Genomic DNA, 72,089 nt, shown 5'->3' on the forward strand with positions numbered 1-72,089 from the left:
TTGGCTTGCTTTTTTTCTGATGACTAATGATGTTGAGTATCTTTTCATATGTTTCTTGGCCATTTGTATATTTCCATTGGAGAAATGTTTATTCAAATTTTTGCCCCCTTTTATTTGGACTGTCTTTTGTTGTTGTTGATTATTGGTAGTTTTAGTGTATTCAGGATATTAATCCCTTATCAAATATATAATTACTAATATATTTTCACACTGCATAAGTTGTCCTTATGCTTTCTTCTTTCACACATTAACCTTATTCTTTTATGTTTTTAATTCCAGTTAGTTAACATACAGTGTAATATTAATTCCAGGTGTACAATATGGTGATTCAACAATTTCATTAGTCAACTGGTGCTCATCACAAAATGTGAAGTTCTTAATCCCATCACCTATTTAACCTCATCCCCAAACCCCTGTCCACTCTGGTAAAAATCAGTTTCTTCTCTTTAATTAAGAGACTTTTTCATGATTTGTCTTTCACTCTTTTTTTTCTCTTTGTTCATTTTTTTTCCCCTTAATTTCCATCTATCAGTTAAGTCATATTTGTCTTTCTGTGACTGACATATTTTGCTTAACATTATACTGTCTCCATCCAGGTCGTTGCAAATGGCAAGATTTCATTCTTTTCATGGCTGAATGATATTCCATTGTATACATAGACCAAATCTTCTTTAACAATTCATCTACTGATGGGTACATGGGTTGCTTAAATATGTTAGCTATCGTAAATAATGCTGAAGTAAACATAGAGATGCATGTATCCCTGTGAATTAGTGTTTTGGTATTCTTCAGATAAATATCCAGTAGAGTGATTGCTAGATAGTAGGATAGTTCTATTTTAAATTTTTGAGGAAACTCCATACTGTTTTCCAGAGTGGCTGAACCAGTTTTCATTCCCACCAAAAGTGCATAAGGGTCCTTTTTTCCTCACATCCTTAGCAACACCTGTTGTTTATTGAGTTGTTTATTGTAGCCATTCTGACATGTGTGAAATGATATCTCATTGTAGTATTGATTTGCATTTCCCTGATAATGAGCAGTGTTGAACATCATTTCATGTGCCTTTTGGCTATCTATATATCTTTGGAGAAATGTCTGTTCGTGTCTTCTGCCCATTTTTAATAATTATTTGTTTTTTGGGTGTTGAGTTTTATAAATTCGTTATATATTTTGGACACTAACCCTTTATTGGATATGTCATTTGGAAATATCTTCTCCCATTCTGTCAGATGCCTCTTAGTATTTTTGATGATTTCCTTCACAGTACAGAGACTTCTTATTTTTATGTACTCCCAATAGTTTATTTTTGCTTTACTTTCCTCTGCTTTAGGAGACCTACATAGACAGAAGTTACTATGGCCAATGTCAAAGAGATTATTGTCTGTATTCTCTTCTACAGTTTCTATGGTTTCAGGTCTCACATTTTGGTGTTTAATCCATTTCGAATTTATTTTTGTATATGGTTTAAGAAAGTGGTCCAGTTTCATTCTTTTACATGTTGTTTTCCCATTTTCCAAACACCATTTGTTGAAGAGATTGTCCTTTTCCTATTGGACATTGTTTCCTACTTTGTCAAAGATTAATTGACAATATAGCTGTGGGTTTACTTCTCATTGTTTATTCTGTTCAATTAATATATGTGTCTATTTTTGTGCCATTTCCAAATTGTTTTGATTGCTACAGCTTTGTAATATGACTTGAAGTCTGGAATTGTGATGTCTCCAGCATTGCTTTTCTTTTTCAAGACTGCTTTAGTTATTTGAGGGTCTCCTGTGGTTTCATACAAATTTTAGCATTGTTTGTTCTAGCTCTGTTAAAAATGCTGTTGGCATTTTGATAGAGATTGCATTAAATGCTTAGATTGCTTTGGGTAGTATAGATATTTTTAAAATATTTGTTCATCCAATCCATAAGCATGGAATGTCTTTCCATTTATTTGTGTCTTTTTCAATTTTGTTCATCAGTCTTTTTTGGTTTCCAAAGTACAGGTCTTTTCACCTCTTGTTTAGGTTTATTTCTAGGTATCATATTATTTTTGGTGCAATAGTAAATAGGATTGTTTTCTTTTTTAATTTAAATTTAAGTTAGTTAACATAAAGTGTATTCATGGCTTCAGGAGTAGAACTCAGTGATTAATCTCTTACATAATGTACCCAGTGCTCATCACAACATGTGCCCTCTTTAATGCCCATTACCCATTTAGCCCATTCCCCCACTCATTTTCCCTCCAGAAACCTTCAATTTGTTCTCTATACTTAAGAGGCTCTTATGGTTTACTTCCCTCTCTGTTTTTATGTTATATTTCCTTCCCTTCCCCTATGTTCATCTGTTGAGTTTCTCAAATTCCACATATCAGTGAAATCATACAATATCTATCTTTCTCTGACTTATTTTACTTAACATAATTCACTGTAGTTCCATCCATATTGCTGCAAATAGTAAGATTTCATTCTTTTGGAACACTGAGTTGTATTCCATTATATATATATATATATATATATATATATATATATATATATACCACATCATCTTTTTGCAATCATCAACCAATGGACATTTGGGTTCTTTCCATTTTTGGCCATTGTTGATGGTGCTGCTATAAAATTAGAGTGCATGTGGCCCTTCAAATCAGCATTTTTGTAACCTCTGGATAAAGTGCCATTGCATGGTCATAAGGTAGTTCCAGTTTTAATTTTTTGAGGAACCTCCATACTGTTTTCTAGAGTGGTTGTATGAATTTGCATTCCCACCGACAGTGCAAAATGGGTTCTCCTTTCTCACACTCCTGGCCAAAATCTGTCATTTCCTGAGGTTTTCATTTTAGCCATTATGACATATGTGGGGTGGTATCTCATTGTGGTTTTGATTTCTATTTCCCCGATGATTAGTGATGTTGAGCATCTGTTCATGTGTGTGTTAGCCATCTGGATATCTTCTTTGGAAAATTGTCTATTCATGTGTTGTGCCCATTTCTTCACTTGATTGTTTTTTGGGTGTTGAGTTTGCTAAAATCTTCAGAGATTTTTGGATATTAACCCTTTAACTGATATGTCATTTGCAGATATCTTCTCCCATTTTGTGAGTTGCTTTTTAGTTTTGTTGATTGTTTTCTTCACTGTGCAGAAGTTTTTCTGTTTTTTTTTTATGTTGATGAGGTCACAGTAGTTCATTTTTGCATTTATTTCCCTTGCCTCTGGAGTTATGTCAAGTAAGAAGATATTGTAGCCTAGGTTAGGGAGGTTGCTGCCTGTTTTCACCCGTAGGATTTTGATGGTTTCTCTTGCTGTTGCTTCATTATTGGTGTATATAAATTCAACAGATTTGTATACATTGATTTGTATCATGTGAATTTATTGAATCTATTTATCACTTCTAGCAGTTTTTTTTTTTTCTGGAGTCTTTCATGTTTTCCATATACCATGTCATCTGCAACTACTGAAAGTTTTATTTCTTCCTTACGAATTTGTATGTCTTATATTTCTTTTTGTTTTTTTCTTAAATTTTGTTAACATTTATTCATTTTTGAGAGACATACAGACATGGGGCATGAGTGGGGAAGGGACAGAGAGAGAGAGAGAGGGAGACAGAGAATCCAAAGCAGGCTCCAGGCTCTGAGCTGTCAGCACAGAGCCTGATATGGAGCTCAAACCCACAGACTACGAGATCACGACCTGAGCTGAAGTCAGACACTTAACCGACTGAGCCACCCCAGTACCCTTCTTTTTGCTTTTAATTGCTGTGGCCAAGAGTTTCATTATGATGTTCAATAAAATTGGTGAGAGTGGACATTCTGGTCTTGCCCATGAACTTAGGGAAAATCAGTTTTTGCTAACTGAAGCAATGTTACTTGTGGGTTTTTCTTTTATGACATTTATTATGTTGCAGCATGTTCTTCTCTACTTACTTTATTGATTTTTTTACCATAAATTGATGTTTTACGTTGTCAAATCCTTCCTCTGTGTCTATTGAATTGATTATCTGGTTCGTATCCTTTCCTCTATTGATGTGATGTATCACGTTGAATGACTTGTGACTATTGAACCAAATTTGCGACTCAGGAATAAATTCCACCTGATTGTGTTGAATTTTTTTAATGCATTGTTGGATTGAGTTTGCAAGTATTTTTATTTTGAAAATTTATGCATCTATGTTCATCAGGTATATTGACTTCTAGTTGTTTCTTTTAGTGGTATCTTTTTCTGGTTTTGGTGTCAGAATAATGGAAACTCATAGAATGAATTTGGAAGTTTTCCTTCCTTTTCTATATTTTAGATTACTTTGAGAAGATTAGGTTTTAACCCCTCTTTAAATATTTGGCAAAATTCCCCTATGAATCCATCAGGTCCTGGACTTTTATTTGTTGGGAAATTTTTGACTGTTGATTCAGTGCCTTTGATGATTATGAATTTGCTCAAATTTTCTGCTTCAGTTTTGGTAGTTTATATGTTTCCAGAAATTTATCCAATTCTTCTAAGTTATCCAATTTGTTGGCATATAGTTTTTTATAATATTCTCTCATAGTTATTTGTATTTCTGTGGTATTTGTTGTTATTTTTATTTTATTTGTAATTTTTATTTAGGTCTTTTCTCTCTTTTTTTCTAGTTAAGTCTGGTAAGAAGTTTATCAATTTTATTGATTTTTTTTTCAAAGAACAAGCTCTTGGTTGCATTGATCTTTTTATTGTTGTTTTCTATATCATTTATTTCTGCTCTAAACTTTATTATTTCCTTCCTTTTGCTGATTTTAGGTTTTGTTTGTTGTTCATTTTCTAGCTGTTTTGCTTTCATGCTTTCTTGATAGTATTATTTGATGCATGAGTTCTTTTTTTATTTTTTAATATTTATTTTATTTTTGAGATTGAGAGAGAGACAGAGAGACCAGGCAGGGGAGGAGCAGAGAGAGTGGGAGGCACAGAATCTGAAGCAGGCTCCAGGCTCTGAGTTGTCAGCACAGAACTCAATGCAGGGCTTGAACTCACAAACCACAAGATCATGACCTGGGCCAAAGTTGGCGCTGTACTGACTGAGCCATCCAGGCACCCCTGATGCATAAATGTTCTTAATTGAAGAAATTTAATGTATCTATTCTTCTCTTGTTTTCTATGCTTTTTATTGGAATAGCCACAAAATCATAGCTAAATCCAATACCATGAAGGTTTTCCTCAATGTTTTCTCCCTGGATTTATGTAGTTTTAGCTTTCCACTTTATACCTTTGATGCAAATTTATTCTATGTTCGTATACAGTGTGAAAGTCCAATTTCATTCCTTTTCATGTATTTATCCCATTTCTCTAGCACCATCCATTTAAAAGACTCTTTATTCCCCATTAGATTATATTTGCATTTTTGTCAAAAGTCAATTGACCCTATATGTAAGGGTTTATATTGTGCTGTCTATTCTATTTCATATATCTGTGTCTGTCCTCATACCATTACCATAAATTTTAAATTACTATAAACTTATGGTAAGTTTCAATATTGGAAAGCTCTTTATTCTTTATTCTTCTTTTTCAGTATTACTTTGCCTGTTTCTGGACCCTTGTAATTCCACATAAATTAGAGGAAAAGATTTTCCATTTCTAAGAAAAACACTTTTGGAATTTTGGTGGAACTTGTACTAAATCTTTACATAATTTGGAACAATATTGACAGTGTAATAAAGTTTCATCTTCCAATCCATGAACATGGAATGTCTTTCCATTTATTTTAGTCTTCTTCAAATTCTTCCAGCAAGGTTTTGTTATTTTCAGTATACAAGACATTAAGTTCCTTGGTTATATTTATTCCTAATTATTTGTTATGATATATATTGTAAATGAAATTGATTTCTTAATTTTATTTTGGGTTGTTCATTGCTAATGAATAGAGCCGTAAATGATTTTTATGTGTTTATCTTGAATCTTAAAACATTGTTGAATTTATTTATTAGCTTTAGTAGCCTTCCTGTGGATTCCTTAAGAGTTTCTATATATAGGATAATGTCACATGTACATGGAAATAATTTTATATATTCCTTTATAATTTGGAAGCCTTTTATTTATTTATTATTTGGTTCTATATCTCTAGCTAGACTTCCAGTGCTATATTGAATGGCAGTGTAAAAAGTGGTTATCCTTATCTTCTTTCTGAACTTAGAAGGAAAGATTAAGTTTTTTTTATTGTGTTTAATGTTAATTGTGGGTTTTTTGTTAATATTCTTTCTCACATTCAGGGATTTTTTCTATGTTCTTAATTTTCTGAGAACTTTTACCATGAAATGTTCTAGGGCTTTATCAAATACATTTCCTACATCAATTGAAGTGACTATGTGCATTTTGTCTTTGCTCTATTAAGGTTATATAATACTTTGATTTTTGTATGTTGATCCACCCTTGCATTTTGTGATAAATCCCATTTTGTGACAGCAATAAGGCTTTTAATATTATGTACATTGTATTTGCTAATATTTTATTGAGATTTTTGAATATGTATTCCTAAAGTTTATTGGTGTTCAATTTCTTTACCTGGATTTGGTATCAGTGTAATACTGGCCTCATGAAATGAGTTAGGATGTGTTCCCTCTTCTTCAATGATCAGGAAGAGTTTGAGAAGCATGAGTATTAATTATTCTTAAAGCTCTGGTGAACTTTACAAGAGAAGTTTTGTCCACGACTTTACATTGGTGGACAAGGACATTAAGAGGGCTATGGAATAGGAAGACTCTAAGCTTGCTTCATTCCATGAGCACAACTAGATAACTATAAAATCATCCTAAAAACCCAGGAAATTGACCTGAAGACTGACAAACTCATCAAATAAAGGGAGATAAGAAGTCATGTCAAAGAAGCTAGGAAGTGTGGAGACATAGTTTAATGGAGAAATGGATTGAGATTGCTGTGGAGTGGAGGGAGCCATGGTCACAGAGAAGGACAAGAGAGAAAGGATCATAATAAAGAGGTATGCACAAGAAAAACGTTTCCACAAGGCCATTGACTTGGAAAACAAGAAGGGCTGAATTACATGAATTATTGCAATTAACAGGGCTTAAAGCCTGAAATTTTAAAGTTCAGTGGACTTGGCTAAGATAGACCCTGGAGGGCACTGCACTGGTCGTGGAGAGAAAGCAGGGCAAACAACTTTGGAGCAGACAGTGGGGAAAAAGTTATCTGAGGAATGCCTGAGTTCAAAGGGAGAGATTATTCACTCATATTTTAGTGTATCACTGAAAGGCACCTTTAATCAAAAAGCTTCTCCTGGAACAAAAAAGCTGGATGGCACCATTTATCTTCCCAGACCATCAGCATAAATACAGAGTCACCTGCAAGAATCACTCCAGCACTAACACTGGCTGACTAACTTGTTTACACCAGGCCCCTTTCCCCTACACTCTCACAGGACTGACTTTCTCAGCCAAGATTGCCTCAGTCCCAGCACAGTGGGCCACTCACCCAGAAAACAAGCACAAAACGTTGTCTGCAATATGTCTACTGACCAGAGAGTTCTGCAGTGACTCAGTTCTGGTGGAGGTGGTGTCATCTCTCATTTCTCAAGCAGACCAGAGTATTCTTAGTTAAACCTCAACACATTCAGGACAGGTACTAAACAGTGTGCACAGCAGGCAAGGAAAGCCTCTGCAGATGACCAGCCTAAAGGATAGAGCAGCCACAATAAAAGAGCAGAGTAGATGTAGCAAACACCAGAGACATTCCCTAAAGTGCCAACTTTGAACAATATAAGACCTTTTCTTCATAAGGCCATTAAATTTAGGAGCAAGAGATATAACTGGCATTTCTAACACAAAACAGAAGAGAGAGACATAGACAAAATACAAACACAAAAGAATTTCACCCAAATGAAAGAACAAGATAAGGCCACAGCCAGACATCTAGGCAAAACAGATATAAGTAACATGCCTTATGACGAATTTAAAGAAATAACTATATGGATACACAGTGGAATTGGAAAAAAAAATAGAGGACATCAGTGAGACACTTATCACAGAGATAAAAGAGTTTAAAAACTCAGATGAAGAGTGCAGTAAATGAGGTTGGAAACAGGCTTGATTCAATGAACAATAGGTAGGAAGAAGCAGAGGAATGAATTAGTGACCTAAAAGACAAAATAATGGAAAGTAATGAACCTGAAAAAAAAAAAAAGAATTATTCAACACAAGAATAGACTTAGGGAACTCAATGACTCCATCATATGTAATAACACTAATATCATAGGAGTCTCAGAAGAGACAGAATAAAAGGGGCAGAAAATTTATTTAAAGAAATAAGAGCTGAAAACGTCCCCGATCTGGTGAAGGAAACAGATATCCAGATCCAAGAGGCACAGAGAGTTCCCATAGGAAAAAAAAAGCCAACATCAAGACATACTGTAACCAAAAATTGCAAAATATAGCGATAAAGAAAAAATCCTAAAGCAGCAAGACAAAAGAAGTCCCTAATTTATAAGGGATGACCCATAGAACTAGGTGGAGATTTCTCAACTGAAACATTGCAGTTGAGAAGAGAGTGGCATGATATACTAAAAGTGCTAGATGGGAAAAATCTACAGCCAAGAATACTCTATCCAGCAAGTCTTTCATTCACTATAGGAGAAGAAATAAAGAGTTTCCCAGTCAACAAAACTAAAGGAGTTCCTGACCACTAAACCAGACCTGCAAGAAATGTTAAAGGGTACACTTTGCATACAAAGGAGTGACCAAAAGTGACCAAGACAAGAGAGGATAAGAGAAAATATACAGAAACAATGACAAAACGAGCAATAAAATGACAGTAAATAAATATTTATCAATAATTACTTTGAATGTCAAGGGACTAAACGTCCAATCAAAAGATATTGGGTGTCAAAATGGATTAAAAAAACCATCTATATGCTGCCTAAAAAGACTTATTTTAGATGTAAAGACACCTGCAGATTGAAAGTGAGGGGATTGAGAAACATTCATCATGCAAATAGATGTCAAAAAAGTCAGAGTAGCAATACTTATATCAGAAAAAAAGGACTTCACAATAAGAACTGTAACAAGACACAAAGAAGGGTGCTATATCATAATAAAGGGGGCATTCCAACAAGAGGATATAACAATTGTAATATTTTTGCATCAAACATGAAGGCACCTAAATATATAAAACAATTAATAACAAACACAAAATAACTATATGATAATAATACAATAATAGTATGCTACATTAACACCCCACTTACATGAAACGTTTAAATGGAAAATAAACAAGGAAACAATGGCTTTGAATGACACACTGGACCAGGTGGACATAACAGATATATTCAGAACAATCCATCCTAAAAGAGGAGAATACAAATTCTTTTCTAGTACACATGGAACATACTCCAAAATAGATCACATATTAGATCACAAATCATGCCTCAACAAATATAAAAAGTTTGAAATCATACCATGCACTTTTTCTGATCATGACACTATGAAACTAGAAGTAACCCATAAAAAGAAAGTCTGGAAAGACCACAAATTTATGGAGACTAAACAACATGCTACTAAAAACTGAATGAGTCAACCAAGAAATCAAAGAAGAAATTAAAAAAAAAAATACATAGAGACAAACAGAAATCAAAACACAACCATGTAAAACTTTTGGGATGTAGCAAGATTGATCCTAAGAGGGAAGCATAGGTAAAACAATACAGGGCTACCTCAATAAGAAGAAAAAAATCTCAAATAAACAAATTAACCTTACACCCATAGGAGCAAGAAAAAGGACAAGAAATGAAGCCTAAAGCCAGCAGAAGGAAGATAATACATCAAGACAGTATGGTACTGGCACAAGAACAAACACTCAGATCAATGGAACAGAATAGAGAACCCAGAAAAGCACACAGAAACATATGGCCAACTAATCTTTGATAAAGCAGGAAAGAATATCCAATGGAATAAAGACAGTCTCTTCAGCAAGTGGTGCTGGGAAACCTGTTCAACGACATGCAGAAAAATGAACCTGGACCACGTTCTTAAACCATACACAAAAATAAATTCAAAATGGATGAAAGACCTCAATTTAAGACAGGAAGTCATCAAAATACTCAAGGAGAAAGCAGCCAAAACCTCTTTGATCTTGGCTGTGGCAACTTCTTACTCAGCATGTCTCCAGGAGCAAGGGAAACAAAAGCAAAAATGAAGTATTGGGACTTCATCAAAATAAAAACTTTTGCACAGCAAAGAAAACAATTACAAAAACAAACAGGCAACTGACGTAATGGTAGCAGATATTTGCAAACTACATATCAGATAAAGGGTTAGTATCCAAAATCTATACAGAACTTATCAAACTCAACACCAAAAAACAAATAATCCAGTGAAGAAATGGGCAAAGGACATGACTAGACACTTCTCTAAAGAAGACATCCAGATAGCCAACTGACACATGAAAAAATGCTCAATATCACTCATCAGGGAAATACAAATCAGAACCACGAGATATCACTTCATACCTGTCAGAATGGTTATCAATAACAACTCAGGCAACAACAGATGTTGGTGAGGATGCCAAGAAAGAGGATCTCTTTTGCACTGCTGGTGGGAATGCAAACTGGTGAAGTCACTCTGAAAAACAGTATGGAGGTTCCTAAAAAAAATTAACAATAGACCTACCCTATAACCCAACAATTGCACTACTATGTATTTACCCAAGGGATATAGGTGTGCTGTTATGAAGGGCACATGTACCCCAATATTTATAGCAGCACTATCAACAATAGGCAAAGTATGGGAAGAGCCCAAATGTCCATCGACGGATGAAGGGATAAAGAAGATGTGTATAAAGATATAAATACAATGGAGTATTACTTGGCAATCAGGAAGAATGAAATCTTGCCATTTGCAACCACGTGGATAGAGGGTATTATGCTAAGCAAAATTATTCAGTCAGAGAAAGACAAATATCATATGACTTTACTCATATGAGGACTTTAAGAGACAAAACAGATGAACACAAGGGAAGGGAAGCAAAAATAATATAAAAACTTGGAGGGGGACAAAACATAAAAGACTCTTAAACATGGAGAACAAACAGAGGGTTACTGGAGGGGTTGTGGGAGGGGGGTGGGCTAAATGGGTAAGAGGCATTAAGGAATCTACTCCTGAAATCATTGTTTCACTATATGCTAACTAACTTGGATGTAAAATAAATAAATAAATAAATAAATAAATAAATAAAACACAGAAATAAATGATATAAAACTAAAGATCAATAGAACAGATCAATGATACTAGAAGGTGGTTCTTCAAAAAAGTCAACACATTTGATAAACGTTTTACCAGACTAATGACAGAAAGATGAATAACCCAAATAATTAAAATCAAAAATGAAAGAGTAAAAATAACAAATGCCACAGAAACATAAACAAGCATAAGAGAAAATTATGAAAAACTATACGCCAGAAAATGAGACAACCTATAGGAAATGGATACATTTCTGGAGAAATATTAACTACCAAAGCTTGAATAAGAAAAATAAAAATTTTGAACAAACTGATAACCTGATAAAAAATTGAATGAATAATTTAAATACTCCCAACAAACAAAAGTCCAGGACCAGTTTGCTTCACAGGTGACTTCTACCAAACATTTAAAGAAGAGTTAATATCTATTCTTCTCAATGTATTCCAATAAATGGAGAATGAAGGAAAACTTCTAAATTCATTATATGAGGCTCCATTATCCTAACACCAAAACCAGAAAAAGACACCACTAAAAAAGACAACTACAGGCCAATATCCATGATGAACATAGATGCATAAATTAACAAAATAAAAAATACTTGCAAACTCAATCCAACAATACATTAAAAAAAGCAATTCAACACAATCAAGTGGAATTTATTCCCGAGTCACAACGTTGGTTCAATATCCAAAAATCAATAAAAGTAAAATTTCCCCATTAATAAAAGGAAGAGTAAGAACCATACAATCATTTCAATAGATACAGAGAAAGCATTTGACAAAATACAACATCAATTTATGGTAAAAACAAAAAACAAAAAACAAAAAAAACCTCACCAAAGTATGTTTACAGGTAACATATCTCAATATAATAAAGTTAATGCCCCTGAAACCTTTTTCTCTATGTTCAGGAACAAGACAGGGATGTCCTCTTTCACCACTGTTATTTAACATATTATTGGAAGTCCTAGCCCCAGCAATTAGACAACAAATAGAAATAAAAGGCATCTGAATTGGCAAGGAAAAGGTAAAACTTTTACCATTTGCAGATGACATGTTACTCTATATAAAAAAGGCAAAATATTCCACCAAAAAAAAAACACCTGCCAGAGCCAATAAACGAATTCAATAATGTTGTAACATAGAAAATCAACATACAGAAATTTGTTGCATTTCTATATATCAAGAATGAAGCAGCAGAAAGAGAAATTAAGGAATCCATTCCATATTCAATTGGATTCAAAACCATAAGATACCCAAGAATAAACCTAACAAAAAGGGTGAAATACCTTTAGTCTGATAACTATGAAACACTGATGAAAGAAACTGAAGACATTACAAAGAAATGGAAAGATATTCCATGCACATGAATTGGAAGAACAAAAATTTATAAAACGTCTTCACTACCCAAACTAATCTCCACATTTAATGCGATCCCTATGAAAATACCAACAAGGTTTTCACACAGCTAGAATGAACCATCCTAAAATTTGTATCTAACCAAAAAGACCCAAAATAGAGAAAGCACACTTGGGAAAAAAAGGCTGGAGGCATCACAATTCTGGACTTTGAGTTGTATTTCAAAGCACTAGGTATCAAAGCAGGATGGTACTGGTGCAAAAAAATAGACACATAGATCAATAGAACAGAATAGAAAACTTGGAAATTAACCCACAGCTATATGATCGATATATGTTTGAGAACACAGGAAAGACTACTCAATGGGAAAAAGAATGCCTATTCAACAAATGCTGTTGGAAAAACTGGATAGCACCTTTAAAAAGAATGAAACTGTACCATTTTCTTACACCATACACAAATATGAATTAAGAATGGATTAAAGACCTAAATATGTGACCTAAAACATACAAATCCTAGAAGAGAATATAGGTAGTAATCTCTTTGACATTGGCCATAACAACTTCTGTCTGGAATATCTTTTTTTGCATCGTTTCTTTTTTCATCCTATTTATGTATTTTGATCTAAAGTGACTGTTTTATCAGGATAAATTACATCAAGTATTTTTTTTATTCATTCTGTCAATCTTTGTCTTTTGATTAGAGAATTTTATGTATTTATAATCGAAGAAATTACTGGTCAGGAGGGACTTCTGCCATTTTCCTACTTGTTTTCTTTATACTCATAGACTTCTGTCTCTCATTTCCTCCATTACTACCTTCTTTTGTGTTTATTTGCCTTTTGGATGATTAAGTACTTTGGTTATGTTCTCATTTTCTTTGTATAGACATTTTCTCCTTGGTTACCTAAGAGATTACATTTAACACCCTGAATATATAACAATATAATTTGCATTTATACCAACTTACCTTCAAAAACGTATAAAAATTATGCCTCTACACAGCAACATTTACTCGTTTTCTGTTGTTAATGTCACAGGTTACATCTTTATATTTTATGTATAAGTAATGATTTATTATGTATTTTATACTGTAGAAATTAGAGTTGCAAACTAAAATCACAATAAGAGTAACTAATAATCGTCCTTGTACTTACCTTTACTGCTGATCTTTATTTCTTCATGTGACTTCAAGTTAGTTTCTAGTGTCCCTTTATTTCAACCTACCAGAAACCATTAGCATTTCTTACAGGGCAGATTTAGTCTCAACACAGTCTCTCAGATTTTTAAAAATTTGGATGTCTTTATTTTTGCTTCATTTTTGAAAGGCAGTTTTGACAGATGTAGAATTCTCAATTGACAGTATTTTTTCTCTCAATACTTTGAATAAATCAACACTTTGCCTTCTTTCCTCCAAGGTTTCTGATGAGAGATCCATTCATAGTTTGATTGATAATGACTAAGGGGTGCCTGGATGGCTCAGTTGGTTAAGCGTCCAACTCTTGATTTCAGTTCAGGTCATGATCTCACACCGTGACTTTGAGCCTTGCTTTGGGCTCTGTGCTGATACTGCAGAGCCTGCTTGTGATTCTCTCCCCCTCTCTTTCTTCCCATTCTCTCTCTCTTTCTCTCTCTCTCAAAAGAAGTAAATAAACTAAAAAAAAAGAATGACTTGTATATAATAAGTTTTTTCTCTCTTGCTGCTTTCAAGACTGTCTTTTCTCTTTGAAAGTTTAATTATAATATTTCTTCATGTGGGTTTATTTGGGTTTATCATATTTGAAGTGTATTCATCTTTGTTTTGTGGATTCAAGCATATCAACCAATTTTAGTTTTTCACTCATTATTTTTCAGGTATTATATCTGTCCTTTATGTCTCTCTTCTCCTGGTGTTTACACAATGTGTACATTGGTCCACTTCATGATGTGCCACAGGTTCCTTAGGCTGTGTTCAGTTTTTCATTCTTTTTTTTTCTTTTTGTATCTCAGACTCAATGATTTCAATTGACCTATCTTTAAGTTTACTGCTTCTATTTTCTGCTTGCTTAAATATCTCTTTGAGTCCCTCTAAGGTAATTAACATTTTAGTTATTGTACTTTTCAGCTCCAGAATTTATTTTTTATAATGTCTATATCTTCATTGGTTATTTTCATTTTTAATAGCTTGTTTCTCTTTGTCCATGTTCTTTCTTTATCTCTAGTTGCATCTTTAGTCAGTTGTTTTAAAATTTTGTCCTGAACTCCAATGTCTGGCTTCCTAGGATATATTTTCTGTCAGTTTAATTTTCTTATTTAAATGGACCACAATTTTATGTTTCTTTGTATGCCTAGTAATTTTTTTAAAAAAAATAATATTTATTTTAGAGAGATAAAGAGAGCAAACACAAGTGGGGGGAGGCAGAGAGCGAGGGAGACAGAGGATCCAAAACAGGCTCTGCAATATGAGCACAGAGTCTGACGTGGGGCTTGAACTCACAAACCATGAGATCATGACCTGAACCTAAACCAAGAGTTGTAAGCTCAACTGACTGAGCTTTCCAGGCACCCCATATGATGCGTAGTAATTTTTTATTTAAAACTGTGTATTTGAATCTCATAATGTATTCACCATGGGAATCAGATTCTCTCCCTTCCCCAGGGATTGTTATTATTCTGTTGTTATTGTTTTAACTTTTTTGTTATTGTTGTTATAGTGTGTCATTGTGTCAAATATCAGCCTGAGGTGAAGACTTATATTTTTCTCAGGTCTTCTGTGAGCCTGTATCTTTCCCAGAGTACGTGTGGTGGATTTTTAAATCCACTCCCCACACATGCAGTTGCTTTATTAATGTCCAAAAACAGAACAGTTTGTTTAAATCCCCTGAAAACTACTTTAGCCAGTTGGAGATTCAATAATGAAAGCCAGCTTCTGTGCCTTCATCTCATTGATCAGAATTAGTAACCCTTAATCAGAACACAGAACCCCAATATTTGAAGGACAGAGTTCTTGTTGCTCACCTTGGCTCTGCAAAAGCATACCAGAACTATGTACCACCATCCTCACAACTGCTTACCACAAGCCTAAGTAGTGAAATGTGTAACCATTATCACAATGAAGGTTCAAAATAACATTTATTAACCACAATTTACCAGCCAACTTTTTCCTGGAAGCTTCAAACATTCAAATAGACCTCAGAGTTCCAAAATAGTAGCTTTAGACATATTATGCCAGTACAACTGTTGTCCTAGTGGAGAGACAGATTTCTGTTGCTTTCTACTCTGCCATATTCAATAACATCATCCCTTGTCACTGTTTTTGTTTTATTTTTGTCTTGCTTTCTCTCCTCAACTAAAGGAACGCAACCAAGGCAGTATTTCTGGAGCTTCCTATATTTAACTTACTACCATGTACTCTTATCCCAGATCAGCCCTTCTCTTATCTACATATTGTTACAACTACCCCTTATACGATTGTGGTCTTTTTTTATAAAGCTTTTTTTCCTATTACCTTTATTCTACATATATTAAAACCTCTGTTCCACAAGGGAATATAAGGCTCAGATAATTTAATGATTTGCCCAATATCACATAACCAGTAAGAGTGCAAGGCAAGCTAGAGAGAATATCAGTTCTTGCTTATCCAAGAGTTTGACAAATGGTAAAACATGAAAATTTGATCTATTAGACCATAATGCATAAAGCTAAGATGGATGTGAGTAGATGAAGATTTATCAGGTATCAACAGACATCCCTGGACACATTATCTTTTACAAGACCTCTTCTGGGTCTATCCAACAATTAAGAGAATTATCTTACATATTTTATTTACTTACAAAATTTCTACCCCTCCTTCGAGACTCATATCATCCACTTTATGAAGCTTTCCTAAAATCCTAAGCAGGGTGCCCTCTTCCCTACTCCTCACTGTGACTTTTATATAACTCTTGTTTACAGAATATCATATTTTATTATGATTATTTGTTCACATGTGTGTCCCCCTACTACACAGTAAACTCCCTGAAAGGATACCCTATGTTTCACTCATCTTTTTTTTTTCTTCAGTTCTTATTATTGTTTCTTATACATAATCTATGGGGAATAGATGATTTCTGTGCCTCAGTTTCCTAAGCCATAAAATGGGGATAAAAATTATATCTACCTCATATGGCTATTGTGAGGAATAAATAATGTATTTTATTTTTTATTTTCATTTTTAATGTTTATTTATTATTTTGAGAGAGAGAGTGAGAGTGGGGGAGGGACAGAGAGAGGGAGACACAGAATCCAAAGCAGGCTCCAGGCTCCGAGGTGTCAGCTCAGAGCCTGACACGGGCTTGAACCCATGAACCATGAAATTATGACCTGAGCTGAAGACAGATGCTTAACCCACTGAGCAACCCAGGTGCCCCAAATAATGTATTTTAAAGTGCTTAGAACAGTACCTAGAATATATAGTTAGTGACCAATAAATGTTAGTTATTATTATTGTTATCCATATTACAATAATTATTAAATTTATTTTAAACTGTATTGGAAAAGTAAGGACAAAAACCCAGTTTTCAAAGTCTAGCGTGTATTCTACTACTCCAGCCTTCTTGGCTGTCTCTTGCTGCCTGTGGCTGCTAAGTCCTCACCATCACTACTCGTTTGTAGTGCTTCGATTGAGTCCTATATCTAGGCATTGCATCATGTATAGAATCTTTTAAAATTATTTTTCCTTCATTAATCTAGCCAGAATTTTTAAATATTCTGAGTTTTCCTTTCTATTAATAAAGAAAGTATACCCCCCAAAAAAGAAAGTTTATCAACAAGATTTAATTAACTAAAGATAAATTCTTTATGTCTTTTTGATCACCTACAATATATAAAATGACTTGATATATTGAACCAGATAGAAAGCACAATGCTTCCAGCAGGTCCATTTTGATGAAATATCAAACAGAAAATTAAAAGAATATTTAACAAATTAGATAATTCCAGTCTTCCAGTTCAGGAACTTTGATTTTTTTTAATATGACCCACATTAACAAATTAGATTTTACACCACTACTACAAAATGGGCATACACAAATCCACTATGCAATGTACACATGTACAAATAGGTTAAAAATTGAGATTTCACAAACCTGTATAATCTTAAAACACACTATGCTGTATTCTACTCTATTCTATTTCATTTAAAAATGACAGTCATATCTTCTTAAAATGATTTTTTGATGCATTATTGTATGGCTGTTTGCTTTTCAGAAACATTGTTCTTATTCAACCACCTCAATCTCTGTTATACAGATGATAAAACTGAGTCCAAGAAGATCTGTTTATTATTTCACAATTCATAGTGGAATCATGTCAAAATATTGGGACAGTAAATTCTGACAACTTCCCTGAGATCTAGGAACTCTTGTATAATACTTAGAATAAATTTTATGATGCTTCAATGTCTAATATAGATGACACTCAATAGATATTTGTTAAACAAGTTTTTTTGAATCAATGAACACTATGTAGATAGGCACTTTTCAGCACTATTCACAATGAGGCATAGTGGGAAGATGTGGAAAAGTAGTCCCCGGAAATTTACAAAAATTAACAATTATTATAACTATGATTGGAAATCAATGTGGTGGAACTCAATTTCAATACAAGATGCATTCAATGTGCAAAATCTGGAAGTCATCAAAAACAGTTTTGGGGTTTTGTTGTTTTGTTTGCTTACTTTTAAATTAACCATTTCAAGTTTGAATACCTAAGGCTTTAGAAGAAGAACCCAATTTTCAATTATGTTGGCTTTTTATAAAGCTTGAGTTATATAAAAATTCAATAAAAATTTGCTACAAAAAATGCAAAAAAAAAACCACCCACCTTTGTTAAATCCTGGGATTTAGGAAACAGAAATTTAGAGCACTAATGGGATATTGAGATGTTATACACTTTTGGAGGAATTTAGAGCACCTCATAAGCACTGCCTAAAAGGCACCTTTCCTTTTGGTGGCTGCATCACAAATGACTTAATATTGCATTGTTTCTGTCATAGAAATACTTTCCCTGTTTAATGTCATTTTCAACACAATGTATTATGTCAGGGTCCAGGAATTTGTTATAAGTTTTTTGATATTTAAAATATCAGTTTAATTAAAATAGCAATAGTAGTGACTGAAAGGTAAGGACTTGTTTTTACCAATTTACTTTTTCAATTTTGTTTTATGTGTTTGACTGGCTTATTCCATTCGTGTGAAAAATGTTTGCAACATTTCCAATGGGCAACTTAGTTGGTTAAAATAAGTAATTGTTTGAAAGATATGACAGAATTTTTGTTTTATTTTCCTTTAAAAATCAACATATGGATGCCTCTAATATAGATTAATACAGATCAAATTATTAAATTACTTTTTAACATCCTTAGAATATTGATTTTTCTAAAGCAAAGTGGCATTCAACAAACTCCCAAGGGGATGAATTTGTTTTAAAAGATAATAAATAAAAATAATCCATTAATAATGTTGTGCTTGTGAAAATAGCCAGTAAGCCCAAATTTCAGATGTTTCTGAATGTCAACTGCACCCAAGAAGAATTGTTTTGATCTCCCAGTATCTGTATGTTCTTAGTTCATCACGTATGATTTGTTATTTTCAATAATTTATACTTGTATATACTCTGCATCTTTTCTTCCTAGAAAATAAACTAGCACCTCTCCTTCCAAAAACTCTTCAAAAGCAATTGTTTTGTGTGTATGTGAAACTAAAACCAGACTTTTATGCATGGAGGATAGGAAAATAAGCAGAAATAATCATAATAATCACAATCAAATGAATTTTCTTCTGTGATTCATCAGGCCTCTGCATTTTCTCAGTTTTTCTTTGCTTACAAATGTCCAAAATTAGACCCATTTCCTTGCATATTTCCAAGAGTAGAGACTGCAATGTTATTTTCACATAAAATACTAAATATATTTTATAAATGACTATATACTCTATAATTTTGAATTATCCAATGCATTTATATACACATTATTTAGACAGAATTTTACAGGATTTGGTTTAATTTTCTTGAGTTTATTTTTTAATATGAATTTATTTTAGGAAATAAGAACAATGAAATCATCTTTGCATCATTTGTTTCTCAGTTTAACAATACATTTGTGCTTGACCAGAAAGAAGTATTTATTTCTTCAAGATGTTGTAAGTAAAATTTACTTCATCCAGAAATCATCAAACTATAGTCAGGAAGCTGTGGCTTTGCAAATATAAAGTTCAGCACTTTTCCCAATACAGGAGGCTTTCCTATATGTCAGAGAGAATTATTTTAAGATTGGGAAGGCAGATGCTATTCCTATTTTTATCTTTATTGCTTCATGAGTTTATGAATTTTAGAGTTAAGGGGGTGTGTATGTTATAATTTGAATAAAGAAATTTTGTAAATCAAAGAGGTTTTGTAAATCAAAAACAGGGAGAAAGATATGAAAATGCATAAAATTGAGAAAGAGTGACTACAGAAAAATTATAAATATACAGAATAAATAGAAATAGAGAATAGAAAGAATAGTGTAGAATAAAGGAAGCCAAAATAAGAAAGGAAGAATGAAGGAAGGAAAGAAGGAAGGAAGAAAGAAAGAAAGAGAAAAAGAAAGGGAGGAAGGAAGAAAGGGAGGAAGGGAGAAAGGGAGGGAGGGACAAGAGGAAAAAGAAATAGGGAAAGAAAGCTGGAAGGGAGGGAGAAAACAAATAATAGTTAAATTTATTTTTCATTCAGTCAAACGATGTGCCTAGTACTACTATTATATTACCAAACAAAACCATGACTATCTTTCCTTAAAATAAAATTTGTTGGATTTATTTTTATACCAAATAAATGATATTTTAAGATACTGTTCTTCATATTTTGTGATATTTACTGTCATTTACAAGAAACTTCTTTATAAATTAATCTATAATTATCTGGTTTCAGACTCTAAGGTGGATAACTATGCCTTAATTATAGAACTGGCAAGGGTTGCACATATAATATTAGCCTTCCTAGGAAATATTAGCATTAATTCTACTTTTTAAAACAAATGATAGAAATCACTAGTTAAATACTCCAGAATCACGAATGGAACAAGAGCTGTCAATCAGAAGAATTCTCAATGATGTAAGACAGTAATAAAAATCATCAAAATTATTTACTTTTAATTTAAGGTTTCATATTACATGAGCAGGGAGAACCACGAAGGAAGAGTTTAAAAAAACAAATGTGATTAAAGGACAAATATTTAACCTATGTTTTCAACCTCCCTTTTCCTTCCAAATGTGATATGCATAACATCTAGGGTGGAAATTATCCTTTCTCCCTATATATTAGCAATTTTACTATTTAAGTAGTTATTCTCCTCATTGAAATAAGTAGCGGAAATTATGTTCCAATTTCATCAAAGATAAATGTTATTTAAAGAAAGAATATTTTTATGGGATATATCAAAGGAAACATAAATCGCATCTTCAAAGGCAGACTATAAGTTTAGCAACACAGCACCAGGAAAAAGAAGAGCAAAACTGTTGTTTTCTAACTATTGGCTAAATAGGGTGACTAAGCTGAGTAAATATATAAACATTTTTATTGGAAGTAAAAACTATTAACAAAGGTATTTTATTGTGAAGCCCAAACACAAATGTGGCTTTCTAATCTGTTTTAGGCAACTCAGCTTCTATCCTGAAGGATATCTTACATTATATGCTTTGGCTGATCTCCAGGATCCCATGGGAGAAAGCAATATCTCTATTTACATTTCAAAGCAAACGAAGGATCAAACCCCATTAGAACTCTAAGAGGATGTGAAAATACTGTATGAATTCAAAGTCTCAACATTTTTCTTTCCAAAAACCAGTCTACTTCCTTTGTCACACAATGCTTAACACAGTGTAATATCCCACAGAAAGGCAATCAAGATAAGCCTGAGAAAGAGTTAAAGATGCTATGCTAATGGTTTTTGAGTTAGTTTAAACAACTGTTTTGAGTAAAGATACAGGTAAAGGAGTAGTAAGGCCAAGGATCTGGTCCCATTCTAATGGTTTTACTGTTTGGGATGTCTACAGTATTACAGAGAGACGTGGCTAATTGCAGTTCTGCACTTCATGAAAAAGGATGAATGCCCCATAACCAAAAGGTACTTAACCTGATTTTAACTGACTTGAAGAATATTTTTTCCTGACCATCTCAACTTTTTCTTATTTACTAGAATGCAGTTTTCATTTTTTTAGGATTTCTTAGTTTACCATTTTCTGTGCAGGCTGAGGTGTACAGTACAGTATGCAAAAACAAACGTTAAGCTAGTGGGGTTCAAAAGACAGCCTACTCTAAATATCTTCTGTAGGCTGTCTTGCTTATATGATGCTGAATGCTTCCCGTGAGTATATGAAAATAGAGGCTAAAAATATGAATTAAATACTCATAGTTCTCAAAAGACAGTATACAAAGGATTCATTGAAGGCTGATATTTTTTTTCAGTTATTTGTTTAAAGGGTTTCCACAAGTGTTCAAATGTTACCTTTCACAATCAAATTGTGTCATTGGTTAACCATTTTTTAAATGTTTTTAATGTTTATTTTTGAGAGAGAGAGAGAGCGTGAGCAGGGTAGGGGCAGAGAGAGAGGGAAACACAGACTCTGAAGCAGGATCCAGGCTCAGTGCTGTCAGCACAGAGCCTGATGCGGGGCCAAAATCACAAACTGCGAGGTCAATGACCTGAGCTGAAGTCGGAGGCTTAACTGACTGAGACACTCAGGTGCTCCTTTTGTTTAACCATTCTAAAACTGCATTTTTTTTCCTTCACTGCATCTAATTAACCAGAAACAGGTTTTTAAAAATTTCATCTTCAATTCAAAATCCCCTTCTTGAATGAAATGACATTCATAATAGTAATTATAATGGTTCTTCATATTTATGAAATGCTTTTACTTCCTCTTAAAATTCCTTCAAGGAAAGCAGAGAAGGATTAACAGTGGTAACCCCAGATGAGATTGAGACTGAACTCTTGTTTTTCCTTCCATCAAATATACTTCTCCTCTTCCTCTTCCTCCTCCTCCTCCTCTTTGCCCTTTCTCTGTCTCTGTCTCTTGTCTTCCCTCCCCATAAACATTTAAGTCCTGGATGTAATTCAGGTATTGTGTTAAAACACTTTCCATACATTAATCTCTCTACAATTTTACAATCTTGTACCTAAATTATGTAGCAGAATGTTAAGAATTTAAGGGTCCTCTTTGGGAAATTTGTTCAAAGTTCGTTGTCTCCTTAATTATTACTACAAATATTTCTTGACTATAAAGGGACAAGGGCTAGGTACTTAAAAAATCTTACAACTTTTTCCTTGAAGCTTTAGATATAAAAATAACAAATTAAATATGTTTTGTTGTTTACACACTCCTAATTTTGGTGACTTAATACCATACAACCCAGAGTACAATGCCAAGGTACCAAAGGTGATTAAACTTATTCCGGAAGTTGTTGAGAATAGTCATTGTATATTCTTTTAATGACTACTTATTGAGGATCTACCATGTGTCAGGCACCGTGATATATGATGAAGGTAAAAATTAAGCTTAACAAAATCCCTGATCTCAAAAGATAAGTCTTAGTGAAAAAAAAAGACAAAAAACCTGATTAATATAAATCAATGACAAGTTTGATAGTAAAAGAATGTCAGGGTGTTATGAGAAAGACAGAAAGAGGCACACAATTTTGTGTGCAGGATGAGTCACAAATAAGGTTCAAAGAGGTGATACATTTTAAGCATGAAGGACTTTTTCAGATGGATAATAACAACAACAATAATAACAACTGTCTTTTGCTGAGCCTTTATTAGATCTCAGACACTAGACCAGGTATAATGATTATTATCTCCATTTAACAAATGGGGTTGCTGAGGTTCAGAAGGTTAAGGAGCTTCTCCAAGGTCACACAGCAAGTGAGTAGCAGAGGCAGAATCCAAACCCTGTTTTATCCTACTGCATCTACATCACATTACCATAGTTTACCATTATTTTATAGTGCTTTTTCTAATATGGTCTTGTGAAATGTTATTTTTTTAAGTTTATTTTTTAGAGAGAGAGAGAGAGAGTGTGTGTGAGTAGGGGAGGAGCAGAGAGGGAGATACAGAATCTGAAGCAGGCTCCAGGCTCCAAGTTGTCAGCACAGAGCCTGACATGGAGCTCCAACTCACAAACCGCGTGATCATGACCTGAGCCGAGCTAGGACGCTTAACTACTAAGCCCCCAGACTTCCCAATTATCTATTTCCCCATTTTCCTTTATTTATATTGTGTTTTTTATTGTAAGTTTGTTCGTTAATTTTTTTCTTTTGTGTATACAAATTATATCCAACAAACGATTCCACCCCTGCTTGTCTCACAGGATTCTTGTGAAGGTCAAATGATACAAAAGTTTTAGAAAAATCTTAGAAAATTTGAAAAACTGAAAAAGTTCAGGTTTTATTTACAACAGAAATTTTCTGCTCCAAAATTTCACTTAGTTAAGTTTTGTTTTCGTTCTAATGATTTTCTTGTGTATGTTGATTTTATCCTTGTATGAGTTGAAATTTTCATGTTCTGTTTTTTGTGATTATATTGAATTGATTTATAGTTATTATTTTGACTTGGTAATACCTTGATCACCTGTGGATAATATCAATCTAGTTAATCATTTGTAAACTGTTGTCATTCATTACTTTCATTGTCCAGTCATATAATTTGCAGATACATGCACACCAGTGTAAAGTTGAATTTAACTAATATAAATTTTATTTTAGGTCACTAATATATGCATTCATTAGAGTTTAGGTCATTGGCATTCCCTGAATTTTTATATGTTTGCAGTGCTGGCAATTTCTTTCCATTTTTTTTTCTTTTTCTCTTGCCATTTTCCAATAAATGGTGATTTGAGGGACACTTTTCAATGAAATTCTCTAGGAGTTAAGCACATCTTTGTGCATTTTTCAGAGTTAAGCACTTCTTTGTGCTTTATTCATTTTTAGTTCATACATATACTTCCATTGATTTTTTACACTGAAATATTTATTTGTGCATTATTAACCAGTATCTTGTTCTCAATCTGTCAACATATAGATTCTAAGATTTATATCACTTTATGAAATAATAGTAAATATTTAGTGATACCTTTAATACTGATTAACTTACCATATTGTATATTTTATATTAACCTCAAAAAGTACCTAAGATCCATTAGTCCAAAGATTGGCAGGTTTAAAAAATCTTAGTTTTATTATGCTTTCTCTTTTCCTCTGCATTTTAATACTAGATTTTAGAATTTTAGAATTTCAGGATATTGTAGCCATATACTTTATTGATACTGCCTGATAACAAGATGATGACCATACTATATCCAGGGTGAAAATGAATTGATCCATACTTTCCATATTATGTATTAATTTTCATTAAGTTAATTATTTTCTAAAATTCTCTCCTATATTGAATGTAATTATTAATCTGTGCGAAGAAGCCTTTTATTTAGCCCAAACATACTACTCTGATTTAGTATTTCCATAGAATTTCTTAGTTTAAATTAAGATATTTTTTCAAATTAATAAAAATAATTAAAATGGGGAATATCAAATATTATCTTTTTTTCTCCATGGATGTTTTCAGTTTGATAAAAGCATAATCTATGTTTTAGCAGTACACTACAGGCTAGAAAAATCAAAATGAAAGTTTAGAGTACTTTAATAGGCTGTGTACAATTAGGTGTATAAAGAACCAAAGAATACAACAACAAAACTAATTTAAAAGGATATATGCACCCGTATATTTATTGCACCATTATTTACAATAGTTAAATTATGGAAGCAGCTCAAGGGTCCACTGAGAGATGAATAGATAAAGAAGATGTGGTATGTATGTATGTGTATATATATATATATATATATATATATATATATATGAATATTACTCTGCCATAAAAACGATTGGAATCCTGTCAATTGCAACAACATGGATGGACCTAGAGTGTATAGTGCTAAGAAAAATAAGTCAGCCAGAGAAAGATAAATACCATATGATTCCACTCATATGTGGAATTTAAGAAATAAAACAAATGAAAAAAGGTAAAAAAAAGAGAGAAATCAAAAAACACACTCAACTATAGACTACAAACTGATGGTTAACAGAGGGAAGTGGGTGGGAAGATGGGTTAAATAGGTGATAGGGATTAAGGAGTGCATTTGTGAAAAGGACAGGGTGATGTATAGAATTGTTAAATCACTATATTTTACACCAAAAACTAATAGAATACTGTAAGTTAACTATAATGGAATTAAGAAAGACAGAAAGAAAGGAAGAAAGAGAGAGGAAGGAAGGAAGGAAGGAAATTAGAAAGGAAAGGAGGGATGGAGGGAGGAAGGGAGAGTCTTGAAATATAAGGTTCTCATTCCTCACCCTGAGATCATATGACATGAGACTATAAAAACCAAGAGTGCATTCCGCTTAGTGTAATACAAAAATAACAAAAAGGGAAAAACAAGTATTTTACAAGTGATCCCACATTCCCTTCCACCACTCCTTGGCAGTTTTCTCTAAATTAACTAGTTCCAAATATGGTTAAGGGAATATGCCACAATAATTTATATTTTATCTTCATGGTGGATTTTCAATTCTCATATTATGAGAACTCATTTCAGCACTATTTGCTATAGACTGAATTTACTAAGTTATATCCACATTAGAGATGCACCAAGGAGCATATTTATTAAAATATCTGAAATGCCTCATCATATAATAGCTTAGCTTACAAACATGCAGAATAGAGCTTGTAGACCACTTATGAAGAAAGGTGCAGCAGATGGCCTACTATCTTGTATTATACACTCTTAAGAAAGTCTGGATAGATCATTCTTACTCTAACCCAGGAATTATATAGTTTAGAAGTAATATATAGGGGAGAGAGGGAGTTAATTGTGCTAGTTAAAACTGAGCATAAACAGGAATTAGGTCTTTAATTTGCATGTGCTTATATAGTATTTGAGTAAATTTCCAGGGTAAAATAAAGAGAAGACAAAGGATCTGTGAAGAGAATATTTTCTTGTGGTTCATAACCACCACATAGTATATCATAACGTATTTCTCTCTTATATTAGAGTTTATATGCAGAACCATGTATTGCAAACTTCACAGTTTCAACACTTCTTGGTAACATGTCAGAAAACATGTGGGTAAGTAGATGGTAAAATAGTCTCTGGCAATTAAAAACTGGATTTTGCATCCATATTATTACTGAGCAGAAATTTAAAAGTTATCACAAAATAAGACGTTTTATTATGTTGAGGTATGTTCCTTCTAAGTGCACTTTTTTAAGAGTTTTTATCATGAATGGATGTTGAATTTGGTCAAAAGTTTTTTCTACATCTATTGAGATGATCATATGATGTTTATCAGCTAAAATGTTATATTGTAAAATATCTGAACAATTAAACAATCTTTACATCTGACAACATGAGATTTAGTCCACATCTTTTTAACATAGATTTACTAAGTGAACACCTCAGGCATGGTCTTGGTCTATAGTTCCAGGTGCTGTGGGACACAAATAAGCATATAATATGAATCCTATCCTTGGAGTATTTACACCATATGTGCAGAGACAGGATAAATATGCATTATTAGGCACTGAAAAATTTATGAGTCAGTATAAGCCAACATCACAAGGCATGAGATAATATTAAAAACCAAAGTTGAGGCTTAGATTATTGGTGTTATGGGTGTTCAAAGAAGAGAGAGTAATGTAAGCTAAAGTAATGAAGGAAGGCATCCTGGAAGAGATGGGACTTGAGCTGGACCATGAAGTGTTTCTAGATGGTAAGGAATTATATAGATAAGGAATTATATAGATAACAGTAAGGAGTGTTTGAAAAAAATGACTAGTAAAGTCTTAAAAGCTGTAATTATTGGTTGCATGATCACTTTTTGGAAAGAATCATTAACAAAGAGCAACAATAGACTAACATCTATGGACCCCTAGGTTAAGTCAAATGCTACATTGGCTTGACCAGGGATTGGTCTTATTGTCATAGTTCCTGTGTTCTCAAATTACTTTACTGGGACAATTTTATTATTTTGTACTCCAAAATCATCATAAGTCAGTCAATTGCCATGTGGCATATTTTGCAAATAAACGGAAGTATTACAGCTGAGCATATATAATATGACACAGAAGATTTTATCTTATGTTTGTGAACTAGCTAGCCCTTATTTACTTATAAGGATCGCCCACAGATGTTTCACAGAAGGAGAAGGGAAAGAGAGAGAAAGAAATCCACCCACTAAGAATATATTTACTTATTCTTACAAGGGCATCTGTGTGAATGATGCAAGCTGTTCAAAAATATTAATTTTAAAAGTGGCATATTCTGTACAAGTATATAAAAAGAAATTTACAGGCAAGCCAGTAAATTAAAAGGATAAATTGGAAGTTATTTGTCACCTTGAAACCTGTGGTTTCAAAGTATGCCTGCCTGGGTTTATAAGTAGTTGGTGAGGTCCATTTCATACTGCCTTCAAAATCATACATGAATTTTCTTCTCATATTATGGAGTAGAAGGGGCTTAGATTTCCCAAAGTCCTGCAAACTCAAATAATAATCTGAGAGTAGTTTCTTGTCTCTTGGAGTTTATAATAAGCATTAAATTGAGGAAAGAAAGAATGCTTCAAATTTTCATTTCCCAAGATTGGAAAAACAGATTAATTAGATCTTTTTCCTTTGTGCCCACTGCCTAGCTTCCCCTCTAACAGAAGAAGCTAGGGTTTCTGAATGTACCTGGGTAGATTTAGTTCTAATGCTGACTGGTTTTGAATGTCTCTGACATACCCCAAACTACGAAAAACAGGAAGGAGTTTGCCTCCTGAGGAAGATGAGTCCAAGTCAGCTTTGGAAAAGGTTTGTTTAAAGATGCCTTTACTGTTGCTGGAAAGTGAAAAGGAAATATGTAGAGAAAAAATATGAAGTTTGGTCTTCCAAAAATTGACTTGACTTTTGTTTTGTAACTTCTTCTTGAAAGTTTAGATTATAAGCTTCTAAATTTTAGTTCCCTCACAGTAATTAAATAACCATTAATAATAGAATAAAATAGGGGTGTCTGCATGGCTCAGTTGGTTAAGCGTCTGACTTCGGCTCAGGTTATGATCGCATGGTGTGTGAGTTGGAGGCCGGCATTGGGCTCTGTGCTGACAGCTGCGAGCCTGGAGCCTGCTTTGGATTCTGTGTCTCCTTCTCTCTCTGCCCCTCCCCCATTTGTGCTCTTTCTGTGTCTCTCAAAAATAAATAAATGTAAAAAAATTAAATAATAGAGTAAAATAAACCCTTCATAATTTAAGTGACCTTAGAAAAGAGAAAATATATTGAACATTTACTATATAGTAGATTTATTCTAGAAATGTTAACATATTTTCTCATTGAATCCTTAAAACATGTATGGCACTCATACCTGGTTTTGTTAACCATTAACCATACAACAGCAATAAACAACCATACCATAACAACAAAAATTAATTCTGTTAGCACATTATGAACAATAATATCTGCTTTAACAAAATTGACTCACCCAGAGGCACTATACACTGTTCACTTTTCTAGAATTTGGGAAAACACAAAAGTGAGCTTCCTTACAGAAAATTAATGTTACTGGAATTTTCCCAGGATACTCTGGAAAAGTCATCACATTCAGCCTATTTGATTTACAGATGACTGTTACGTTAGTTCAGATAAATGCTTTTAGAAAAGTATTTATTTATTTACCAACAGTGATGTTAAAGTTTTGTTGTTGTTGTTGTTGTTGTTGTTATTATTATTATAAACCTCTCTCAAGTATAAAGAACATTGAATTGCATTTGCAACTTCTGGCTGAGGAAATGTTTTAGCATCTTTTATTTCTGGAGTCAGATCAGAGCTTTTTGGCTATCACATAAGAGAGATTGTATCTTTTGAGTGTAGAAGTTTGTTATATAAATAATATTTAATAGTACTATGTATATTATATAATACGTAGTTATTATTAGTGCAATACACACACACACACACACACACACACCTTCTAATCCAAAACCCTAATCTGCAAGTGTCATGTAAGCAATTTTCTGAATTCAGTTTCACTAATGCAGAAACTGGATGGGATAAATTTTAGGTTAAAGTTGCAAAATTGCTGCCTTTTGTATTTGTGTTCTTATTCAAATCATCCAACACAGAAAATTCAGAATATCGGTTATCTGCCTTTTCCTTTATTTCTCTGGTGACTCTAAGGAGTCAAAGAATATATATGTATAACGTATTATGTATCCACAATAGAGCTAGTGGGAAGATTTTTACCAGCCTTAGCTATGGAAGGACAGTTATGCTCATTATGATTTATATGAACTACCACAGCACACTCATATGGTCTGAACATCACTGAAACTTAGTTTAGTGGCTTTCTTGTTCCATTGCATAAAAGAAGCAATTTTCTTTTTATGATCAGTTGCATATATTGATTTTGTGTGTGGTTTATCCAAAAGCAGTGAATGAGGGGGGAAATGTGGATACAGGAATGATAAAATGGCTTAATGCACATATATAGATGTCAGTAGCCCATGAACACGGACTTGCTTAAGACACATAATCAGATGCAACAGATTGGTCTCAGGCTTTGTTTATTTTGCATTCAGCTTACTGGATATTATTTTACACCATAGAACCCAGTCACTGGGAATAACTAAAATCAAGAATGAGGTTTAATTGGATTAATTGTGGTGTATCCTCTGCATTGTATAAAACTTTGTACCTGGTATAATGTTATTCCCATAATCATTTTGGAGAATGATGCTAGAGAAATCTTCAGGAGCTTTTCTCATAAACATTCTGCTATTATGAGTCTTAAAGTAATTTGGTTGTCATTATATGCCAAACACTTCAACATATTTTGCCTTATTTAATACTCAAAAATGTTTTGAAGCACTATAGTAGACATTGATGATTACATATCCAACAACAATCCAGCCTTCCTCTTCTTCTTGTCTAACAGAACCCTGATTTTTGTTTAGGTATCACTTTTCTTCCAGAGCTTTTATATTTAAAGGAAGTCAGTGCTTTTTCTAATCCAGGGGATGAATGACAATATCTAGGCAAGATTAGTGATGGAATTTTTCTGGTCAGTAATCAGTCTAGTTATAGGCATATGATGCACTTTTGACCAATGAGAACTGAGAGTCTGTTTGGGAGCATTCTGGAAAACATTCTTTGGTGATTAAATAAAAAGAAAATAAATACATGCCAGAAACAGGCCCTCTTATTCTTGTTCTTGTGGATATTTCCACATCTGTACCTGATCTTGAGTGATAGAAACTTTCATTGGGATGTATGCTGTAGAACATCATACATATCCAGACCACAAAAATAAATTTATTAAAGAATACATTAACCTTTCTAACACTCAAGATCCAGTGTTCAGCCCTGGCATACAGTGAGGAACAACTCCAAAATCCACTCTTACAGCTAGCACTATTGTGATCCCAGGGACACTCTCCTCCACATTTCTTACACTATATCCTTGAACCAAATGATGACTGCATTCAAATAACATAAAGGTTTGTGGATTGTACCAATGTTAAAGATAAGCCCTACTTTGGAGTGTGAGGAGAATTTAGGCAGCAAAAGTACAAAGATAAGTGAAATGGTAAATTAACTTGTGACATCCTTTCAGATGTTATAAACGGCATAGATTCTTGCATAACACAGAATCATTTCTTAGTGGTGCTGAACATGCATGTTTTTTTGTTTCTATTCGGTTTCCAGTCCATGATTGTAGAGGTATTCATGATTCCTACCTACAATATGCACATATATCAGCTGAGGAACATTTTGTACTGTTGAACAATTCACATTATTCATATATTTATATATGTAGATGTTATGTGAATCAAGCTTGATACCAATTCTTTATTTTAGCAACTAGATGGATATTAGAAATACAAACAACTTTTTAAATAAAATAATTTAATAAGATTTAGAGTTTTTGAAAATTAAAGTATACCAAACTTATTTTAATAACTAAACTATTAACTTTGATATTCATTAATTATAACTCATACTTTGCTTTTAAATTCAATAAATTATTTTGAATATTTTAGAAGCAAATAAAAACAAAATATTTTAATTTCTCAAGTTTATAGTTAGCTAAATTTGCATTTTTGCTGCAAATATATTCAAATTGTGTACCATTTGAATACAACTGTAGTTTTAATCCTTTAGACTACTAGTATGAGGAAATATTCAGATAATGAAAACTGATAATGTAAAGGTAGAACAAAGAAAATAAGTAAAGATAAAAAGAAATTGATATTGTGTGTTTAATTAAAAAAATAGAAATAATGAAAGTGAGCAGACTTCTGTTGAGAATGACCCCCACAGAATTCATTAACAGGACAGAACATTATATATTTTTTATTTAATGTAAAGTTAACTCCTCATAAAAACAAGGAATTTGAGCAAGCATATATTCTCATCAAGTTCACAATTTGAACAGGTCAGATGAAATCCTTAATTTTTTTCTATATGGAAATTTAATTACTGACCAAAACAATGGAACAGAAAATTATTCACATCAAATTCACAACTCAGAAGCAATAAGTGTGACTATGTCTAGCCCATTAGATAATTAAAAAATTATAATCATGAAATCCAGAATATTAAAAGATGAAACTTCTGAATTTTTACTATGTTTATTGAATTCTGGTCATGAAAAATGGTTATCATATACTTATGAAAGCGTGAGAACATTTCTAGCAAAGCATAATCCAGTTTTAATTAATGCTATATTTTATACCAGTTGGATGAGCATAGCAGACACTTAGTAATTCATTTTTGTACAGAAGTTTTTTTAAATGGAGAAATAACTGTGGAAAATAGATCTCATATTCTACATTCAAAAACAATGTATTATTTGTTACTGAACATTTTACAACCAATCCTTAAGATAAGCTTGGATTAATAAAGGTATTTATGACTCTGAGGCAGTTAGATTTGCAGTTAAAAGAATGTAAAAAGTCATTTGCATACATGGAACTTCTGGAACTGAGGGAAAAAATGTTTGAAAAAACAGTAATAATTTTAGCCAACAAAGACAAGTAAAAGCAAATATAGAATGTAGTCATGATGTTCTTAAAATAATATGTGTCCAACATTAAGCAAGCATAATTGTGCACACTATAGAAAAGAAAGCAGAAAACTTAGATTTGTTAGATATTATTTTGAAATGAAATTATTTTGGCTACACCAATAAAACAAAAATAAAGTAAATGGTCGCTATGTAGGATGAAAAGCTAAAAATGACAATTTTAATTTAATGAATTAAAAAGTAAGAAAATAAATCATATTTACAATTTTAAAAGTGAATTTTATTGAGCACAACTAGATTATAGGAGGAAAATTTATGTTGAATAACATCTAATATAAAAACTACAGGTTTTGATTTTGTAAGAGACTGAAAAATAAACCATGTAAAAATAAATTATGATTTAATTCATTCTTGAGGGTGAACCTATATTAATGATACTAACAAGTTTGGTTAAAAAATAATATACAAGACAACACTGGGGCTAAAAATACAAAAGTTTTTCTTGAGCTATGTACAGAGTGCATCTTTAACATGGTGCATTTGAGACTGGGAGGCATGGCCTGAACTGTGCTGATAATAATGGCAGTTGCTTTTGACAATTGAGGTTATATATGATAATTTCTGAGTCTGCCCAAAGATAGATCACCTTAATTTAAGATAACATATATTAATGTTGACCTTACAGCCATCTTCAGACACAGGATGATATGTCACCTAAATGCTATTAAATAATTACATTTAGTTTACACAAAATACAAAATGCACTGGAATTAAGTCGAGTAACAAAAGATCCTTAAATGAAAAACAACTCATGGTCTTTAGTGGAAAATGAAACTAATTTTGAATTTGCTCTATCCACTGTGATTTGGTCTGAAACTGTTGCTCGTTTTTAATAATGTGAATATGAGCTTTAAGAAAACAGATTTAAGTTTGTCTATTTCATATCTAAAAGGATTAAACATTGTAAAATAGGGAAATTGTTCCTCTGTATTGAAAGGGAGTGCATGGAAATATGCAATAAAATTGACATCCCCAAAATAATTACATTAAATAGAGTAAAATATTGTGGAGCCTGGGTGACTTAGTTGGTTAATTGTCTGACTCTGGGTTGGGCTCAGGTCATGATCTGTTGTGAGATTGAGCCCCACATCAGGCTCTGTGCTGACAGTATGGAGCCTGCTTGGGATTCTCTCTGTCTCTCTGCTGCTCCCCTGCTCATGCAGGTATGCTCTTGCTGTCTCTCAAAAACAAATAAGCTTAAAAAAAGAAAGAAAACGTTTGCTCAACCATAAGAAAAAAATAATCACATAAAAATATTTCCCAGGCTAATTTCTGTAAAGACTGTTCTACAGAATGATTTATACTTTATTTTAGATCAGGGTATTGTATTGATTGAAAGGCATTTGAACAAGTTGGACAAACATAGTGCCATAATCAGTTATATGATAATTTGGTAGCACTGGAAACTTTGAAAGCAGAAATTATACAATATTCTATAGATTTATATACTGCATTTAAAATAGTAAAAATTATAATATTGCATATTGTCTTGTAATATGGGAGTCCCTGGCTGGCTCAGTCAGTAGAGTATGTGAACCTTAATCTTGGGAGTTATTAGTTTCAGTTCCAGGTTGGGTGTAGAGTTTCCTGAAAAATAAAATCTAAAAAAAAATATTGTAATATATATCAACAATGCTTTATCATATGTAACAATACAGTATTTGTCCATGATATGTGACATACATGTTTGTGGTTGATTGAAAAAATTGTCTACTATATTTTGTAGCTCCTTTTTATCATGAGCTGGCTCTAGCCTAAACTCAACTACAGAATCTTGAAGTAATAAATGATTATTGTTCTAAATCGCTAAGTTTTTATTATACAAGAAAGGTTAACTAAGATAATGTTTCATATTTTAATCAAAGTTACTTAAATTGTATTGATATTGGAGTGCCTGCATGGGACAGTTCCTTAAGCATCCTACTCTTGATCTCAGCTCAGGTCTTGATCTCAGGGTTGTGAGTTCAGGCCCCACACTGGGCACCATGTGGGTGTGAAGCCTGCTTAAAAAAAAAAGCAGGAATTGTATTGACAATTCCACTTACTACTACTCTTTAAGTTAAGGAATTTTGTGGAAAGAGCCCAAATGTCCATCGATGGATGAATGGATAAAGAAGATGTGGTATATATATATAATGGAGTATTACTCAGCAATCAAAAAGAATGAAATCTTGCCATTTACAACACGTGGATGGAAGTGGAGGGTATTATGCTCAATGAAATTAGTCAGAAAAGACAAAAATCATATGACTTTACTCATATGAGGACTTTATGAGACAAAACAGATGAACATACAGGAAGGGAAACAAAAATAATATAAAAACAGGGAGGGGGACAAAACAGAAGAGACTCATAAATATAGAGAACAAACTGAGGGTTACTGGAGGGGTTGTGGGAGGGGGATGGGCTAAATGGGTAAGGGGCATTAAGGAATCTACTTCTGAAATCATTGTTTCACTATATGCTAACTAATTTGGATGTAAATTTTAAAAAATTAAAAATGAAATTGAAAAAAAATTTAAAAAGAAATAAACTTAAAAATTTTAAAGAAAAAAAAGAAATGTATATGTTTTAAAATACAATTAGTTTATGACCATGCCAATGCAGAAAGAACAGAATGATGGAGTTTTTTGGGGACTTGCTTTTGTTAGATATTATATCCTGCCACATTTGTAAAAGCATCTCAGATTACTAGGAGTGTCTGAAAGGAGTTTTGTTGTTTTTTAGAATTCCCTCACCTTTCTAGATCGAATTCTACCTATGGTTATTATCAGGAAATGCATTTACCATGATTTGAAAGTGCACAATTATATAGCTTCTTGTGAAGGGCTTCAGGAGATGTGTCTATATATACGCAGAGATGCAGACATATAAGACTTCATATCGGTGCTTTAATTGAGATGTGTTCTATTTAGTTTATTGAAATTCTGGAGTGTTATTTCTGCCTTTTGGATATATTTGGGGGGGTTGCTCATACTACAGAATTTCTGTGTCCTGTATTTAAAGGTGATGTTAAAGACAATATTGTATCTCAACTAATAGTAGCAATAAAAATAACATGTATTGAGTTCTGAACTGAAGCTCAGAAATATTAAGTGACTTACTGAAAGTTATACAGCTAAAAGGTAATAGAGCCAGGACTTGAGTCCTAATCTTTCTTAATCCAAAGGCCATTTTCCTAACCACAGTGATTCTACTTTCTGATTGCAGTCTCCTGTTGGGAACTGATGGATGAAGGCAACATTTATTCACCTTTTTTTAAAAAAAAATTTGGTTTATTTATTGAGAGAGAGATGAGAGAGCACGAGCAGAGGAGGGGCAGAGACAGAGGGAGATAGAAAATCCCAAGCAAGCTCCACACAGCACAGAGCTGGACACGGGGCTTGAACCCATGAACTGTGAGATCATGACCTGTCAGAGGCTTAACCAACTGAGCAACCCAGGTGCCTCAAGCTCTCTTGATCTTAAGTAACTTCTCTTCCCAGCTATATATCTAGAATATGCACCATTAGTAACTCATGGGTCAAAGTATTACCATCCAAAGAAATTCTTCTTAAAAAGAGAAAGGAATTCATCCTTCATGTGAATAAAGAAAATAATCTTTTATCCAAAACAAATAAACTAATTTGCTATGTCATTAACATTTTAGCATAAAATAAATAATCACATGTCTTTCAGATTTGACTAACATTTATTGCATGCCCACTGTGTCATAGTCACTGGGTTAGACATGTACATATCACAGCATTGAAGGAAGGATCATCAAACAATAGTTAGCATTTATTGAGTGTATATTATACATTAAGCAAATTAGCAATTTTTATAAATTTTCTAATTTAATTATCTGAACATTCCTGTGAGGTAAGTACCCCTAATCAACAAAGGAGGATATTGAGCATCAGAAAGATTTAGATACTTCTCCAAGGTCACAAAGGTAAGAAGTTGTGGGGCTGCATTTTATTCTAAAGCTCCTGGTCTCATTCCCTAACTGGGGCTATGAATTAGTATCGATGTTTTTTTTCTCTGTGTTTTTATATATGTAAAATGTGGTGATTTAAGGTGTTGTTAATTCAGCAACTTTTGTCCCAGCAGAAGTTGGCTTCACTACTACTAACATGTTAGTTCAACAGTAACAGATTTGTAGCATGATGACACAGGAGGGGCCAAGTGACAGCATGAAAGAGACTATGGCAGACAGCAAAGACACAGCTTACCTGTTTAACAACTTTGCCTCCTCTAATCCTTAATAAAATGAGCCTCCTTGTGGCATAAATTCTTCACTGATGTTCTCATTCCTTGCTGCTCATATGTGATCTGACCATTTTCTTATGTCTTGTATGGAATCAGACAGGTTATTAAAAATGAGAAAGGGGTTGCAAATTCATAAACACTTCTTCATTCAGCTTTAGCACATTTTAGCCAGTCATGGAGCTACTAAGTACATTCTTCCTCTTTTCTGGTCTTCATCTTTATTGTGAATAATAAGGCAAAATTATACAGATAAATCTGTTTTTCATCTTATTCCTACCATGGATATAAAGATTAAAGAAAAAAACATGTATAATTTAACCATCTTTAGAAACAAGACTTAGACCATCGAACATGTGAAAATAAAAGCAGCATTCTTCATGTTCCTGAGATTGAGTCTCTTGTCTACCAGCTACATTGCATTAAAATTGGTTTTGTATTCATCTAATGAATGTATTATTGAAGTTTCCTAGGTAAATAAAGCTGCATCCACTTTTCCTAAATCCTATTGTTTTGGCAAATATATTGAGGATTGGTTAAGTAATTTCAGCCTCTCATTTATTTAATATATTACAGATGGATACCTGTTTAAATCATAATGGGTCATTTCTGTCAACAGGCAAGTCCTTCATAGTTGAGCAGAGGGAAATACATGCATGCTTCACGTATCCTTAATTTAGTGTGAGAGTCTCCATCTTTTATCTCTGGAAAGCAATTCTGTCAGCAGGATGAACTTTTTTGTGTGGAAGTAAATTAGTTTAGCATAGCAGAAATCCCACTATCCTATATTTATTGTCTCTCCGAATCCTGATGCAACACACTACACCACAAAAGAGAAATACTGAGCTAAGGCAACCTTACCATCTTTCAACAATACTTTGGACCATTCATTTACAATTAGATGTACATGTAATTTTTCTCTAACGATCTTGTGTAAGAAGGATTTTCTTTGTCTCCATATCTTTTCACATTCATGATTCTGACCAAAATTTACTTTGTCTGTCTTGTGGTTCTATGTTTCAAGAATTTTAGCTATGTCTGTCCTAATAAGTGACTGAATTAAAATTGATCCATCATGCATGTATTTCTATCATTGTTTCCCTTAAACATTTGCTAACAATTTGAAATGGCTCAGATACTGGATCTTTGAGATCAGACTATGTCGTTTGGTCACAGTTCATTCACAAACCTGGCTTCTTATTTATTAATTATTTTATTTTAGAGAAAGTTCATGAGAGTAGGGGACAGGGACAGAGGGAGAAAGAGAGAGAATCTTAAGCAGGCTCCACACTCAGCACAGAGCCTGACATGAGGCTGGATCCCACAACCCTAGGATCATGTCCTGAGCTGAAATGACGAGTCAGATGCTCAACCAACTGAGCCACCCAAGTGCCCCAAACAAACCTGACTTTTTAAAGGCAGTTATAATAAAAGATCTAGAAAAAGACATAGGGTATGTATTTAAATAAGCCTAGACTGGTTAGACTTTTTAAAGCAATAAACAAAACATAAAAACCACTAAAATGAAGTAAATGTGACTTTATAACATTTTCAATTGTATGCATTGAAAAATGTACCATAAATAAAGACAAAAATGCACATGACAGGGTGAAATAGAAGGCAAAATACACCTCTAAAAAGGCACTATTTCCTTACTATACCATAAATTCTAAAAATCAATAAGGGTCAACAGCCCTGTAGAAAAATAAGCAGAGCTATTTCTAGACAATTCAGAGAAATGAAAATGGCCTTTAAACATATGAAATGAAACACATCAATAATAGGAAAATACACAAATTAAAACTATATGATGCCAGTTTTTGCTGATAATTTTGGCATGTAAAGTGCTTGATTATATACTGTGTTGTAAAGGCTGTGGGAAAACAGGAGTTATGACAAAATTGTTGCTAGGATTTAAATGTATACAACTTCTTTAGGGGTGCCTGGGTGATTCAGTCGGTTAAGCATCCAACTTTGGCCTAGGTCATGATTTCGCAGTTCATGAGTCCGAGCCCCACATCGGGCTCTGTGCTGACAGCTCAGAGCCTGGAGCCTTCTTCAGATTCTGTGTCTCCCTCTCTCTTTGCCCCTACCCCACTCATGCTCTCTCTCTCTCTCTCTCTGTCTCTCAAAAATAAACATTATAAATAAATAAGTAAATAAATAAATAAATACATTTATGCAACTTCTATGGAGGAGAACTTAACAATATCTATCACAACAACAAAATGCATACCATGAGCTCCAGCAATTCCACCTCTAGGAATTTTACCTTTAGTCATAGATATTTTCATGTGTTCACATACATCATTTACAGTTGTGTATTTATATTTAAACTTATATTTATACATATATACATATTCACACACATATACATACAATTATATGATTAAAACAATAGAATATCCTTAGATAAACCAGAAACTGGTAAGAGTTGTTGCTTTTTGAAGAAAGACACTAAGGATGAAGGGTGGGGTTGTTGGGGAACTCAGGGATGGGGATCCACTAACAAGAAAGAAACTTGCTTTTCACTCTATTCTCTTTTGTATTCTTTGACTGTTATTATATGTATTATATATTTTAAATAATATATTCAATTATAAATTTTGCATATGTGTTATCTATTTTAAATATTTAAAAAACTAAAGGTGTCTATCTTTGGTGCCTGGATATCTGAGTTTCTAAGCTAAGAAATTAATGTTGTGTGTGAATTTAACCAATTATTATAAAGAAAAGGTCAAATTGGAAATCAGAGTTTAAAAAAAAACAACTCTTAGTCTAGGACCAGTGTAAATCGCAGATAGTGGCTTTCAAAAGAAAATGGTATGGACTTAATAGTCAAACAAATCTAGCTTAAGATACTATATCTGCCATTTATTAATTATGTATTCTCAGACAAGTCACTAATTTCAATGAGCCTCAGTTTCCACATCTGTAACACTGGCATAATACATCACAGTGTTTTCCAAAGGATCCAATGAGATAATATGGATAAATTGCTAAATACAGGGCTATTTGTATAGTAAGCATTCAATAAACATTCATAACTTTAAAAATTATCATCATGGAAAATATGACTGAACAATGACTTTAGAATATGTAAATTTATTTTTCTTGGTTCTATCCCTAATTAGGCAAGAGTAATGTAAGCCACCTATTTAAATATTCTGAACCTCAAGTTTCTCATTTGTAAAATAAGAATAATTATTCCCACCTCACCTACCTCAGAATTTTGAAAGACTGATATGAGATTATGTATTTGGAAGGGCACTGAGTAGCACAATACCCAGAGGTTTTATTATCATCCCAGAAAGGTTAATTTATGCTCTTTTTTATAGATATCTGTTGATGAAGATTCCACAAACTTCCCCCTAGATACTTTGATGCTATCTCTGGATTTCCATTCTGCTTATGATTCACTGGTAGAGGGAATATGTTAGAGAAAGCACATTTTAAAAAGTTCTTCAGCAACCCTCATCCTGTGTAATAGTTCCCTTCATTCTTCATTCTTCTTTTCGGGACCTAAAATCAGCATAGGTGCTTGACTTCATTTGGAACTGCCTTGCATCCCTTGATTGTGTGCATGGGGGATATCACTGACAGAATGCAAATATTTTATCTGTTTGGATAAAGCCATGAACCCATTAAAATCCATTTTGCTTGGATTACTGTCTGAATTGCTAGCACCTAAGAAAATAGCAAAGAATACTAGGATAGAAGTCTAAGGAAAAAAAGAAAAAGAAAAAAAACAACAACAAAGCCTGAGGCCTGTGAGCAGAGACCTGTGCTTCTAGTTCTGGAGGAGGTAAAAGTGGGATTTATTGTACAGTCAAAGGTAACAGTGAAAGATCACAACAAAGGAAAGGGGTATTGAAAAATAAGATTGATTACCTTCACGACTTTTTCCAGGATCACACCAAAGTTTTTGGGTCTTTGAATGCCTAAGGCTCAGGACTTATATATAGACTCAAAGTAAATAGACAACCTTTGAGACCTGTTACAGACTGGGGGGCATGTTTCCTACAAAACTTCATATGTTGAAACCTAATCATCAATATGATGGTGTTTGGAGGTGGGTCCTTTGGGAGGTATTTAGGTCATGAGGGGACAACCTTCATGAATGGGATTAGTGTTTTTATAAAAGAGACCCAGAAAGCTTCCTTGCTCTTTCTACCCTGTGAGGATAAAGTGAGAAGGTGCAGTCTGTGAATCAAAAAGTGGGCCTTCTCTAGATACTGAATATGACGGAGACTTAATCTTAGATTTATAGCCCCCAAAATTGTGAGAAATAAGTTTTTATTTTTTAAACACCCAACCTATGGTATTTTTGTTATAACAGCCCAAACTGAACTAAGGCAAGACTCTTCAATGCTTTCCTCTAAAGCTTGAATCCTCTCTGCAACATTTTATACAAGTGAACATGCAGTATCTTTACTGTTCACCTTCACTGACAAAGAAGTCATTAATTTCTCAGACATTAATTCTTCCTTTGTTCTCTTCAATAACATTGGAAATTTTTCTCCTAATTTGGGCTATGTGGTAATACAGGTTTTATTGTTGTTTCATATAACAGTTCTTCACCTATCTGAAGACAGAAATTGAAGCCACTTGGACTTCTCGGTATTCTAAGTTCCATGTTTTATCAATTCTCCCTACTCTGACATGATTTCATATCCCTATACTATCCCAGACATTTTCTTATGGATGGACTCTAGTTTGTCAATATCCTGTGTGATGTCTATAACTAAACCTAGTTTTTCAAGAGTAGTTGGAGTAATGTGAACTCTGTCAGGTCTATTGGCTTCTTTCTTCTAGAACATTTCCTTGTATTAAAGATCACTTTAACATCTTAGAAACAGAAGCATACCATTTTTCTTTCTCACATAGTGCTTACTATTGATAAACACCCCAGAGTTTTTTTTTTTTCTACATGTATTACCACTAAGCTATATTTCACATCTTTTATGTAGGTAGTTGATTTTGTGTGCATTTGTGTATATGTGCATATAGTTATTATTTTTGGCTGGATATGGAATATTGACCTTTCAATTATTTTTATAATTTTCTATATCTATTTTTTAAATTGTGTATGAAGAACATTTACCTTGCTTGCAATAATAAAAATAATGAAACTTATTAAAGTCAAAGAGATATATTATATTTGAGTACTTAAACTACAAACTCGATATAGCCCTGAATCTCCTCCAGAACTTAGCTCACCTTTTCTTGCAACAAGGAATTGAGTCAGCTATAAGAACACTTGAACAGGGCAGGCTGTTTTCATCTCTTCCTGTAAGATAATAGAAAGAGCATACTATTTAGCGAATATGCTATAGTGGCTAAGAACTTAAGCTCTAGATTCAGACGGCCCAACTCTGAAAGTTGCTAGCTGTGTGACCCAGATCAAGATATTTAGCCTCTCTCTGTGCCTTCATTTTTCATCTGTTAAATGCAAGATATTTATATAACCTGTCTCACAAGATTATTGCCAAGATTAGAGGAGCTAATATAAGTAAAGTGCTTAGAATAGTGCTAGTATGTAGTAAGGCCTCAACAAATTACTATTGTTATTATTATTATTATTATTATTATTATTATCAAACCGTGGCAATTCGAATTGATACATAGTGGAAAATATAACATTTGAATTTGCTAGGATCTGAGATATTTTACATGTTTTATAGGAATATGGATCCTGGCCATAGAGAAGTACTCCAAATATATGCACTTCTCATCTTTTAATATAGTATGCTATGTTTTCCTCTTCCTTCTTTCCTTCCTTCCTTCCTTCCTGCCTTCTTTTCTTCCTTCCTTCCTTCTTCCTCCCTCCTTCCCTCTCCCTTTCATTCCTCTTTCTTTTCTTCTTTCTTTCTTTCTCCCTCTCCATCTTTTTCTCTACTATTCTCCATTTTTTATGTTTCTCAATTTCTCTTTTTTAAGTTTATTTATTTATTTTGAGAGAGAGAGAGAAAGAGCACAGGAGGGTTAGAAAGAGAAAGAGAAAGGGAGAATTCCAATTAGGCCCTGCACTGCCAGTACAGGGCCCAATGCAGATCTTGAACTCATGAACTGTGAGATCATAACCTGAACCAAAATCAAGAATCAGACACTTAACCAACTGAACCACCCAGGCACCCTTATATTTTTCAATTTCTTGATTATTTCTTTTTAATTCTTTTTGTTTAAAAAACATAATTCTTAAGTTGAGAATATCACACATGCATTTTTAACTAGACTATCTTTGGAAGTTTTGAAACTTCTACTTTTCTCAATCATGTGTCCACCCATCATTAACCAAGAAACCTCATGAAAATTGAACAACTTTTTTTATTTTTCTACACAATTACTAAAGATACCAATAAACCAGATGATAGTATTTCTCTCCTTGCACTTCTTAACCTCAAGTAGAAGCAACAATTCAAAAATGAAACTGATCAAAATATTTTTCAGTTTGAGGAAAAAACACTCCCAATCTACTTTCCCCTAACGATGGTGTATATTCTTTAAAACCTTTTTTTAAGATTATTTGAAGACTGGATGACATAGAACAGTGTATAATCTCCACTTAAGGTCAAATTATCACATTCATGCCTCAGTCAAAAAAATAATTGGTGGTGAAGATAATTAGGACTTCCTACTCCATTGGGGTGGTCTGGCCAGAAATGAAGCTATCTGAGGCAGCCCTACTCAAATAGTTTTCTGAATATAGCACAAAAGATTTGAAGTTCTTTCACTCTAGTCCTCCCATCCCATCTATTTCAAATATAATGGCATTTAGAATTCCCACAACAGTTTCTAACATTTGATCTATTCCACTTTCATTTTCTGTGTGGTCTGAGTGAAGCAGTAGAAGCAAGTTAAAGAGCACTGGACTGACATTAAGGGGACTTTGTTTCAGAGCCTCAAGGTGTTTTTAGAACTGAAGTACATCTGTAGCCTTAATTTTTTCCCTCAACTTACTCTGTAGCCTTAGGAAGATAACTTCATTTCCCTGAGCTTCAATTGCCTCTACTGTAATACCATCATGATTGTTCAACCAAATATAAGTTTAAAAGAGATAAAGTCTGTATCATACTTGGTTAGAGAATTATACCTTCTAGCATAACACCTTACACTCAGCAGGCCATCAGAAAATATTTTGTATTTAGAAGTACTTATCCTGCTTTCCTCAAAAGTTGGTTGTAAGAATTGAGATATTATATGTGAAAGTGCTCTAAATATTAAAAATTATATAATTGACTTTTAACACACAATTAAGCATAAGAAATACTAATTTGTTTTTTTAAAGATTTCATATAAAACTTCTCCCTTGATCTTGACACTGATCCTATGAGGTAGATGTTTTTATTTTAGTTTATGTATAAATAAATGGGGTTCAGTGGATCACTAAATTAGTCAGAAATGGAGCATAGACTCTGATGCAGGATTTCTGGAATTGCCTCAAATTTTATTTTGAATAGTTGACTATATTGGAGAATCTTATACTAAAACAAACACATGAAATATGTAATACTTGGCCTAAAAGATGAAGTTCCATCTAGTTTTTTTTTTCTTTTTTTTCCTTTTTTTTGCAATATATGAAATTTATTGTCAAATTGGTTTCTGTACAACACCAAGTGCTCATCCCAAAAGGTACCCTCCTCAATACCCATCACCCACCCTCCCATCCCTCCCACCCCCCATCAACCCTCAGTTTGTTCTCAGTTTTTAAGAGTCTCTTATGCTTTGGCTCTCTCCCACTCTAACCTTTTTTTTTCCTTCCCCTCCCCCATGAACTTCTGTTAAGATTCTCAGGATCCACATAAGAGTGAAACCATATGGTATCTGTCTTTCTCTGTATGGCTTATTTCACTTAGTATCACACTCTCCAGTTCCATCCACGTTGCTACAAAAGGCCATATTTCATTCTTTCTCATTGCCACTTAGTACTCCATTGTGTATATAAACCACAATTTCTTTTAAAGGTAGTATGCAGTTTCATTGTTTCCATTTTGCTTTATCTACACATGATTTTTCAAAATTATTGTTGAAACCATAGTATTATTAAAAATACAACTCCTCATTTTGTGGGGCCAGAATTGCAAACTGGCAGGGTAATAAAAATTAATCAAGAGTAAATTCCAGGTAGTAAAAAGAAAGCACTTCTTGCGCTAACATATAAATAACATGACTTTCATTGTACATTATTCCAAACTTCTAAGAAAGAGATTTTCAAATTGAGTTTTCAAATTGAGTATACTGGTGTCATCTTAATTAAAAAGGGAAGAATAAATCAATCCCACATAAAAAACTTGTTTTTGCTTTTTTTTAATGGCCAAGGGCATACATTTAACAGCTTCTGAAGTAGTATCTTTTAATTTCATAGGGCATACACTACCCTCCTTTACTTACTATCTTGGACAAACAATTCAAAATAACATTTTTCTCAAGTCAAGGACAAGAACATGTGCTTAATAGTGAATGATTCTAAAAGACTGTTGTTCGATTCAGTACTGCTTTATTTTTCTTGAACCTGGTAGGCATCTCATGCCACTTGGAAGAAAATGTCTCTTCTTTCTAGCAAGGTTACTCTTTCTGATGAGTATTAAAAGACAGCTTTAAGCTATCCACAATTATGACCTTGACTAGAAAAATGTAAGTTAATAAGGCTTCAACAAATTATGGTCTTTTTTGGTTGATTTGCCTAGTGAACTGTTAGTTGTAAAACTGAAAGACATTATGTTCAGCTTTCTCTATCACATCTTTTGTGTTTTAACAGTGACACTTCATTGAGTGCAATTAACAAAGCCTAGGAGATTTATTAACACACTTCTTCATGGTCAATGATCCATTCCACTTAAGACATAACACTGTAAAATGCACATTATCTCCTTTTGGCACTTACAATAATGCTTCATGAACTAGGAAGGCATATGTTAAAGCAAATAAAATAGCATTATTAGCTGACAAATCGTACAATTTATTAGACAGTTAATTTATCAGCTTAAAAGACACTTAAAGCAGCTGTGCTTTTAATGTCTTTTTAATGTATCCAGTAAAACTTGCATAATTGCCTGTAGTGCAATTCATTTTTAGCTATGTTGCAGAATGTCTGCATTTACTGTTTACATCTTCTTTAATTTTTCCTGCAAGGCTCATCACATCTCTGCCTGAGCCCTAAAGGCCAGACCAATAATCAGACAAAAAGTCTTCTCAAACAAATGGTTCCCCATGAATGAACTATTCAAAAGTGCATGCTGCTTGGGACCAAAGGAGTGTTAGCATTTTATCTCCACCCCAAGGGCAAAGGCTGCAGTTCCAAATAAATAAATAAATAAATAAACCCAGGAATAAAACCAAGATGAGTCAAATCAGTAGGGTGTAGTCGAAGGCTGTTTCAAGCCTTCACATCATACTCAGATAGCAGCAGACTTTCTAAGTATTTGAATTTGGATCCCATTCAGAACTACATGTCTGGAGTGTGAACTAACAAGACTTTCAGACTACATTAGCAAGGTTGTTTCATTTTATAATTAATGTAACAGCTCCCTGATGATAAATTGGTTTGTATGTTAGTACTGCACTAGTAGAACAAGAGCACAGGAGAAAAAAGTGAAAAATAAGACACATTTCATGGCCCTAACATTTGGTTTAGTTTCTTTATTCCTCTTTGATTTAATAGAAACTTTGTTAATGCTTCCTGTTTTCTACAGAATCTTTCACAGTAATGATGTCAGTACTAGTTATTATTAAGTCAAAAAATCAATCAGTACAAGTTGCCCCTAATGAAAGGACAATTTAAGATTTGATCTTTAATCTTTAGGAGGATTTGCAGTAGCCTACTAAAACAGAAAGCTAGTTTCTCATTCTAAAGTTTAGATCCCTGACCCCGTCTAATGTGAGCTTGCCCACAGCTGGAAGGAAGGAGAATGTACTCATTTTTTAGACAATGAGTGGTGCCCCGTTTCAACTTTTCTTTTAACTCAGTTAAAGATTCCTTTTTTTTTATTTTTTTTAATATATGAAATTTATTGTCAAATTGGTTTCCATACAACACCCAGTGCTCATCCCAAAAGGTGCCCTCCTCAATACCCATCACCCACCCTCCCCTCCCTCCCAACCCCCATCAACCCTCAGTTTGTTCTCAGTTTTTAAGAGTCTCTTATGCTTTGGCTCTCTCCCACTCTAACCTCTTTTTTTTTTTTCCTTCCCCTCCCCCATGGGTTTCTGTTAAGTTTCTCAGGATCCACATAAGAGTGAAACCATATGGTATCTGTCTTTCTCTGTATGGTTTATTTCACTTAGCATCACACTCTCCAGTTCCATCCACTAAAGATTCCTCATAATTTCTTAACTTAATCTAAATCTTTTAAGTTGCTTTTAAAGCTTGAAATTACACCAAAAAAATAGAGAAAGGAGAAATGTGTGTCAGCAAACACATACACACACACACCATTAAAATAATATGCAGGATTATAAATTTGAATGGATTAAGAAAAGTATTTCTCGGGGCGCCTGAGTGGCTCAGTCAGTTGAGCGACCGACTTCAGCTCAGGTCATGATCTCACGGTTTGTGAGTTAGAACCCCGCGTCTGGCTCTGTGCTGATAGCTCAGAGCCTGGAGCCTGCTTCTGATTCTGTGTCTCCCTCTCTCTCTGCCATCCCCACACTCATGCTCTGTCTCTCTCTGTTTCAGAAATAAATAAACATTAAAATTTTTTTAATAAAAAAATTTAAAAAAAAGAAAAGTATTTCTCTTATGGATAGGTCAGGTTCTCAGGTAGCAGGTTTAATGAGATCTAGACTCCACATCTATTCCCTATTTATTCAATACTGAGTCCAATTTAAATTAAGCAGGTAGGTAGAAAAGAGAATTTTCATATTTCTAATTCATTTTCCACTGATGTGTGTTTTTCTCTAAGAACTTGGAAGAGTTTGTCTACCATAGAGAAATATTTATATTCTCAAAGCTTAGTGAAAGAAGAAGGTAATGATGCCTAGGAGAAGTGATTACACTAGATCCACGAGTCAATATTGTGAGCAAGATAGACTCTCTGTATATTACAAGTCTGAAATAAATTGCTGAGTAAAATTCTTACCTAATTGAGAAGTAACTTCAGATGAGACTCAGAAATTTTGTCATATGTAAACTAACAATTATCTAGCAAGAATAATTGAAATTTGTTTCACTTAATTTACACTGTTTTTAACTGGAGTGATAGTTATAAAAATTGAGGCTTTTCATGTGTATACACTTAAGTTCTTGCATCTCACGTCACATCTTCATAAGAGCCCTGTGGGGTAAATATTATTATCCTCAAGATGTAAATGAGAGTAAACTCAGAATCAGAAGACTTGCTTATTATGTAAATCTCAGAACTGGGGTGAAAACTCACAACTGCCTCCTGTTCTAATTTTTCTACATCATTGCTGACTTATACTGGCCTCATAGAACATAGAAATAAGACTACCTCGACTGAAGTGCAAGCTCAAGGTAAAACAACAACAACAAAGCATACAAGCATTATTTCCACAAAAGACCTCTAGTCCCATTACTTAAGAAAATTGGATTATACATTCAGTTCTAGGTCTTCTATAACCCATACAAATCTAGTCACTTTGAGAAAAATAAAATAATCTGTTATATTTCTGAAGCTGTTCTCTGAGAACATGTTGACATATTTGATTGAGTTTCAGTCAAGAAACACAAATATATGTCATCCTTATGACAGAAACTTTTATTACTCTGGTGAATCCTTTCCTAACAGTAACAGGAATTGGACAAAACACCCAACTCACTGCAAAATGAGTGATTTCATTTTTAATTTCCAACCAGAAATATTATCTACATGTTTTCATATTCAAGTTTTCAAAAGGCATAAAATGCTGAGTTCCAAATATTGCCACTCTGCCTGTTGCATGCTAGGTGTGTGGATATACTGGTTCTTTAATGGATGTATCTTAGTGACAGCATGAGCATGTGTGTGTGCACATGTGTTCATGTTTGCATGAGTGCATGCTCAAAATCAAGAAATAAAGAATAATACATTGAGGGTAACAGCAATATTTATGTCCCTTACTTACATGCAATAAAAGGAGGCATTTATTTGTTTCATTTCTAATTAATTATAAACACTGAATAACACATTCTTCACATAGGCAATAGTTTACTAATGATAACTCTTTTATCATCTGATTAGGCTAGCATTGTGGACAATTTTACTGCCATAGTGAAAATGGTAGGGCTGTCATCATTTTCTTCATTATGGTCTAATTCCAATTTGCTTTATTTTCTTTTGGAGAAATCAATCTGCCTATTAGTGACTCTAATAAAGATTTCTAATGAAAGGCCTTAAGTTTTAAAGTAATGCACCAGCCCACATAAAACTAGTACTACAAGCCTTTCATTTACTGAATTTAAAAGCTAACAGTTTTCATAGTGCTTCAATTATATACCAAAAGTTTTTATGTCCTTGACATGGAAACCAAGCAAAGTAATGAATTAAGATCTCACATCAAATCAAAGTGAACATATCACTGATTCTTTGTATTTTAAGTAAAATAACTCATTTTTCCTCCAGAAGAAAAACACCAGAAATACATTTTAGTTCTTTTAGGTGCTATGTCTCCATGGAATAGTCATATACTTCCACTGTTTTTATCTTGCATGAATTTAGAATGAGAACATTGGCTAAGGGTTTTTGTTCTTGTGAGTCAAGTTTTCTCACAATAGTGAAATTACCAGTGAGCACTGAAAGAACATAGGACTAACTTGTCAAGGGACCTGGATGCTAGCTGAAGTTTATCCTCAAAATAAGAATTGTGACTAAGGAAAAAATGACTTAACTTCTCTTTAAGTTTCTTTAGCTATCAAAAAATGTGAGACTAAAAGCAAAAATATTGAAAATTTTTAAGCTAACATGAATAAGGATGTATTCATGAATAATTTAAATTAACAAAATTACTTCAATACAATTTGAAGTTAATCTTTAAAACTTTTGGGGCACCTGGGTGGCTCAGTTGGTTAAGCGTCAAATTTTGGCTCAAGTCATGATCTCACAGTTGGGGAGTTCAAGCCCCAAGTCAGGCTCTGTGATGACAGCTCAGAGCCTGGAGCCTACTTTGGATTCTGTGTCTCCCTCTCTCTCTTCTCCTCCTCACTCATGCTCTGTCTCACTCTCTCTCAAAAAGAATAAACATTAAAAAAATTAAAACTTTTAACACATATAATTGTATTGACTCATCATACCTAAATTATTATGGTATATTTTCAATAAGGCCATCTGGCTATATGTTCAAATACATAGTTATAACATATTGTTATGAGCAAATTTTAGAATCTGATTTCAGATATTAGACCCATATGTATTATGGATTTATTCTGAGAAAGTTGCTTGTAGTTTCAGAGGTTGTATTTATATTCCAATGTTTCCTAACAAAAAATAGAAAATAAACTATAAATAATGTGATTGGTTGGCAGTTTCTTACAAAACTCTTACCATACAATCTGGCAATTACACTCCTTGATTTTCACCCGAGTTGAAATCTGATGGACACACAAAACCCTGGACACAGATGTTTATAGCAGATTTATCTATAATTGCCAAAAGTTGAAAACAACCAAAATGTCCTTTAGTAGGTGAATGGGTAAATATAATAAATATCCAATAAACTGACAATAGAATGTTAGTGCTAAAAAGAATGAGCTATCAAACCATGAGAAGACATGGAGGAAATTTAACTGCATATTACTAAGTGGAAGAAGCCGGTCTTAAAAGGCTACATATTGTATGATTCCAACTATGTAACATTCTAGAAAAGGCATAATTATGGAGACAGTAAAAAGATCAATGGTTATCAGTGATTAGGGGGAGAGAAGGATGAACAGGAGGAGCACAGAAGATTTGAAACTGTATGAGCTGTATGATAATATAATGGAAAATACTTGACATTATGCCTTTGCTAAGACCTATAGAATGTAAACCATCAAGCATGAACCCTAATGTAAACTTTGAACTTTGAATGATAATAATGTGTCTTTGTAAGTTGTCCAATGGAAACAAATAGGCCATTCTTATTCAGGATGGTAAAAATGGAAGAGTCTTTGTTTGTGGGGGTGGAGTGGCTATGTGGAAACTGCACTTACTACTCAGTTTTGCTGTGAAACTAAATTGCTCTAAAAATCAAAGTCTATTTAAAACAAAATATAACAGAAAAAAAACATAAAAAGGAATATGATTTGGCCAATGACATCCTAGGACAAATTAAGCATGGGCTATTGATTCGACATTAATTGTTCAGTCCAATAGCTATTTCCATGCAACAGTAACCAACATTGTGTTTGGAAAAGATAGCATATATTTATTTCCAAGAAGCTAAAAACCCTCCATCTAAACTATGCTCGTGTTCTCTGAGCAATATAAAACAATGGTAAGTATAAGTCAATGAATTGTACTTTTGGTTACTATGAGCTGAATTATGTCCCCACTTCCCATGATTCATATGTTGAAGCCCTAACCCCCAATACCTCAGAATGTGACTGTATTTGAGGATAGGGCATTTAAACAGGTAATTAAGTTAAAATGAGGTTAAAATGGGTCCTAATCCAATCTAAATGCTCTCCTTATAAACAGAGGAAATTTGGACAAAAAGGGAGACAATAAGGAGGGATATGCACAAACAGATGAAAGAGCATGTGAGGGCACAAGGAGAAAATGGCCACCAGCAACACAAGGAGAGACACCTCAGAAGAAATCAAACCTGGGGTGCCTGGGTGACTTAGTCAGTTGGGCATCTGACTTCACTCAGGTCATGATCTCACGGTTTGTGGGTTTGAGCCCCACGGTGGGCTCTGTATTGAAAGCTCAGAATCTGGAGCTCACTTCAGATTCTGTGTCTCCCTTTCTCTCTCTGCCCCTCCCCAACTAGTGCTCTGCCTCTCTCTAAAAAATAAATAAACATTTAAAAAAGAAGAAATCAGACCTAATGATACTTTGATCTTGGACTTCTAGCCTCCAGAAATGTGAGAAAACAAATTGTTGCTTTTTAAGCCACCTAGCTTGTAGTATATTCTTATGGGAACTCTAGAAAACTAATTCAGTAGCATTGTAGTTATCAGGTATGTATGAGTTCATGTAGTTATCAGTTACATATAAAAGCATGAAAGAGAGGGTTGAGAAACAGAGTTAAGTATCTCAGAAACTCAGGCAGTTATCAGAGCCTGCCAGAGAATAGACTCATTAAATTTGCTCTTTTTTAAAAAAAATTGTTTATATATTTATTGAGAGAGAGAGAGAGAGAGAGAGAGCACACAAGGTGAGGAAGGAGCAGAGAGAGAGGGAGAGAGATGATCACAAGCAGATTCCTCCCTATCAGTGCAGAGCCCATTGGTGGTCCCAACCTCACAAACTCTGAGATCATGACTTAAGCTAAAACCAAGAGTCAGGGACTTAACCAACTAAGCCACCAGGCATCCATAACTTGTCTCTTAAAATTAATTTTTTTGTCACCTGTTTACTTCAGGGTTATATTCCTTAGTTTCTAGTTGTTATGAGGTAGACACACTCAATGAAAAGAAAACAAGAGCAACAGGTATTGAGCATTAGACTAATCAGCTTTTGGGGTACCTGAGTGGCTCAGTCGGTTGGGCATCTGACTTCAGCTCAGGTCATGATCTCCTGGCTTGTAAGTTCGAGCCCCACATTGGGCTCTGTGCTGACAGCTTGGAGCCTGGATCCTGCTTCTGATTCTGTGTCCCTATCTCTCTGCTCCTCCCCTGTTCACTCTCTCTTTCTCTCAAAAATTAATAAACATTAAAAACATTTATAGACTAATCAACTTTTATGGATGATCTAATATATTCTAAAAAAACCCAATGAACTAAATGTTATCACCATCCCTATTTATAGTTGAAGACACTGAAACTTAGGTTAAGGGATGTTATTAAAGTTAGGTAACTACATGTCAATGCCAGGGTAAGAACCAGAGTCTGTCAGACACTGAAGCCTATTTGGTTTTCTTTCCTTTTTTTTGAAGCCTGTTTTCTTAAACATAATGCTACAGTGCAACACATTTTCCCTTTCTATGGTTGCCATATTTAACAAATGAAAATACAGAATGTCCTGTATTTTATCTGACAATCCTAACTTAACTACTAAGTTTAATGTTAACATATGTTTTATTTGGGCTCAAAAGAAAGAGGGCTTTTGGAAAATCAGATTATATTTGAGTTTGGGAATTGGGAATTAATAGGTCATTTATAATCCTTTATGGACAGTGAAGGACTGATGAAGCTCAAGAAAAGGAGTTGGAATATTAGACAATTCTTGAAAGTTTATGCCATCATTCTGATTTTCCATATTCTTAGCCAGAAGAGGCACTATCTTTCCTGTTTTTCCCAGATTGCTAAGTAAAATCTAGAGAGTATGAAGGAATCATGAGAAACAACACTTCATTTTGTACTTTGTGACTGTGACTACTGTATTACAAAGTATCACAGACTTTGAGTCTGGAGTTCTCTCTTGTCCAACAAAAGAGCAGATACAGACTTGAATATGAGACAGGCTAATGTCTGGAAGGAGACAAGAACCCTGAACAGGGGTTTTGTCTCTGTATTTATTGAGCTCTCAATGTTTTAAATAAGTGGTGAACATGAAGAAGAAAACAATAAGATAATGACCATTAATTTGTGTAAGAGGCAAAGGGTTTGGAGGGCGAGTGGTGTTAGAAGTTGAGATTAAAGCACAATGATATATTGGCTCCAGATGCCAGATGGACAGTGTTTCTCTATGGGTGACACAGCCAAGTAGCTGTTATCTCCAAAGTTTAAGATTGCTAGAGCATGCTGCCTCAAGGCTAACAAGGCACCCTTTTCACTAGCTAACCTTGGGCCCTTTCGCCCTGTAGTGGCTTGCCATCTCTTACTGTTCTTGGATGCTTTCATCCTCTGGAGGTGGCTTTCCACCCTAAGCCTTGTTTTACTTAATGACTAACCTTGGGTGCTTTCTCCCCGTAGTGGCTTTCTACCTTAAGCCTTGTTAACCCATTGGTGCAAGCGTACAGAATTCTTAAATTTATTTCTTACAACATAGTAGCTGGGTAGTTATGTTTTCTTATCCCAAATGCTTAAAGAATTACATCAGACCATTATGAATGTAACTTTCATTTTCATCATATGTAACAGGTATATATTGAATGTAAACAATAACTACATACTAATATAATAAATAAGATATTAAGATAATTCAAGGGCCCACTAGGGCTTAATGAATATGGCCAAGAGCTGTAGTGTAATTTAATATAATTACCCATCTTAGGGGAACCAGAAGAAAAGGGTAAGCCCCAAGTTCTTAAACCTCTGGAAGGATGAATAAAGGACATTTGAGACACGTAGCCGTTGGTTTCTCATCTTAGTGCACAGTCCTTTTTCAGAGTAGTATATGTGACCAAATACCAAGAAACTAAAGCAAAGTACAAGACAGATTGCCTTCACTGAACTTTGCTACAGATACATGTGCTCTCACTATAGGGTCTAGCAGAAAGAGGAGATTAAATTCAAAGAGAACAAAAGATCCTTCCCTTCCAGGGGTATAAAGTCCTTAGAGTGAATATCTGTAAAATTCTGTATGGGATACAGAAGTATTTAGTGACCTTAGAGAACTGTCATACCCAATAGCAAGCTGGTCCCTAGAGAAATTCATTAGGAAGGCCTAATATTAGCTGTGTGTACCCTCTTATATTGTAGGTAGAAAACCATTATTTTACCATAAAGAATACTACTCATTACCATCACATATTCAGTAAATATTTGATGTATGAGTAATAGAAGACAGAATGAATAGAAGGAGTGGAACACTCTTTTTAAGATTTTTATCTAGAGTCTCAATACCCTAAGTTAAATTACAAGTTAGATTACAGCTTTCCAATTTCTGATACCTCTTATACTTTGCCTCTAGGTGCCCAGAACTCTCAGATTTTAAGGATATACAGGTCAGAGCTCTATCCTTCTCCTTCATGTTTCAGAATTACCCTTTAGTTCTTCAACTTTGTCCTTGGAACTTAAAAACTTTTATTCTTTCAATGCCTTTAGCATAGCTAATTTTGAGAAAGAAAGCATTTTACATAAAAGTACAAGCAACTGATAATATTTTATAGTATAAAATTAACTTTAATATTTGAATTTTTAGAGAATATTTGTTTTTAGCACAAAGTAGTGAATCCCTTAATGGAAAAATTTAAATAAGGACACACTGTAATCAGGGACAGGGGATTTTCATGGTACTGCTCAAATTACAAAACACACAGGTCTATGAAGATCCAAGAGTAAGGTCATTTCTGTTAATCACAATTGCATGTGTTAAGTCTTTTTGAATTCAGCAACGAATACAGCATTTTTAAGCAAACACTGAATGTAAATATCATGGACATAGATTCCATTACCTATATTCATCTGCGCACTGAGAATCCAGATAATGTCTACACCAATTTTTCCCAAATGCCAGTCCTCATCTAGACACCAGACCTGTGTCACAGTGAAATAAAAAGTAAGTAAGTAAGTAAGTAAGTAAGTAAATAAGCAATCAACAAAGTGAATAATATTTTAAAATAAATAATTTTTTTGTTTAACTGAAATTTTGTTAATCTTACATTTTGTTTGGTGTTAAAATAACCTTTCTTACCTCAAGTCACAGTGTAAGTAGACAGCATTAAATATTTTACTTTGCAGAATGAAAAGCTGGCAGCCTTTAAACCTTGTATTGGCCAAATAATCTTTTCTTGGAGCTGAACTGGTTTGTAAAATCTCTAAATCTGGGAACCACTCTTCTCCATACCATTAAAACATTTCATTAACTCTGGAAATTCCATAAGCAGTGTTGGGAGTGGAAATGGAATGCTGAATGGTAGGCAGTAAGCTGAAGGATGGATGAAGGAGAAATTAATCAAACTGTCAAAACGACCAATTAACTGAACTTTTGCCTCAAAAATGGCCTTGGCTGCCTCAGCCTTAAAAAATGTCCCTAAAGTGTCTGACTTTAAACTTTAGCTCTGAAAGACAGGTGCAGTTCTCATCCTTTCTTTGCACCATGCATTCTAAAGGTTTATACATGCTGGGGCATTTTCTCCTTGAAAAGAAGAAATAGGGGTGCCTGGATGGCTTAGGTCAGTTAAATGCCAGACTTCAGCTCAGGTCATGATCTCAAGGGTTTGTGGGTTTGGGCCCTGTATTGCACTCTGTGCTGACAGCTCAGAGCCTGGAGCCTGCTTCAGATTCTGTCTCCCTCTCTCTTTTCCCCTTCCCTGCTCATGCTCTGACTCTGTCTCTAAAAAATAAATAAATGTTAAAAAATAATAAAAAAAGAAAAGAAGAAATATTTCAAAGCATATATTGTAAGAGGGAAAGGATCTGGGGAGAGGCAGGGAAGGCAGGGATCCCCTTTTTTCTGTTCAAAGAGAATTGAGAAAAAAAAAAGCCCAATTGGCTTTGAGTAAATTGAAGTATCCTTTCCTATGTTCTTGGGATTCCGCCCCTTAAAAATAATCAGTCATTTCTTTGGGACTTTACTAACCCAGTAAATAACTTTTGTTATTGACTCACAGTTTCTACTGAATTAGGAGTTGGAGGGTATGCTTGTTTAGACATCTGAGGCTGTTCACTACAGGCTCATTCATCTATCTTAAAATATTCACCTTTGGGCAGCTTTCCAGCAGGCATTGCATGGGACACAGGAGTGCTGAGAGGAAACATGTTGAAGCTATAGCCACAGGGATGGTCCCAGCCAGATGTCTGTTGTGCATGTCTAGCTAGGCCCACCCACACAACTGTCTACTTTTGGCAACCAATATGGGCACTTAACTTCTTACAGATTGGTGCCAAACACCTATCTGCAGGCACATGAACAGCTAGGCACACAGGCAGAATTGCTAGTAATCAATGTAAGTATGTGTTCAGGGATGGCAGGAAATATTAAATGACAGAATAGTACACACATATGTTTGTGCACATATATTTTTATCCCTTTACTATTACTTTAAGTTGCTTTGCTAGAGTCCTTTTATTTTACACTTTCATTTTAATTTTTAATCTTTAATTGCAAATCCTTCATAGGAGAGATAACACATTTATACTAAGATGTAAATGACTAATAGTAGAAACTTTCCCCAGGATAGTTTTTTTTTTTTTTAACTAGAGAGAGAGAGAGAGAGGGAGAGAATCTTAGGCAGGCTTCATGCTCAGTGTGGACATGGGGTTTGACCTGAGCCAAAATCAAGAGTCCAAGAGTTGGATGTCAAACTGTTAGAGCCACCCAGGTGCCTCTCCTCCAGGATAACTGTTTTTTGATAAGCAAAAGCTGCTGAGACACTAAAAACCAGAGAATTTTTAGTCTCAAATGAAGGCAAAAAATTAAGAAAGGGGTAATAGGATGGTAGCAGGCATCCTTTAGCTATTTTCGCAAGGGACAGCTTATTGATCAAAATGTGGTTTAGTAGTATCTGGAGGAAAAAAGGATCTGGCCCATAAACATGAATTATCATGAGGTATAAAAATGAGATCTATTCAGTATATTATTAGAAATCCTATAATCTAAAATAATAATGTTATTTATTTACTTTCTGAAAGGAATCTGTTCAAAGCCTTTCCCTCTTCCCCACCCCCACTCAGTCACACTTACAGACAAAACTCACAGGTGTCTCCACTTGGCCCTGTTTGTTTTTGTAGGTCACAGTACCCTACATTCTCAGAAAATAGACCATGACTACAAAAGATATTCTTCTCTAGCCTGACCACAACTCACATCCCAGACAAGCCCTAGACAGAGCCCCTTGAGAAACCTGCCACTTCCTGCTCTACATGGCCAAGAGCGAACCTCCTCTCCACACCCCACTATGGACACAGCTGCAACCCTCTCACGTCCTACAAAACCCCTTAAAAAGTTCATCGTGACAGAAACTTGGGCGAGGCCGACATTTCTCTAGATGTCTGGCCCCTCTTCTCCCTTGCATAGTGAATAAAACTTTTTCCTGCTTGTTGCTCCACTCTGTTCAACTCTTTGTCACCTGCTTCACCGGCCACCCTAGCTCCTTTTTATCAGAGAGCAGGAATAACAGTTATAAATCAACCTCACATTCGCATCACACTTTATAGTTTTCAAAGTGCTTTAATATTTATTTTCTTATTTAAGATTATTAGTTATGTAAAAATACCAAAAAAGTGAGTGGAATTTTATTGAAAAATAAAAAAACAAAATTAATCCTTTGTCTGAAATATTTCTAAACTGAGCGGCTTATTCAGCATTGTTTCCTTTGAAATACTTGCTTACTTTCTGAACTCTTGTCTGTGGTTATAACCTGCAATCATAGATGATGAGCCTGTTATTAAACTTGCTTGCAGCTAATATCAGTTTATCCCCAAGCATCAGACACCAGATGTTTTTGGTGAGAAGAAAATTAATGGCCTAAATAATGAATCAATTGAGGAGCAGTGGCTATAATCCATCTGCTCTTTAAGCCAGGGCCCTGAGTCAGGCTGGCTTCTGGCTACACAGAATATTAATCAGTTGAAGAGTTAAACGGAGGACTCAAAGCCATTGTTGTGAGATGCCTCCAGGGCGCCCCCAAGCCACCCCTTCTTTAGGCTGGGCTTTGTGTAAGGAATGAATAGGCAAACAAAAGGCAGAGAGAGAGAGAGAACTCTATAATGGAGAGTGATTTGGACTGACTGCCCTTTGTGTACCCAAGGGGAGAATGACTAAATATGGACAGTGGGAGTGCAAGCCAAGCCTCCTTTATTTGGGTGAAATAATATTTCCTAAACACATAATCTATTTTGATGTCAGTAAATCATTTATTTATTGGGTTTCATACCCTTTGTCATTGTTGTCTTCATTCCTATAGCATTTCTTCCTAATCTACACACTGATATTTTACTGTGGTTTATAGTGAGGAATTAATTTGTATCAAATAAAGTTATCAGATATATAGAAATTTGTTGAGGGTTTGAGCCTTTTTATTTCTATTTCTGGATATTTGAAAACTAAGTTATAAGGGAGGCAAAGAATGATCAAGTCAGGCACCTTCTCAAATGATGGTATGTGACCTGTTTCTTTTTTTTTTTTTTTAATCCCAAAACTAACTTTTTTCCTAGACTTTAAGGAGCTCACACAAAGTATGATATTCAATATTTTTCTTTTAAAAAATTATCAGGATAGTTACATGATGGAAATAGATAATAGAGAAAGAAGAAAGAAAGGAAGAAAGAAAGAAAGGAAGAAAAGAAAGAGAAAATAAACAGAGAGAGAAAGAAAAGAAAGAAGATCCAAATAACTTGTTTTCAAACTGTTTCCTCAATCTCTCAAAATTTCTGGAAAACGTTTGGAACAGTGGTGCTGAGAATACCAGAGAAAAAAATGTTTGCAACTAGTGTATCCTTTTGCTCATTCCTGCTTTTGCCCTTGAACTACTTAGGTAGCAAAAATAGAAGAAAGTAGAAAAATTCCAACCGAGAGTTCTAGAGAAAGTCAAAATGCCAGAGAATAAAAGTTAATAGAAACAGTTTTGCTTTTGTGGATCTACTGGTCAGAAAAAGGAATAAAATTTTGGAATAGGGTGCACTGTTTGGATATGATGTCAAAAACATGTCAGACAGGAAGCTGGGGCCCCTGAGCATTAGAATAGCTACATTGATTAATTTGTATATTTTGCATGATGTCCTTAAATAAAAATAATATCCCTAGGTTTATGCCTAAAATTCCATGGTCATATGAGTAATACTTTGTAAACTTAAAGTAAGCTAAGGAGGCTCATACATTTTTTTTATTTCTTATTTTTTTTAGGTCTGTGGCCAAGTTACTTCAAACCAGGAAGAATTATTGAGCTCCTTTTTTGCCCACAAACTGTATCATTCTGCATTAATTGGAAGAGTTTATTTTAGATAGGACCTTGCATAGGTATTACTGAGTAGCCATCTATGCCTATGAGATGTGATTTCGGGGGGTCCTCAAATAACAACTACATAATCCATTACCTCATCATTTTGGGTATTAATTTCCTCCACTTTCTTATTTTCCTTCAGGAGGAATCCTACTAGTAACTAATATTCCTCATTATCAGATAGTCCTTTAATAGGAATTAATTAAGAAGCAGCCAGAAATAAGATAGACATGGGTTAAGAAAAAGGAAGGAAAGCTCAATGAGAAATAATAAATGGGATGCTAGGAGCTTCACACACACACACACACACACACACACACACACAAAACAGAAACAAAACAGTGTCTACTTTACTATCTGGCACTTCTCTAAGGAGGCACTGTATTTCTTGCCTGTACTTCCTGTCTGCTGCTGAACTCAGAGAAATAAGATCTTGGAGAGTGTAGCTCTCCTTTTGAATCTACCCCTTGGCTGGAACACTGTTGATAAATCAGCAGTCTCTTGGATTGCATAGAGGAAGTGAGTGTCCCTTGCTTTTTCCTTGGTTCTTGCTATTGCTTTTCTCAACACAACTTCATGCCTGTGTGCACGTGAATGCGTGCAAGTGTGTGCGCGAGTGCACACACACGCACACAAGCACACATCCCAGCCACAAAAGTTGCCAAATCTTTGCTGCTTATGCTTAGAATTTTGAATGCCAATGAATCCTGGGGAGTTATCTAGGAGGAAGAGGACCATATTGTGTTGCCCTTAAGTGTCCCTAAAATAAGTCCACTTTGTCCATTAGTTAGGAGTGCAGGAATTTGGAGTCACCACTCTCCACACACAGGAACTGCACCACCAGATAAATTAAGCATATTCTAGCATTTCACTTATTTAGTGAAAAATCTATTATTTAATCTTTATTATCTATTATTTAATAGATTTCACTTATTTAGTTACCACTAGCATTTGCTAGTTTTCTATATAAAAGACTCCTAAAATAGCGGAAGATTTGTTCACTTTTTAAACTGGTTCAGTATTTTGCAGGATTGCTAATTGAGAAGACAGAGAAAATAAAATAATTTAGAAATATTGCTAAATGGAAGAGCTAGAACCCTGAGAGTTATTGTGAAATGTGGAAAACACAGTGTCAATAAAAGAAGTGATCCTAACTTCTTGAGTTCCTGAGACTGCTTTTTTGGCTGTCTAAACAGGCAGCCCTGTAACCAGAGCTCACTGTGACCAGTTCCCTAGGAAATAATAAGCTGTTTATTTTGAAATGAAAGTGTAAGATTTTGTAAGATAAATATAATCATGTTATGGGAGGGAATAGCTAGAAATATTGTTTTGGTCACAATCACCCTCATCTCAGATATTATAATTGAGTTTTTCCTTAGAATCTGGAGGTGTTTTTGTTTAGGTTATGAAATGAGTTTCAACAATGGAAACAATGGTCTGAGAGACTTCCCTTTTCCAAAATTCAATCCAAAGAACCAAAGTTAAATGTTCTCGCAAAGCGTCTTTCAATCTTCATATTTTGCCTAGTTCTGTTGCATTTATTGTATGTATTACTCTAAGAAAGATTATGAGTTTGCTTATTTCTAACCAAAACACATAACTCAATTAGAAAAGACAAAACCAAAACCAAAACCCTACTACATCTAAAGATGACTTTTGTTATTGTTGCTTGGTTTCTATCTACATTTTTTATATGCATTGCCACTTTCAATTAGTGTAGTTTCCTTTTTTTTTTTAATCCTTTGTGCAAATTGTATTCTTTAGCACTAATTTTAATGCTTTCAATTGAAAATTGTCTGATTCATTTTCTTATCTTGGTTCTTCAGGTGGTCTCCCATTTCAGTTTTAATATATTATCTTCAATCCTATGGTTATTAAAATGAATAAGCTTTAGTTTTCCTCAATTTATGTTGTGGATTTATTTTTGAGTCTTAAATTGGGTTGCGATTTGATAAATGGGTCATGAAAATTCGAGTTGCCATCCTCCAGTTTCCACTCTGCACCACGAGAAGCAAGCTGATGAAAACACAGTTCTCATCTGGATTTCTCAATCATTTTGATTTGACTGCTCATATTAGGAAATCACATTTTCCTATAGGATTTCTCTGTATTTTGGTAAACGGTACCAATGCTGAGCAATTTGATAATTAGACAGAATGTGAGTATAATCAGGGATATATTTTAATACGAACATTTTTCTTAAAATGGCATTTTTTGTATCAAATCTGTGAGCACATTTATACTCTTGATTGGGCATGTACTTTTATCAGCCTGTTTTTTCTTTATAAAAATCAATAACTGAATGTAAATCTATGATGAAGGTAACATGAAAAAGTTTCCAATCCTAGTGCCTTATTTTGGTCTTTGTACAAAAAATATTTCCCACTTAATTTTGCTTGTTTGAAATTTAAAATTGTAAATAATAGTCTAGAAGATAAAATAATAGTTTTTTCTCTGTACCAATTAAAATTAAAGATGGAATTATCAATACAGAACAAGATAGGTTTAATTGTATTAGGGATAAAATTTCAAGCAGTTTTTACAAAAATCCTTTTCCAAGGATTATACAATCAGATTTTCCCTCTTTCATTTACACAGCCTGCACCAGGTACCCCTGAATATGGATTTCACATCCTGTAATATTGTATGTGTATTACCAGCTTAAGGAATGAAAAGGGGAAAAAAAGGTGCTTACAAACATACATTAACTGTTTTAGACTTTGAGATCACCATTAGGGCACTAAGGAGTCCTTTTGATTTTACTCTTCTCTCTCTGCTCTTCAAAGACCTGTTTTTTTTCCCTTCTTACAAAAGAGTCTTGTTCTATTTCTTCCAGCACTGCTTCTCAGATATTTCAACCATTGTCATTGTTTCCCTGTGAGCTGGTTATTATTGAACACATAATGAAGCTAGGATTTCTATGTATACTTCCTTCTGAGGAAGCCTAATCACTTGCCCCACCTCTCAGTGAATATCCCTGTGAGAGAAGTATGGTTAGACTCTGTCCATGGAAAGAGAAAGGGAGGCATAGAGAAGTGGCTAGTGATAGGGCTAAAAATACAACACTAGGCTCCTAATGCCTTAGTCTGGGACCTTTTGTTAAACTACATTGCCAAGGGACAGAATTCCTGGAATTTGATTTCCTTTTCTTTAATTGTAAAATTTTCTGCTAAAATTGAAACTCATCACCAGCCCTATGCATCAGGGGGCTTTGAATTTTGTTATCAAGTGGCAATATTTTCCTAGTCTTTCAAGGTTAACAACTTCAGAGACAGCTTTGTTTCAAATCTCTGTGTGGCCAGCCATCATCCCCCTCCTTCCCTGCTCCAGTCTTACCCCACAGCAATACCAACCACCGAAACTGGTTGATTTTTTCTTCTCAGTGCTTGCACGTTGACAGCACTGTTGTGATTCTGATGTCTTACATTGTAATAGCCTCTTTGCTCTAGATTCCCATCTATTCTAATGCTGCACTAAAGAGTAGCCAGAAATTGTATTTTTCTAAAGCATAATCTTGATCATATCCTTCATTTAAAACCCTTTAATCTCTTTACTTACAAAATTAAATAAAAAAAATAATCTGGTATCTATAGCCTACTCTTAAAACACTGAGCTTGAACCACAATTTCTCATCATATATGACTTTTACAGATATTTGTAAAAGCATTTAACATTTTTGGTTCTTCAAATTCAGAGACTATGCTGTCTTCAATTTTACAGAGGATTTAACATAGTGTACATGGGAGATGTACAAGATATATTTTAAGGTGAATATAGGTAAGAATAATTAAACATTTCACTTCCAGGATGCCTGGGTGGCTCAGTAGGTCCGACTTTGGCTCAGGTCATGATCTCACAGCTCCTGAGTTTGAGTCCTGTGGGGGGCTCTGTGCTGACAGCAGAGTCTGGATTCTGTTTCAGATTCTGTTTCTCAGTCTCTCTCTGCCCCTCCACTGCTCACGCTGTGTCTCTCTCTTTCTTGAAAATAAACATTTAAACATTTCACTTCCACTTAGTATCTATTTACCTCACTATTCTCAAAATTGTGAATTAGAATAGTAACTTTTAAAAGGTTCAAATGGTACTTATATAAAGACAAATGGTACATATATAAGGAAAGAAAATGAATATATGATAACACCAGACCAACAATTAAAAAAAATAACTTTTGCTCATCTTATTAATATATTTAGAAAATACAGGAAATTCAATAAGTACCAAGTACAAAGAAGTACATAAAAGTACTCAATGTTAACAGTTTGGTGTCTAAGCTTCTAAACTTTTTTTTCTTGTTTTTCTCCTACCAGACAAGTAACTTTGAGAGGAAAAACTCAGATATCTCTCTTTTATTCTAAATGGGATAAAATGTCTCTTTCTATGGATTTGCCATTTGGTTATGACTTTTAGTAGAGTGAAGGGCCTCTGAGTTTACTAGGAATATAATAAATATATTGTTATACTATACATACACACCTGACTAGTGGATTACATGTCATTAAAATAAATTAGATTTTCAGACAAGAAAAAAAAAAATTCCCCTTACTAGTTCTGGTGCAGAAAACATTTCACTATGGAATCTTTCCTGACCCCCACCCTTACAGAAAAGGGAGAAACAATCTCAAAATTTTATATAAAAATTAACTTTGTCAGTGTTCTAAGGGATGCACCAAATGACTAGTAACATTTTTATTATCTGTTATTTTTTTCTTTTTCTTTTTAATGTTTATTTATTTTTTGAGAGAGAGAGTGAGGGAGGGGCAGAGAGAGAAAGAGGCAGAGGATCTGAAGTGGGCTCTGTGTTGACAGCAGTGAGCCCAATGCGGGGCTCCAAGTCAGGAACCATGAGATCATGACCTGAGCTGAAGTCAGATGCTTAACCAACTGAGCCACCTAGGTGCCCCTTTTTTTCTTTTATTCTTTTTTTTTAAAGAGGAATTTAAATTTTCTATGTGGGTACAAATTGACGATTCTTACTAAAGTAAAAGCAGCAGAATTTATTGTTTCAAATTTTTTTTTTAGTGATCTCTGAGTTGAGCATTCTTTTTTGACTTGGTCTCCTTAAGTAAGAAATTAGTGTAACATTTTATTCTCCCAGGAAAATAATAATGTTTTCCCTCCTCAGTCACTATTGGGATCTATTTATCAGAGAGGGCATTGGGCTTGAAATTAAGTTGTACCTCTGCCACTAGCAGTTTAAAGAAATTCCTTCTCTTCCTCTTCTACTGTTCTGGATATGTAATAAACTTTCTTCTCAGTCCAAACCCCAAAATAAAAAGTTAGCATAAATTTACCCCGTTTAATAAATATCCCCTTATTTGTCTCAGATTGAACTTCATATTAGTATTCTTTATTTGAGCATATAAATAATAATTTTCTTGGTAAAATCAGCAGCAATCTGGATCAATGACACAGCTGTAATTCAAAAGTTATCACAGCCACAGGTAAACAGAACACCATGGTTTACAATATTAGCATATCTCCTAGTACCAAAATACAGGTTTGTCTTCAGTGAGGAAGTACTCATTATGGTTATTGACAACTGTTAAAATACACTTACTTTTTGTCAAAGAATTTGAATCACATGTATGACATAAAAGGAAAGCATTTATTCAGTGCAATGGTATAAAGGCTCATTTGCAAATAGTGTGTGTGTTGGGAAGGTCTGTCCTTCAGATCAAGGCTGTCTTTTTTACACTTGAATAATAAGAAAAGCAATATTACTATAAAAGGATACAAGGGATGAATGGAAAGAAAGGTTCTGTGTTATAGTTCAACTATAAGAGGCTAATTCATTTCGTGCACAAGGAAATTATTGTATTGAATATTATTTTAAAGAAATATTTCTTCTCTTAAAATGCCATGATGCTTGGATGACATCTTGTTGTATTCAGTTATAGGCTTTCATGAGATCTCTTTTAAATGTCCCATGCTCAGTGAAGCTTCCTCTAAAAGTTCACACTATATCAACAATTAACAAATTTATGTCTACTCAACCACAACCCCTCCCTGAAACTTTTGTTAAAACATTACAAATTAAACTTCACTCGAGATTTGTATTTAAATCAAACCAAGAAATGAGAAAGTGTTCTCACAATCTGGATACTCCTTGGGCCACAAGTGTGTAAGGGAATGGGAACAAACACATACAGTATAATGCATGTTACATAAACATATTCATACTTGATGAATCACATATGGCTGCCCAAATTAAATTCTTCCTTCCTGCAGTCTAACTCCAAAACATTTTTAAAACTGACCTTATGATGTAATAACGATTCTGTTTCCTTTACATTGGGTGACATTGATGGCCTATAACCATAATAGAAATAGGTATGTGGCCAATTTTGTTTAAGGTCTTTGAGACAGAGACCAAATGCTAAGGTCCTGTTTCCTTATACTGCATTTTGATACAAAGGGTATAGGTTTCAAATTACTATTTTCATGGAATCTAGGAACGCATGCTGGGAGAAAGAAGCTTTGAAGTTATCACAAAGTTTTTTGGTTTTTTTGGTTTTTTTGTTTTTTTTTTAATCTGAATGATCTGGAGTAAAGTAGAGCTGTCTGTTAGTATTACACAGGATACTTAGCTATTCTGTTGCCCTTGCGGGTCAAACTTCAGTGTAAATAACTTTATCCAGAAGCAACTATTTGAATTTGTCCTACGTCTGTCAGTGAAGCATTTGGATCCAATATAAACACAAGACTGCAACGGGGTAGCTTGCAGCACACATAAAAGTTACCAAATTCTCCTATTTTGAAAGCTGGGGTTTTGTTTTGAAATACACATGTGAAGGAAAAAAAGCAGACATCTGGCATTTCAGTCTCTGTGTTATGTGTCTACTCCTTTGATCTGCCAAGTGACAAGAAATACTTAAGTGTCACTTGTCCCCATAGGTTAAAGCCAAATCATTATATAGTAAAATGAACTGCATGGAAGTATCCTCTCTCTCTCTCTCTTTGTCTCTCTGTCTCTCTCTCTTTCTCTTTCTCTTTCTCTTTCTCTCACACCCACACACACATCTGAGGTGCACACCAGACTTACAGAATACATGCCTTGTAGTGAAAAATTTTTTGAGGGGAGAGATTGGGAGTTTAATTAAAATTTTTCAGAACCTGAAACTCTAACACGCTGCTAATTCTTGTGTGTGTGTGTGTGGTAAGTAATAAAGTTATCTATATGTTACTAGCATAGTATTTCAGTTTCCTACTCTGGTTCCCTATGCTCAATTATGTAGGGGAGTATGGTGTTTTGAAATAATACTACAGAAGTTCCTGTAAATCTGACATACATTTAAAAATTACAATTAAAAAAAAACATTCCTGATAATAATACCTTACTTGAGGGAGAATCACTTTGCTTTTACATCCAAATATGCAATTTAATGATAAAGAGACAAAAATATATAAAAGCTGATATGAAATTTCATATTTCCCGACCCCTATCAAGGAGCTACTAAAATATGTGTTATAGAGTTGAAAAGTTTACATCAATCTTAAAAACCCATGGCCCTTAAAGTGAGTATGATGCTCAGAGTGATGGCACTAAGTTCTTTCTTTGGCTCAAAAATAGTTTAGTAAGTAGCCATTACTTATTAAGACCATAGATTATTTTTGTCAATATGCCAATCTTTATATTCATTATGCAATTTAATATACCTGTAAGTTAAGTGTAATTATCTGATAAAGTAAGAAGCAGAGTAAGTATTTTATCTTAGGATTGTCTGCCTCTAAATGCTGAACCTTAAACAACACTTTATAGTGACATAGGTATCTAATATGTCCTATGATATAGTAAGTCTATGAGTTTTACAATAAGCATTTTAATATGAGATATCGGATAGTGCCTGAAACATAGTAAGCATTCCATAAATGTTAAAATCTCACTACTAAATTTCATAAGTAAATAATAGCCCCTTTTATTTATTTATTTTTATTTTTAAAATTATTAAAATTCAAATGAGTTAACATAAAATGTAGTATTGGTTTCAGGAGTAGAAACCAGCGATTCATCACTTACATATAACACCCAGTGCTCATCCCAACATGTGCCCTCCTTAATGCCCATCACCTATTTAGCCCATCCCCCATGTACCTACCTTCTAGCAAACCCCAGTTTGTTCTCTGTATTTAAGAGTCTCTTATGGTTTGCCTCCCTCTTTGTTTTTACCTTATTTTTCCTTTTCTTCCCCTATGGTCATCTATTGTGTATCTTAAATTCCACATATGAGTGAAATCATATGATATATCTCTCTCTGCCTGACTTATTTCACTTAGCATAATACACTTTTAGTTCCATCCATGTTGTTGCAAATGGAAAGATTTCATTCTTTTGGATCACCGAGTAGTGTAATAATTTGGCCATCGTTGATGCAGTGCTGTAAACATTGGAGTGCATGTGGTCCTTTGAATCAACATTTTTTTTTATCCTTTGGATAAATACTTAGTAGTGCAATTGCTGGGTCATAAGGTAGTTCTATTTTTAAATTTTTGTGGAAACTCCATACTGTTTTCCAGAGTGGCTGCCCCAATTTGTATTCCCACCAATAGTACAAAAGGGTTCTCCTTTCTCCACATCCTTGCCAACATCTCTCTTCCTCTCCCCAACTCATGCTCTCTCTCTCAAAAATAAATAAAACTTGAAAAAAAATTTAAAAAAAGAATGGATACTCTATGATGTCAATGCTTTTTCTGCATCTATTGAAAGGATCTTATCTTTTTTTTTATTAATGAGATATATCACGTTACTTGATTTGTGGATATTGAACCATCCCTGCAGCCAAGGATTAAATCCCACTTGATATTGGTGAATAATTCTTTTAATGGATTGTTGGATTTGACTTGCTAGTATCTTGAAGAGAGTTTTTGCATCCACGTTTGTCAGAGAAATTGTTCTGTAATTCTGCTTATCAGTGGGGCTTTCATTTCAGAATAAAGGAAATGTTGGACTCAGAGAATGAGTTTTGAAGTTTCCCCTCCATTTTAATTTTTTGAAACAGCTTCAAAAGAATAGGTATTACTTCTTCTTTAAATATTTTGTAGAATTCCCCTGGGAAGCAGTCTGGCCCTGGACTCTTGCTTGTTGGGTGATTTTTGATTATCAAATCAATATCTTCACTGGTTATGGGTATTTTAAATTTTTCATTTCTTCCTGTTTTAGTTTTGATAATTTATATGTTTCTAGGAATTTGTCTATTTCTTCCAGATTTACAATTTGTTGGGATATAATTGCTCATAATATTCTCTTATAATTGTTTATATTTTTGCAGTGTTGATTTCTCCTCTTTCATTCATGATTTTATTTAGTTGGGTCCTTTCCTTTCTTCTTTTTCATAAATATGGGTAGGGGTTTATGAAATTTGTTAATTCTTTTTTTTTAACATTTATTCATCTTTGAGAGACTGAGAGAGACTGAGAATGAGCAGGGGAGGGGTAGAGAGAGAGGGAGACAAAGAATCTGAAGGCCGTTCCAGGTTGTGAGCTGTCATTACAGAGCCTGACACGGGGGTCAAATCCATAAATGAGATCATGACTTGAGCCAAAGTCGGATGCTTAAACAACTGAGCCACCCAGGCACCCCATAAATTTTGTTATTTCTTTCAAAGAAACAGCTCATAGTTACTTTGATCTGTTCTAATGTTTGTTTGTTTGTTTCAATATTGTTGGTTTCTGCTCTAATCTTTATTGTTTCCCTTCCTCTGCTATTTCTGTGTTTATTTGCTTTTCTTTTTCCAGCTCCTTTTGGTGTAAGATTAAGGTATATATTTGAGACACATCTTCCTTCTTCAGGAAAGCCTGGGTTGCTATATACTTCCCCCTTACGACCACCTTTCCTTCATCCCAAAGGTTTTGAACTGTCATCTTTTCATTTTTATTGGTTTCCATGTACTTTTTAATTTCCTCTTTAGTTACTTCATTACCCATCCATTCTTTAATAGGATGTTCTTTAATCTCCAAATATTTGTGGTCTTCTAAACTTTGTCTCATGGTTTCTTTCAAGTTTTATAGTGTGGTGGTCTGAAAATATACATGGTATGATATAAGTCTTTTTGTACTTGTTGAGGGCTTATCTGTGATCCAGAATGTGATCTATTCTGGAAAATGTTCCATGTGCACTCAAGAAGAATATGTATTCTGCTGCTTTAGGATGAAATGTTCTGAATATATCTGTTAAGTCCCTCCAGTCCAGTGAGTCACTCACAGCCATTGTTTCCTTTCTGATTAGATGATCTGTCCATTGTTGAAAGTGCCGTGTTAAAGTCCCCTACTATTATTGTACCATCAATGAGTTTCTTTATGTTTGTGATTAATTGATTTATATATTTGTATTCTGTCATGCTGGGGACATAGTTATTTACAATTGTTAGATCTTGGTGGATAAACCCCTTAATTATGACACAATGTCCTTCATCTCTTGTTACAGTCTTTGTTTTAAAAATTTAGTTTGTCTGATATAAGCATGGCTACCCCAGATTTCTTTTCACCTCCATTACCATGATGGATGGTTCTCCATCCCCTCACTTTTAATCTTCGGGTGTCTTTAGGTCTAAAATTAGTCTCTTTTAGGGGCGCCTGGATGGCTCAGTCTGTTAAGCATCCGACTTCGGCTCAGGTCATGATCTCGCGGTCTGTGGGTTCGAGCCCCGCGTCGGGCTCTGTGCTGACAGCTCAGAGCCTGGAGCCTGTTTCAGATTCTGTGTCTCCCTCTTTCTCTGACCCTCCCCTGTTCATGCTCTCTCTTTCTCTGTCTCAAAAATAAATAAACGTTAGAAATTAAAAAAAAAAATAGTCTCTTTTAGGCAGCACATATGTGGATCTTGGTGTTTTTTTTATGAGTTTATTTTTTTATTTATTTTTTATCCATTCTGCCACCCTATGTCTTTTGATTGGAACATTTAGTCCATTTACATTTTGAGTGATTATTGAGATATGAATTTAGTGCCATTGTAGTGCTTGTAGAGTTGGTGTTGCTGGTTGTGTTCTCTGTTCCTTTCTAGTCTTTGTTGCTTTTGGTCTTTTCTGCTTTTTTTTTTTTTTTTTCTTTTTCTCCACTCAAAGTGCCCCCTCCACTTAAAATTTCTTCCAAGGTTGGTTTAGGCATCACACACTTCTTTAATTTTTGTATGTCTGGGAAAATTTTTCTCTCTCCCTCTATTGAGAATGACACCTTGGTGAATAAAAAAGTCTTGGCTACATTTTTTTTTTTCTGATTCAGCATGTTGAATTATCCTGCCACTCCTTTCTGGCATGCCAAGTTTCTGTGTACAGATCTGTTGTGGGCCTGATCTGTCTTCCCTTGTGGGCTAAAGATTTTTCCCCTTTTTGTCTTCATGATTCTTTCCTTGTCTGTATATTTTGTGAATTTTACTATGATATGCCTTGTTGATGGAATGTTCTTGATGAATCTAGTGGGAGTTCTCTGTTTTTCTCAGATTTTCATGCCTGTGTCCCTCCCCAGATTAGGAAAGTTTTTACCTATAATTTGTACACTTCTGTCTTTTTTTTCCCTCTCTTCATCTTCTGAGACTCCTATAATAAGAATATTATTCCTCTTTAATAAGTTGCTGAGTTTTCTATGTCTTATATTGTGATCTTTTGCCTTTGTTTCCCTCTTTTTTTCTGCTGTATTATTTTCCATAATTTCATCCTCTATATCACTTATTCGCTGCTTTGCTTCATGCATCCTTGCCATCATGTGATCATTTGAGATTGGATCTCAGTTATAGCATTTTTAATTTTGGCCTAACTAGATTTTATTTCTTTTATCTCTGCAGAATGGTACTCTGTGGTGCCTTTTATGCTTTTTTCAACCCCAACCAATATTCTTTTAATCGTGTTTTTAAATTCTAGTTCAGACATCTTACTTTTATCTGTGTTGATTAAACCCTTGGCCATTATTTCTTCTGTATTTTCTTTTGGGGTGAATTCCTCTGTCTTGTCATTTTGGAGGAAGAAAGCAAAATTAATAAAATAAAAAATAAAAATTAAATTATTGAAAAGAAAACAAAACAAAATCAAATATAAGAAGCTAATCCTAGGTGTGTTTTGGTCTGCTTGAGAGAAACTTGATTGACAAAAGTAAAAAGATAAAGAAAAAAAACATTTAAAAAATGAAAATTAAAAAAAATAAATTTTGAAATAATAAACTCAAATAAAATAAAATAAAAAAATAAAAAGACTTTTAAAAAATTAAAAATTTGCTCTTTCCATATTCATAAGAGAGAAAGAATACAACAAAGG

This window comes from Panthera pardus, unplaced genomic scaffold (genome assembly GCF_024362965.1).
Source record: "Panthera pardus isolate Hobbes unplaced genomic scaffold, ASM2436296v1 HiC_scaffold_27, whole genome shotgun sequence".
Lineage (NCBI taxonomy): Eukaryota > Metazoa > Chordata > Mammalia > Carnivora > Felidae > Panthera > Panthera pardus.